Here is a 72,089-nt window from a genome sequence, read left to right on the forward strand (position 1 = left end):
TTGTTGTTGTTTTCCTTTAACTATAATTTGTAAACTTGAGAACCCAAACATACATGGAAAAATTCCTGTCATTGAAATCACTGTCATTCAAACTATGCTCTAAAATATTAATCTAACCCAGTGCCTCACATTGCTAGGCAAGTGCTCAGTGGAGGGCTTACTGATGAGACAGATGGTAACTGCATCCTGCAAGCTAAATCCAGCCGCCTTAAACTACAGAAATAAAAATGATGTTGCATAGCAAATCTGATGTGGCCCACAAAGTCTAAAATATTTACTATCAATTCTTTTTCAATGTGTACAAAGGTAAATAACAGAATGCACATGTAATAAATAGCCCCCATCAGACCTGACCCTCCCACATATAAAATTATAAATCCAGATGCTGCAAGCAGGCAGATTAGATCAAACAGTAACAATACCAGATAGAATGAATAATAATCACACACATACACATAGAACTAGACTCATTAGCAAGTAAAGGAAAATCCCAGCCCAACTGAAGGATTCTTAAAGAGGAAGAAATGGCAGGTGAGTTCACATCTTCAGGGTAGACTAAAGAGCACTGCAAGATAACTAAACTTGTTCAGAAAACCTGGTTGTAGCAGCCTGAATAACAGGATGCAGTTCAGGACAGCCTTGGCTGCTATAATGAGGGGAAGATCCCAGGTCAGAGACTCAGAGCAGGACCTCTGAACTCTGTATTCTGCAGCAATCTCTGGCTGCTCCCTGCAACAAGCCTGCTAAGTATAGGTTGAAAACAAGAACCAACTATATACCACCTGCAAGAAATGCACATTAAACAGAAAGAGGAAGAGCCAAGTGAAAAGAAAGTGAAAGCAGCTGGCACAGCCTCAAGATACAGAACACTGCCCGAGATGATGACAGGGACAGCATTCCTGACTAGTTTCAATAACTCCAAAATAAGGGAAGTGAAAACCAACAGTACTGGTAAGGGATAAATTCTTACACCAATGTAGTAATTACTAAAATAACCTGACAAAAATAATTGGTAAATTAATGGATGACCTGAACAAAACTGTCCAAAACCTTAACCTAATTGATATTTCTTAGATACTATGCTCTATAGCTGCATAACTTCACCCCCTTTTTTTTGCAAGTGTATATGGTATATTTACTATGAAAGTCATATCCTAGGTGATAGGCCAAGTCTCTCTACATTTAAAAGGTTTGAAATCATATAGAAAATGTTCTCTCAATTAGAACTTCATAAAATATTTCAGAACATGGCAAATCAAACATAATTCTAAAATAATTCATAAATCAAAGAAGACATCCAAAATCAATTAGAAAATGTTTTGAACTGAGTGATGATAAAAATAACAGCTCAAAATTTATATCACACTGTTAACATAGTACTTAAAAGGAAATTTATTGTTCATAGAAAAGACATAAAATTGACCTAAATTTTCACTTTAAGAAACTATACAACAAACTGAACCCAAAGAAAGTTGAATGAAACATAATGAAAATAGAAACAAAAATCAACAGAAGGGGCTGGGGTTGTAGCTCAGTGGTAGAGCGCTCGTCTAGCATGGGCGAGGCCCTGGGTTCGATCTGCAGCACCACATAAAAATAAATTAATTGGGGCTGGGGATGTGGCTCAAGCAGTAGTGCGCTCGCTTGGCATGCGCGGGGTGCTGGGTTCGATCCTGTGCACCACATAAAAATAAAAATAAGGATGTTGTGTCCACCGAAAACTAAAAAAATAATAATAATATTAAAAAAATGATTTTAAAAAAATTCTCTCTTTAAAAAAAAAAGTAACTGATATTTAAAGCAATCTTGGAGAAGAGGAGCAAAGTTGGAGGACTCATACTGTATTTCAAGGCTAACTAGAAAGTTACTAATGCAGACGGAACGGTATTGGCACAAGGAGTCAGCGGAACAGGAGAGCTCAGAAATGTTCAGTGATGACTTTGTCTCAGCACAGTCCCCAAATCAATCCCATGGAGAAAGTAAAGTCTTTTTAACAAATGGTGCTGGAATGATTAGTTACCCATATTTTATGTGTATATATATATTTGTAAATGGACACAACACCCTCATTTTACATGTGGTGCTAAGGATCTAACCCAACACTTCTAGGCAAGTGCTCTGCCACTGAGTCACAACCCCAGCCCAAGATATCTGTATTAAAAAAAAAAAAAAAAAAGAATTAGAACCTTGATCACTACCACTTATCAAAGTATAAAAGCTAACACCAAAAACTTCTAGTAGAAAAATATATAATAACACCATATTCATAATTTAGGGTAGGCACAGGTTTCTTAAGGCCCAGAAAGCAGTAATAAAGTTAAAATTATCTCATCAAAAATCCCTCATTTTATCTCTTTTGATGAGATAAAAATTATCTCATCAAAAATTTCCCACAAACTGGGAAAAATACTTTGTTACACAAGATGAACCTGGGAATGGACTAATTGTCCAGGGTAAAGAACACCTGAGGGCTGGGGCTGTGACTAGGTAGAGCCCTAGCATGCGTGAGGCACTGGGTTCGATCCTCAGCAGCACATAAAGTAAATAAAGACATTGTGTTATAGTTATACCTATAACTAAAAAATTAATATTTTTTAAAAACCCACCAAGAACTCAAGGACAATATATCCATAGGAAGGAAGGTTATTCAATGATTTAAAAAAAAGAAATGAGTATCAAATCATGCAACGGAATTAAGGAAACTTGGATGTATAGTATTAGGTGGAAGAAGCCAACGTAAAAAGGCTGTGTGCAGGAGGAGTCCAACAGCAACATTCTGGGAAAGGCAAACTTGGACTGGAGGGTAGGGAGAAGTCAACGGGTGGCTCATAAAAAACGAGGGCCTTTCAGGCAGTGAGACATTCCATATGGAATGGTAATTGTAGAAACATGTTGTAATACATTTGTCAAAAAATAAACACACAACATGAACAGTGGACTCTGATGCCAACTATATGACAAATGTGTCACTAAACAATCTTTTCACGGAAAAAAAAAATTATACAAATACTTCATAAAGGAAATATACATAAATGATATAAGCCTATGATAAATGCTTAGCATCATTGGTCATCAAGGAAATGCAAATTGAAACTTTACGATACAATCATCATTCACTTTCCAGATCTGCTAAAATCAATCAAGAGGACCAAGAGATACCATCTCACGGCAGTGAGGACGCGGAGCTGGAACACTTCATTGCTGGTAGTACAAAATCAAACATTCACTTTGCAAAAAGATCTAGCAGTTTCTTATGAAACCAAACACATTTGAGTCTACCATATTGCCCAATGTTCCACTCAGGTATTTATCCAAGAGAAAGGAAAGGCCTTGTACATGAGTGTTCACACCAACTTTATTCATAAAGACCAAAACTGGAAAGAGCCCCAGTATCTGTCAATAAAATGGAAAGATTTTATTATATCCCTACAAGGGAATACTGCTCTGCAATAAAAAGTACCAGATGAACTAACACCTGCAACACTGGATGGATCATGAAAACACTGCTAAGTTCCTGGAAGCTTCACACAAATAAAAATTGTATGATACCATTTACATGAATTCCAGGATAAGGAAAACTATCCAAGATGGAAACAAATAAGAGCATTACTTGTCTTCAGGTGGTGGGGGTAGGGACTGACTGGGAACGAGCATGAGGGAAATTTCTGGATTGAGCAACGTTCTATATCTTTAGAGGGGTTTGGGTTATAGAGTGTATAAGTTCATCAAAACTCAAGAGAATGCACACTTAGGATTTGTGCATTTTAGTGTGCAATTTTTTCATTAAAAACAGAAACGGCAGCTCAGAAGGTTGAGGCAGGAGGATCACAAGTTCAAGGCCAGTTTCAGCAACTTAGCAAGGCCCTAAGCAACTCAGCAAGACCCTGTCTCTAAATAAAAAATGGACGGGGGATGTGGCTCAGTGGCTAAGCGCCCCTGGGTTCAATCCCAATACAAAAACAAATCCCCAAAAAACCATATTAACTTCCAATTGATGTATGTGCTTATGTATTTAGAAGCAAGTATACTGATATCACTAGCTTATTTGGCAATGTACCAAAAATAGGACAGATGAAAGGATGAGCCAGGATAGATAAGTGGCTGGGGATGGAGAGGTGGACTGCCATAAGTCAAGTGGAGTCAGACGACAGGTGGGTACACGGTTTATGTTTTTATAATAAGATATTGGAGCCAATAGTTTTAATATTTTTTAGCTGTAGATGGACAGAATGCTATTTATTTATTGATTTGTTTTTATGTGGTGCTAAGGATGGATCCGAGTGTTTCTCACATGCTAGGCAAGCACTTTTCCAGAGCTACAACCCCAGCCCTGGAACTAATACCTGAGATAAAATTTAAATAATTTTGTGCTGACGGCCCTTCAATTTATTGACCAGGATTTGTAGTTTCATAAACATAAAGCCAAATATAGAAAGATATAACAATTTGCCTAATTAAAACAGATCAGAAAACAGATGAAATTAAATAGCAAATCAAACCTGGCCCTGGCAGGGCTTCCCATCCTACTTTCATGCTCTCCAGGCCTTCAAATCTAGACACACTATCTTACTCCCTTCATCAAGGAGATCAGAGGGCTAGCTCAGTGTTAGAGCATTTGCCTAGCATGCTTGCTTCTCAGCACCAGGAAAACAAAAACAATTTTTTTTTTTATAATAAGTGGGTCTGAGGCTTCCTTTACCTGGCGCCTGGCCCTGGCAGTACTCAGGCACTGTTCAACTTGCTGCCAGGTGTGACTTTGGTAGGACCCTCTTCAGTTCCTTAAAGAATTAATTCATCAGAAAACCACCTATTAGGGGCTGTATTCCCAGGAAGCTTCCTCACAATGCCAGGGTAGTGGTAACCTATCACCATTCAGGAGGCAGTAGCCATAGCCAGCCAGCCTGTGGCTCTGACAGGAGACACAGGGACAACAGACACTTTTGAGGAGGCATCCTGAGGGCTGTGCTGCGGACAAACCATGAACGAAGCCCTGGCACTCAAAACAGACGGGATGCAGAGGAGCCACCAAGAAGTTTGCAGGATTTTACCGAAAAGAGTTAGTTTTCACTGTGTGCCACATAGCGGGCTCTTTACTTCTTTATACCATATGATAAGCAGAATTTTTGCCATCTTATTGGTTAAGCCCTGAAATAGATGAATTGCTCTCCACTAATGTCACAGGCAACACAGGATTTGAGCACATGTACACTACTCCTGAGCCCATACCCCCAATCACAGCATTATCCTTCTTAATAGCATTTTTGTAAACATAAGCCTTCAACTTGAGTGATAGGCACATCACCAGTTGGCAGAAGCCCCTTGGGGTACCTGGGTAGACTGGAGCCAGAAGTGAGCACATTTTCTCCATGTGCAGTGAGACACACTGCCTGGGGCCTCATGGGCTTCCTCAAGTCCTCTGGGGCTGGGCAGGTGGTAACAAGGAGATCCTTGGGTGGCAGCCGCCCCAGGTCCATTCTCTAGACTGACCCCACACCTGCTGCAAATGAGTCTGATCAACCTCAGCCCTGCTTCAACAAGCTTTGATTTTGACCATTCTTAGATGGCGTCGCAACCCAAGCTCCCATCTCTTCCGTTCTCCTCCATGACTCAGGGTATGCTTCTGACCCACAGTCATATGGAAGTTCTAGGGTTGTAGACTCCAAAGGACTAGGCTGTGATACTGAAGCAGCAGCAACTAGAGGTGTAGGTAGAGGTGACTCCTGTCAGTCACATGATCCACAGAGCAAGCCCTCTCCCCTCTGCTGGGCCATGGACACTTAGCTTCCCCAGCACAGTATACCAAACGGACGCTCTTTAAAATTCCTGTAGGAAAATGAAGTCTGAATGTACACCACAGCCCCTGAAATAAGTGACACCTGAATGTGTGTCTAGTCAAAACGACTCGTCCCAGAAATGGATGCTGGAAAGGTTGCCTGGACCCATTCATACACGTTTGGCATCCCCTCAGCCAGGCTCCAAGCAGCTCCAAGACCTGTCACACAGCCCACAGCCTGACTTGGGACTGCTGCCGGCTGACCATGCACTGGTGACCACCTGGAATCAGGCCAGCACCTTGGTTCACTCTTCTGTCCCTGCTGAGGAAAATCACAAAAAGACTTCCAAGCTGCTTGAGTTAAAGTCTCCATTTATTTCTGTTTTTGTTTTTTGTTTTGTTTTTTTACAAAAAACATAAGACCATTGTGCTCATGGTTGGAAAAGGGGTGGATGGATGCACACGGCATGATACCAAAGAGCCCCCTTCAAAGCAGCATCTGGAACGAGGTGCTCCCTGGGCGCACCCAGGCAGCTCCTGGACAGATGGCTCCCAGCCATCCAGCTCCTCTTCCTGGACAGGACCCGTTGAGTCCTGTATGAGGCGCAGCCCCCACCAAACAGAAGCACTGCTGGGGACAAATGCGCAAGGCCTGTGAGCACCTAGGAGGCTATCACCAAGCTGGGCAGTCCTTGCCCTCAACGTGAAGAGCAAGCTGGCTAGCTGGAAGCAAAGCTGTCTCATCGAGAGCTGAGGCCAAGGAACAAGTCCTCCAGAACACAGCCAAGGAGGGCTGCTTCCCTGTGGCAGAGTCCCCACTATCCGGTGTCCCACAGTAAGCAGCATCAAAGGTAGGGCCCAGGGACTCTCCCAATCCCATCTTGCAGACAGCAGGCATTCCCAGGAGCACCTTCCTAAGAAACATGCATGTCCAACTGCTTTGCCCGTCACTGCTGAGGACAGTGCAGGCACAGGTCAGTGTCGACCAGGGGTCCTTCAAGTCAGTGTCCTGTCAGTCCCAACAGTGCTATCCCTGTTTGACCCTCCAACATCACAGCCTCCCTACAGCACATTTTGATGGTATCCATGAATGAACCACATGGAGGGACCCACGGATCTGCCCCCACTGAAGGGGGTGGGGTCCTGCCAAGACAGCTCTTCCCCATGTCTCCCACTGCATCCTCACATTAAAAGAAACGAAATAGCAGCCACATATATAGCTCAAAACACCACACTCTTTGGCTCCCCTGACAGAAGAAGGTTACTACTAAAATTAATTGTCCAGAAGTCAAGGAAAGGGCAGTTAAAAAGTAGGGTAAAGGGGTCTGGACCCCTTTGCTGGTTGCTGAGAAGCATAACCAAATTCCCCAGGTAGCTGCCTTGGCAGGAGCCACAAGATACCAGTGGGAAGGTGTGGCGATGCCAGCCTGGGAGACCTAGGGCCTGCTGGCCGATGAGGAGAGCTCCCTTGGGCCAAGCCAGCTCTGGAGCTGAGTGGAATCTACAGGAAAGAGACTGGCTTTAAAACAGTGGAGAACCCATTTGGTCCACACAGGCCAGAGGAGAATGTACCCCAAGAAATAGAAGCACAGGATGTCAAGGTCTAGGGAAGACGGAACTGGCTTAAGGCATGTGATGACCAGGACAGACCTGAGCTTTTGTTTGACTGCTGGGAACCTGTGCTCAACTCCACTTCCAGAAGTGGGGCTCAGAAAAAAACAGTGGTTATGGGCTAAATCCCCAACAAACGACACCAACACCCTCCTGAGTTCCCCCACTGCCACTGTGACCAAAATTAGCTTATTTCACTTTCAGCCCAGGGAACAGAAATTAAACTGGTAGTGGAAACGTAACAAAGTGTGAACGCCTGTTAAAGTCCAAAGCTGGATTTGAACTGCCCTAGCACATCACAGCCTCCCACTGTCCTAGCACACACCAAACCTCAGGGGGTCCTACAGACAACCTAGCATTAGGGGTCCAAAAACCACAGGTGACAGGTGGAGGTCCAGACAGAGGTGGGGGAAGGTGAATTTCACCAAGGTATTTATCCCAAGGCCAAGTGCCTTGCTGCAAGTCTTCTTCCCGGCCAGCCGGGTGGGATCCTCAAAGGTCTTGTTGTATGCCAGAGCTAACAGGCCCACAGACCACAACCACATCTTCAGGTGCAGCCTGCAGCTTTCCTGCATCTCATCCAAGAGAACATCTGAAGGAAGCCCCACTCCAGAGGCACATGCTGTTCCCAGGAGGGCCAGCCAACCAGAGCCATTTGGCAGTGCGGGCCTTACTCCTGCCTCATTCTCTACTGCTTTATTCCTCTCTCTCAAATAAGGGAGAGAATGAGAGAGCAGGGGTAAGTCCTGGGACAAGCTCTGGCCTAATGACAAATCCTCAACCACTAGACCCAGCAGGTCGCTCCCCACTTAGCTGTTCTCTCCATGGTGCAGATCATCCCCAAGCTCCCTGGAGGAGGAACAGGAGGAGAAGCTGATTACAGATCAACAGCTGGCAAAAGAAAGGGTCAGGAACAGACCACAGATCCAGTCTTGTCCAAGGCCTGGTAAGAAGGCCAAGTCCATCCCTTTCTTTTTTCTGCACTCAGATGTCCTTGGGGCATGGGAGAGGTAAAGGATAAGCCAGGTAACAAGGCCAGAATCCATTTCCTCCAAACTGCAGAACACAAGGAGTCTGGTAGGACCCTCCCACAGAGAGAGGGGCAAAAATTTCAGACTCCTCCCACCAAATATATATATATATATATATGTATATGTATGTGTGTGCATACATATGTACATACACATATACGTGTATATATGCACACATATATAAATAAGCCTTGAATGGCAGATCTGAAACTTTCTCTTTTTAAATAATAATAATAGTTGTTATTGAATTTAAAAACCACAAACCAGCTGTCCTGGGCTTTTGAACTAGTGAGTGACTCTCCAGAGTCCCCATGGTCCTCAGTGTGCGCTATCAGTCAGTGCCCTGTGTGGAAACCCCAGGTCTGATGACCAGGATTCCAGGCCCAGTGTGGCCGACTTCAAGAAAAAGGCAGCTATTTCCTTTCCACTCTTCCTGCTGCCTCTCCCAGCAGAGGGTCTGGGCCACCCACCCAGTGGATGTCCCCAAGGTCCTTAACACCTTGGGAACCTTGGGAGCCATCTCCCTCACTCTGCCCTTCCTCTCCCCAAAACCTGCAATGCCCCTAGATGAACTTGAAGCACTTGGTCTTGTCATGGGGCAGGCGGGTCTTGAACAGCACAGAGTCCACCCTGAACTGAGTATATAGGAGGGGCATGTAACCATACACCTTGACAAAGAAGTTGATACACTTGTGGCGCTCATGAAAGTGGGAATCATCATGTGACAGGGCCTGAGGGCATCCTGGGCATCGGAAAGTCCATCGTGATGTCACCTGGGAGCAGGGAAGAAAGAACACAGCGTAAGAATCATAATGCTCAGGTTGATAGGAACCTGGCAGCTTTGCCAACACAACGCCATTTCCAGTGACACGCAGAACCAATGGCCCCACTCACACAGAAAAAGTCGGAAGCCAGGACATGAGCTCAGGGCTCTTTCCCACCACGTGCATATTTAAAACATTAGTAAGGCATACTTTCCAAATGACCTGAGCTTAACAGATATCAAAGACATTACAACATTTAGTGTTATTTGCCTCGGTAATTCTACTTCCAGTATTTATCTTGGTTGCATAGCAAGATGTTAGTAAAATGTTGTTCATTTCATGTTTTTAATAGCAAAATACTGGGAAAGTACCCAACAAATGGGAAGTAGTTAAATGATTATAAAATACTATATGTCCATTTATGGAACTGGAAAACATCATGCTCATGAAATAAGACAGACTCAGAAAAATCAAAGATCAAATGTTTTCTCCTTACATGTGGACGCTAGAAAAAAAAAAAAGGAAAAGAAAGGTGGGAGATCAGATATCATAAATACACAGGGAGGATCAGAGGAACAGAAGATGGTGAAGGGAAAGTCACCTCAAGAATGTCACACACAGAGCTGAGGCTAGAATTTATGCTACTTGTGTGTCCTGCAAAGCCTCAATATGCTAATATAGTTTAGACAGGTTTCTAATAGGCAGTGACCCCAGGCACAGGAAGAAACAAATGTAAATTTTCATGGCACACAATCCCAATTCTACTGTCCTTCCTATTCCGCCCCCCCAACACACACACACTTCATTTCCATTTGTCTAATCCATTGGACTTCTACTCTTCCCCTCCCCACCCTCCCTTGTTGTGGGTTAGCATCCACACATCAGAGAATATCTGGCCAACATTCCACTCTGCTCTCACTGAACCTGAACTGTTCCTCCTCATCCCAGACACCAGAATCCAACCTTGGAGGAAGTCCTCTAACCTGAAAATCACTCCATTCAACAACAAGATTTTATAACTGCTGGGGGGCTGGGGTTGTGGCTCAGCAGTAGGGCTCTTGCCTAGCACATGCAAGGCCCTGGGTTCAAGGTATTGTGTCCAACTATAACTAAAAAATAAATATTAAAATCTTTTCTTTTAAGTTTTTAACTGCTGTTTTTACTGATGCAGTAGTTTCTACCTGTCTTAAATCATGTAACCCATCAGTAAAAACACTGACACTGTATCCCCAATATATTTTTGGATACATACACATATATGTCATATATGCACACACATATATGTATAGGAAATTAATATAAACCCAAGTTTGAACATTTATATTCAGTCCTGTGGAAATGTTCTTGCTGTACTCAGTAATGGTAAGGAAAATCCTTAGTAGATGCTGAAAACTAGGACCACCGAGAACAGAGAAGGGGCTGAAGCTCCCCTGGCCTCCCCTCTAGTCCTTCACACTGAAGCTTCCCCTTATTCTCAGTGGTTTCTAAGATTTTAATCCTTTATTCCTAAGGAAGCGTATCTCCATACTAGATCTTTCCCCTCCTTGCAAAAATAATAGATTATTCCAAGTAATATATTAATTCCTTTTTTTTTAAGTCAATATTGTTAAGACACTGAACATTATTGAAAGAACACTGCTAAATCAGTCAAACCTAACTCAAACAAGGAAGCAGCTGATCATCCTATTTCAAACAAGGAAAAGAACATTACGACAGTGAAAATATGAAAAGAGAAGGGGAAATCACTAAATTGCCAATCTCATCAATTTAGTGAGGTGCTAAGCAACTCAGTGAGATCCTGTCTCTAAATAAAATACAAAAGGGGGGGGGGGGCTCAGTGATTAAGTGCCCCTGAGTTCAATCCCCACCCCCCACCCAGAGAAAAGTAGTATCAATCTAGAATTGTTCTTATATTTCAGTATGATTGACAAAATTCACCAAGATTATTATTTTTTTTTTGAAGTTTTCACTTGGTAAGAGTTGCATCCAGCTAGGTGCAATGGCACACACCTGTAATCCCAGCTACTCAGGAGGCTGAGGCAAGATGATCACAAGCTCAAGGCCAGCCTGGGCAACTTAGTAAAACCCTGTCTCAACATAAAAGGTTGAAAATGTAGCTTTGTGTTTACCAATCATGTGTAAGGGCCTGGGGTCAAGCACCAGACACAAACACACACAGAGTGTTATGTATACCATGCCCAATTATTTCTCTCACTCTACACCAAAAAGATGGCTTAGCTAGGGCTGAGGATGTGGCTCAAGCAGTAGCACGCTCGCCTGGCATGCGTGCGGCCCGGGTGCGATCCTCAGCACCACATACAAACAAAGATGTTGTGTCCGCCGAAAACTAAAATAAATATTAAAAATTTTCTCTCTCTCCCTCCTCTATCTTAAAAAAAAAAAATGGCTTAGCTAAGGAAACACTGGCCTAATAACATAGTAGACAAACATGTCTGCCAGTGCTCAGGTGATTGCCGTTACAGTTTCATACCTAATCACTCAGATATTTCCGAAATTTCAAGGATAATGCCATCTGATGTCCTACAGAGGCAGGAATAGAAGCGTACATCTTGACTGAAGTCCAGCCACTGAAGAAAGGAACAAGTGAAGAATAGGAAATTTTCCCCAGTCGTTAATTTCTTTAAGACCTCTGCCTCTCTACCTTAAAGATTATAAAGAAGTATGCTTTTCACTGTTTAATACTGGATCTGCCACTATACTTAGAAAATGTGTTGCTTTTATTTGTATAGCTGTGATCATGATTCAGATTTTTTTTTTAAATCAACTATTTGATACATGAGTTTACTAAGTGTTCTTTTGTGAGGCTTTACCACAAGTCTCAGCAACAGAAAAAACTACAAGGTAATCAGAAGTTAAGGAATAACCATGGGAAATACATGGCAAAAGATATGCTTAGTGGGGCTGGGGCTGTAGCTCTGTGATAGAGGGCTTGCATTGCATATGTGAGGCACTAGGTTTGCTCCTCAGCACCACATAAAAATAAACAAGATTAGGAAAAAAAAAAAAGATTTGCTTAGTGAAACTGGATGCATGAGGCTCCCAAATGCATTTCTCTCCATCTTTGTTATACTTTGTTGTATTGAATGAATGTCCTCTAGTTACCACACTGTTTACCCCTAAATATACAATTTAAGTTATTAGAACATGCTGGCAGATACTTAATCTAGAAATTACCTTTGAAATGCAAGAATGAAATATGCACACGATATCATTTGCTCACAGCACAACACCCACGAAGGAAACCTGTGTCCTAACCCTTACTGGGGTGCTTTGTTGCCTGAGCCTGCAGTGATGGGAAAAGGGATGGAACCAAGTTTTCTGTGTGCTGAATGTGAAGTTGGCTTATCTAGTCCAAGCCTGATCAGCAATTCCAGAACAAAAATCAGAATGCAAATTTCCAGAATTCGGAGTTTACTGCTTTTGAGCAAATAACTTATATAGTACCTACTTATGTGCCATACACTTCTTAGGTTTCCGTGTGTTAACACATAACTCCTCGGTTTCTTGTTTAATGGACACCCACCCCACATCTCCCCACCCCCCTATTTGGCAACTTGGTAAAGCCTGTGGACTCCTGAATGATTTTAAATGCAAAAAATAAACTACAGGGGATTACAAAAGAAACAAATCATATTGAAATACAGTAATGTACATAGCTGTTTTGTTAACACCTTAAATAACCAAATGTAGGGAAAAGTTAATAACTACCACAAATTCAAAGCAGTGATGGTCTGAAAGCCTAATTTAAGAAATTGCAGCAAATCTGATATGAAAATATGTGATTTCTTCTGGTCACAGATCAGTTATAGCATACACACACACACTATCCTTAGGAATCGTTGCCTACTTTATAACTGAAGGAAATACTAAATTTCAATTATAGATGAGTGAAAATAAACCCGCAACATCCTTTCCACCAAGTTCCAAGCCCTCGGAGTATCCATCGACCTCAGGAGTAAAGAGCCCTGTAGTATCAACTCTAATCCTGCAGTCAAGTGGTCATCACCCACTTTACAAGAGGACTCAGGCTCGACACCCTTATGGACTGCAGTGTAGCCAAACAAATGAATTAAGTTTGTGTGCATGCACAGTCCCAAAGGTAGTGGGGCCTCACCTTGATGGGGGGCTTCCGAGTGATGTGGGAAACAAGGAAGTTCATGGCAATGTCCTCACAGTTGATGTATTCGTCCACCATATCTCGGATGGCCTGGGGCATCACATAAGAATACAGGTAGGCATAATACTGTCAGGAGAAAAAAGGGAATCACATACTCTGTTAGAGGACACAGTTCTTTGGCTTTCAGCAAAACTACGCATGGATCTAAGGGCTGGCTGAAAGTGTGTGGAGGTGTTTGGGATGTGGCAATAACTGGGAAGCACTACTGGCACCTGGGGAGTTGCGCCAGGGTTGCTAACTACCTTTCAACACAAATCTGCAGTAAAGGATCACCCCATTCAAACTACTGTCGTTCCCCCTTTTGAGAAACCGAACTCCATCATGTGATTTCATTGGTATTTCAGCAATGTTGGAATCAATAACAAAGCTTTGTAAAACCTATCCAGACACTGGTTCAGTTGAACAATATTCTACCTATGACAGTGGTGATAAGAAATAATGAGGGGAGAAAGACTGGTTATCTTCTCAGTTCTCTAGAAATCACAGAACCATGAGACATTCAGTCTCTCTGGCCTCAGATTCCTCCTCACCATGGCCACCAGCTGCTCTCTGCTCCCAGCTATCACCACCTCCTGCCTGGCATACCCAGGGTCTCCCTGCTGCAGTGTCTCTTCCCTGCATGCTATTTCCCACACAGCACACGGGGGGTGTTTACACAGAAGTCCAACTCCAAACCTATCCTGCCTTTACTCCACACCTTCCAACTGCTTCCCTTCCCACTCAGAGGATAGCCAGTCTTTAAATCACCTCAGGGAGCCAGGCACCGTGGCATGCTCCTGTAATCCAGATCCCTGGAAAACTGGGGCAGGAGTCAGCCTGAGCACTAGGTGAGAACCTGGCTCACCTTCAAAGGGCTGGGTACGAAGATCAGTGGTAAAGTGCCCCTGAGTTAAACCCCCAGTACCAAAAAACAAACAAATGTTAGCTACATGTTCAAAATCTTTATTAGGCATTTATGATCAAAAAACTTGACTGTGGTACATTTGGAATGACCAATTTACTTCCTTTCAAGGGCAAAGGCAAGCGGGCGACTTTTGGTTTTGGATTTTTGTTTCTGTACTACTGGAGTCCAAATCCAGGGACTCACTCATGCTAGGCCTGAACTACATCCAAAGTCCTTTGATGAGTTTTTCCTCCCTTTTCTTTAAATTTTATTTTGAGACAGGGTCTCATTAAGTTGTCCAGACTGGTCTCAAACTTGCAATTCACCCTGCCTCAGCCTCCCAAGAAGCTGGGATTAAAAGCAGTGCCACCACACTCAGCTACGTAAATGCATTTCTTTAAAATGTCACTTAAGAAGAGTGGAAATGGCAGGTCAGGTTCATGCATGTAAGACCCATCCACAGGGAGCTGTGGTCACAAAGCTCCAGCCAACTGCTGTGAAGCAGGAACACTGAGGGCCTGACCTCCATTTTTTTTTTTTTTTTTTAAATGCCCTCACAGATCAACTGTTTCATTCAGCACAATTTTCTTGTTAGATATAGAACGTGTAGGGGACATGACAAAATAGAAAATGATTATCAAAAATGTCAACTTTTGAGGGCTGAAAGAATGTTAACTTCAGGTAACAGGCAGCAAGTTTATTATCTCATAAGAAACACTCTAAGCAATGCCATTTCATTGGAAACTTAATGAGACCCTGTCTCAAAATAAAATTTAAAGGGAGGAAAAACTCATCATTGGAAACCTAAGAAACCTAAGGATTATTTTTTGACATTTACAATTTGATGTTTGAAGGTGAATATAACAAGTGCCTCTTTTTTTTTTTTTTTTATGAGACTTAATTTTTTTAGAGCAGTTTTAGGTTCACCACAAAATTGTGAACAAAGTACAGAGATTTTCCACATATTCCCTGCCCTCTCCATTTCCATCCCCGGCCAGAGTGACACATTTATTATGATCAGTAACCCTACGCCGACACATCATAATCACCCAAAGTCCACAGTTTACATTTAGGGCCCTTTTTCCCCCCATTCTTTTTATTTTTTTATTGATGCATTATGGTTGTGCGTAACAACGGACTCGTTATCTATGCGTTATATATGCATACACGTACACATTGTAGCAATACAGTTCGGACAATATCATTCCCCAGCACTTCCCTTCCACCCCCTAGTCCTTTCCCTCTATTGCTTCCCTTTGATTTCCATGACATCTGCCTTTATCTTCCTTCTTTCTCTTTAGCTTCCACATATGAGAGAAACACTTCCCTTGACCCGAGTTTGATTTACTTCGCTTAATATAATGGTCTCTAGTTTCAGACATTTTCTTGGAAAGTGCCACAATTTCATTCTTCTTTATGGCTGAATAAAACTCCATTGGGTATACATACCACATTTTCTTTGTCCATTCATCCACTGATGGACACCTAGACTGGCTCCATAGTTTGGCTGTTGTGAATTGTGCTGCTATAAACATGGGTATGGATTTATTACTGTAGTGTGATGACTTTAATTTTTCAGGATAATTACCAAGAAGCAGTATAGCTAGGTATATGGTTCCACGCCTGGTCTTTTGAGGAACCTCCATACCGATTTCCATAGTGGTCGTACTAATTTACAATCCCACCAAAAGTATAAAGTGTTCCTTCTTTCTCCACATTCTCTCCAGCATTTATTATTTGTGATCTTGTTGGCTGCCATTCTGACTGGTGTAAGACAAAAATCTCAGTGTAGGGAAATTTGCATCTGCCTAATTGCTAATGATGTTGAACATTTTTTCCTATATTTGTTATCCATTTGTATTTCTTCTTTTGAATTGTTTAATTTATTTGCCCATCTATTAATTGGGTTATTTGAGTTCTTTATTTGTTCTAGCTATTAATCCTCTGACTGAAGAGGAGCTAGTGATGACTTTCTCCCATTCTGTAGGTTCTCTTCACATTCCTAATCGTCTCCTTTGCTGTGCAGAAGCTTTTTAATTTGATGCCATCCATTTATTAACTCTTGGCATTATTTCCTGAGCCCTAGGGGTCCTATTGAGAAAGTCATTGCTACATGCTGAAGTGTTAACCCTACATTTTCTTCTAGGTGTTGCATAGTTTCTGGTCTAATCCAAGGCTTTGATGCATTTGGAGTTGATTTTTGTGCAGGCTGAGGGATAAGGGTCTAGTCCCCTCCTTCTACATGTGGATAACCAGTTGACCCAGCACATTTGTTAAAAAGGGTATCTTTTCTTCAGTGCGTGTTTCTGGCACCTTTGTCAAGGATCACATGACCATGTCTGTGTGGTTCGTCCCCATGTCTTGCAGTCTGTACCTTTGGTCTATGTCTGTTTTATGCCAGGACCACACAGTTTTTGTTGCTGTAACTCTGTAGTCGAATTTGAAGTCAGGTATTGTGTGCCATCAGCACTGCTTTTTTGGCTTAGAATTGCTTTGACTATTCTGGGTCTTTTATTCTTTCAAATTTAAGACTTTTTTCTAGGTCTATGAAAAAATGTCATTGGTATCTTGATGGGGATTGCATTAAATCTGCATATTGCTTTTGGTAATATGTTGGCCTCCATTTTTATCACAATCCAGATTTTTTTTTTTTTTACAAAATATTCTGATTTTTAAAAGGTGAAAGTGGGTAACACTGGGGGAGCAAAAGCATTTCTGTGAGCCAAGTGGAGTTCCATGGTTATGAGTTTGTAAATTTTGCTCTAGATTTTCAAATAGAAAAAACAGTAAGCTTCATTCAGAAAACTATTTATTTATTTAAAATAAAGGGATATGACCATTACTTTTAAAAAGCAATCAGTTTGAGAAGGCAGATTTATCAGCAGACAAATAAATTCTCAAGGTATGAATGAGCACACATTAAGCAGTGGCTCCTGAGATGAGCACTCGTTAGAGGTGGTTTCTTGACCACCTGCTATCCAACACTCTACCCCTCTCACCACACTTGCAATCTTGTCCAGATCCACCAGAGTTTGGAAACACCAGGGCAAACTTTAGGAATGAACTTCATACATTAAGTATTTACATTCAGACCTGGTGTGTACTTGACTCTGAGAGCACATCTCAACTCTGACCAGTCACTTCTCAAATGTTCAGTAGCCATATGTGGCCACAAGAGGCCAGTGACTACTTTATAGAAGAGGAACAGAAGGAAGATGAGTCGGGAGCAAAACCAGCACAATACAGCGCTAATAATACGGGGGAGGTACAGTGACTGAAGGGCTCCCACTTTGGGTGTTCAGTGAAAACTGGGATATGAGTGGAGAAAGTGACAAACTGAGGACTCGGGCAGAATTGGCAGGGCCCCCACAGAGATTCACAGTGGGCTGGGGACAGTAGTGGTTACTCTGAGTCAAAAGAGCACCAGGTTTAGCCTGCTGATGCTGGGCCTGGGTGGGACGGCGATGCTGACGCTGGAAGGTCTGACAGCCCCTCTGGCCCAGTGCCTTCCATTAATACAGAGGAGGGCCAAACCCTGCAGGGAAACTGGCCGTCACAGCCTCATGCAACCACACAGGCGGCCTTCATCTTAACTTTTTACTCCACAGTTTCACTAAGCATAACTGGAGTCTTTAACAGGAATGACCTATCTCTACCACAGAAGAGACACAGAAGAAGCAGGAGGAGAGCTGATGTAAAGACAGCATTTCACTACAAAAGACTCAACAGCTACTAAGAGCATGCCACTGTAACCAGCTTGTCTCACCTTGTGGAAGAAGGCAGCACCTGTCAGCACCATGGACAGCTCACAGGAGTAGTTGGAGTTGTAGAGCCAGGACTGGTGAGGGATGTCCCACGCATGGTACCGGCCAGGGAAGCCCACGATGCGGTCCCGTGCTTCTCTCCACACCCTCAAAAACACAAGTGCGCACACACCTGAGTACACAGCTCTCGGGCCATCAGGAGCACTTAAAAGGAGTGCCTTTGCCTTGAAGGCTCTCTGACCCCTCAGGCTGTGTGTGTGTGTGTGTGTGTGTGTGTGTGTGTGTGTTAATAAATCACAAGCCACACAGAATAAGAGGATATGAACCACATCGTGTGCTGCCTCCTTAATAAGCACTGCTTATTATGCCACTAGTTTCAGGCAGCCAGCATTTCTCCAGTGCTGAGTGGGAGTGGGTCTCCGGGATGTGGTATGTACAGCAATCTACTAAGCAGCAGAAAGAAGAGATCCATATTTATTTATTTTAATTTAATTTAATTTCTTTTAAAAGGCTTCCTTTTAATGAGCACCATGCCCGAGCTCAGCAGGGCACACGCTCTGTTGTCTATGTGTGCGTATTCTCTTCTTTCTCTCAGAGGGCACATCATGGGGAATGTCATGGGGAATGTGTGGAGGCCACTGGTGTGACCCAAGAGACTCCAATGCTCAGTCTGATTCCTAAACTGAACGGGGCTGAGCGAAACCTGAATAGTGAGAAGTGCTTTGCAGACCCATGTAAATGAAAGGTTCCATTACATCCGAGAAATAAATTGAGAATTCACTGTTTCAGTATGTTTGATAAGTTTCAGGAGAAATTTTTGTATCATTTCCAAATTTATAGGCAAAGTAGAATAAATAAAACCAGTCCCAAGATTCACAAGCTGAAATCAAGAGAGTGAAAGACATCAGCTCCACCAAACCCAACAGGACCTAGAAGGTCTTTAGGAGATTCAAGCTGCCTGAGAAACACCCCTGCCCCTGACAAGAATCTGATTCCTGAACCAAAAGATTCCACTTCCAAAGAGCTCCTCTCCCAATAAGGTTGAGGGCAACTAATCTAGTCCAACAGATGACAAATCACAACTTCTATCCCAATACCTTCATGTGTAGGTATTTTTAGACAACTGAAAAAATAAATTTAAAAAAAAAAAGAAATTTAGTTACAGGTGGACACAATGTTTTTATCTTACTTTATGTGGTGCTGAGGATTGAACTCAGTGATTCATGCATGCCAGGCAAGCCCTCTACAGCTCTGAGCCACAACCCAGCCCCTAGACAACTGATAATTTCTTGATTATGACAAAATATACACACAGAAAGTTTGTCTTTTTAAGGATGTGTAGTTCAGTGGCACTAAAGATATCTGCACTGTTGTGCAACCATCACCACCACCTACCTCCGGAACTTTCAGTTTCCCCAAATGAAACTTTGTCCCCTTAAACACTAACTCCCCAGTACCACTCCCTAACTATGACCTCCCCAGGCCCAGGCACCCACCACTCTACCAGTCTCTATGGATCTGACTGTTCCGGGTGCCTCACTGAAGTGGAATCACAGAGTACACCTTTGCGTACACACGTCAGAGAACTGCAGACGCTGCCCTGGTCACTCCGTGGACATCTGCTCCACCCCTACCCCATCTGCCTCCTCCCTGGCTGCAGAAATCTGAGTAAGTCAGGACCCATCTTTTGCCAGAGGGAAGGGTTCTTATATGGTCCCTTTCCTTTCATATCTAAGTCTGTTTCATTCTCACTCAGGTGAAAAAAGTAAACTGAGGAGGTGAATAAGGAAAAGCTTTTAGATCAAGGGATGCCCAAAGAGATGAGGAAAGATCAGGGCGGGAGGAGGTCAGGTGGAACATCAAACACAACTCACCAGTTCCACTACCTAAGGCTAAGCCTCAAATTTCAAATGACTCTTAAGAGATCATTAAAAGGCTTCCTGTTATTTTTCTCACCACTTGGAAATCTGCTGAGAAATGGCATGGAAAAAGGTCAAAAGTTCTCCTAAATCAGAAGTTGCAGAAGTCAGCCAACCAGTTTCTTAATAAAATTCAAACTCATCAAAGCTGAGCCTCCTTATCTAAATCATTCTTGGGAGGGAGGGGTGACAGTCCATTCTCCTGTCAACACCCATGGCTCTGTTCACAGCCCCAAGGCCCTCAGAAGGCTCTAAACTGCATCATGCCATGTAAAAAATACACTCCCTCTCCCCACCACCTAGGACAACATCTGGATAGCAATAGGCCATTTCTGGAATGGTTATGTGGCTTTTGTCTTTCAGACAGAAGGTGGACAAGCAGCTATTTATTTTTGTGTACAAAGGAACACACCCAGTTAGCAGAAATTTTTTTTAAGTCACAGCCAGCAACAGACTTGCTTCAATAATCTAGTAAGAGGCCAAAGGAAATGAGAGAGGTTGTTGAGGAGAGAAAAGAATGGATGTTCTAATGTGTGGAGTCGTTCTTCATAAACAGATGTAAAACACACAGCAATAAACTGCTGCTTCCATCTGCCAAGAAACCTGAGGGTAAGCGAGTGGGGGGTGGGGGTGCACCCGAGGGTGAGCGAGCAGGGGAGGGGGGCCTCCAGCACACAGAATGGAAGCACAGCTGCAAAGAAAGAGCTTTGTCCACAATCCAAACTTAATTTGCAGGAGACCCCCAAGCAAGCCCACTCCGGAGCTTCTCAAACTATCTGAAGCACCCAACTAATTTTTCCCATGTATTGTGAACTAATATTCTGGTAAAATATAATAACTTATAACAATAAATGAAATGCAGGGGCCCCCTGTTGCTTCTGGGCTGCCATGAGGTGAGCAGCTTTGCTCCACTGCACCCCTCCCTCCAGGATGTCCTGCCTCTCCACAGGCTCAGCCACGTCACCATAGACTGGCACCTTGAAAAATGTGAAAAATCTCTCCTCCTTTTAACAAATAAACTGAGTGTTTTCTAAAATACAACACCAAAGAACAAAGAAAACAAGGCTAAACTGGACTTCAGCAAAATGCAAAACTTTGTGCTTCAAGGGCTACCATCAAGCAAGCGAAAAGACAGACCATCAAGTGAGCAAAACTACTTGCAACTCATCTCAGGTAAGGTACTTGCTTCTAGAATATGTAGACTTACGACTTGATAATAAAAGGACAAATAGTGCCAACAAAAGTGGAACAGGTTCTAAACAGAAATTTCTCCAAAGAAGATACGCAAAAGGCCAGCTGGTCTTGAGCACAAGAAAAGAGGCTCATCATTAGTCACTAAATGAAATTAAAATGAGCTACCACTTCATACCAACTTATGATGGCTATAAACAAACAGAAAAGAACAAGCATGCACACGGACCTGGAAAAGCGGATCCTTGCACACTATGATGAGAGTGTAAAATGACACAACACTCTGGAAAGCAGCTTGGCAGGTTCTCAGAATGTTAAAACAGCTGCCCTGTGATCCAGTCCTTCCACTCCTAGGTATAGACTCTAAAGAAATGAAATGTTCATATGAACACTCGCACATGGATGCGTGTAGCAGCATTATGGGGAACAGCCAAGATGTAGGAAATACCCCATGTCCACCAATGGATGAACGGACAAAGTGTGGTCTATCCTATCAAAGGCGTGAAGCACTGGTACATGTACTAGACCGATAAACCTTGGAAACATGAGGTTAAGCGAAAGGAGCCAGTCACAAAAGGCCACTTACTGTATAGTTTCACTTACATGAATCCCCAGAATAGGCAAATAATAGAGACACAAAGCTTAGTGGCTGCCTACAACTTAGAAGGGTTGCTAATGGGCACAGGGTTTCTTTTGGTGGTGATGAAATTTTCCAAAACTGAGGTAATTACACTCTAAACCACTGAATTACAGATTAAGTGAGTAAAATATATAAAAATTATGTTCAATAAACAACACCAAAATAAACTGCAAGAAAAATTATAACACAGTTGGATGCCACAACAATGCCAAACTGCTTTAAAAGTTTCTAAAGGCCTACCCTCCGTTTTTGTACTCACCTCCCTGTGGATGTGTTAACACACTGACCCTAGGCCCACATACCAGTTACGACCCACACCGAACACCCTAACCCACCTCTCCTCTTACCTGTAACGTTCTCCCACCGGGATGCTTATGCTCTACAGCAAAGTGTGTACTGAGATTCCAGAAAGCAGCACAGGGCCGTGGCTGAGCGGCTTCTGGAGTTAGCCAACCCTGCACTGGAATCCCTGCTCTGTCTGCCACTAACATTCTGGCTTCGTGGCTCTGTTCTCTGGAATCTCAATTTACTCCTATGTAAGAAGATACGGCTATAACTTCCATCAAATTCTAGGCATTCTGAGACAAACCAAAGTGCTCAGCTAATCCCCGGCACCCAACATGGGCACCGCAGATGTCAAGTATCATCCCCACCACCTTCTTCTCCTCCCCCATCTTCCTACTGCATCTTTGTGTCCCACCCGCTCTTCCCAGGCCCAGGATTCTGTACTGCTTCAACGCACAGCAACACAAAAGAACAAAGATACACAACACCAAAGAACAATTCATGACAGGAATTCACTCATTCTAGCAGACTTAGCCTGAAGGCCCTTGGGGATCACATGGTCCACATGTTCCTTTAAACATGGAGAAACTGACATCCAGAGTGACGACACATAGCCAGCAGCTGCAGGAGCTGGCCTCTCACTCCTCTACCTGCCTGGCATTTGGTCCCCATTCCTTTGATGACACCAAGCTCTGAATATTTTTGAGAGAATACACTTTGCTTCTACTCTAAGCCTAGAGGGTTTGAGGTCAAGGATGATATACCTGCAGCTCCAGGAGCAGGTGCGAAACTCTGGTCCAGCCAATCAATGAATCCCACCTCCCTAGCCTCAGGGAAGAACCTATGTGAGAGCAGAGCAGGAGAGGACAAGAAATAGAATCCTCCAACACCAGGGTCCTGGACAGCCCTGGCCGACATAGCCTTTCTACCTCTGCGGGGCTTCTCTGTCACTGTCACCAAGAAACCCATTTTGCTCCCTAATCCAGGCCTGAGTTATTGTTTTCTATCACTTGCACACTCAAGTGTTCTTGACTGAAAAAGTCCTCACCGAAACCCAAACATGATTTCATCGTGGCGGAGGTGAGCATCATCATCAATGGACAGGATGGCCTCGGTTTCAATCTCATTCCAGGGCAAGAATCGATTGTTCAAACTGTTCTTCTCAGTACGAACCACCTGGAGCAAGGGAGAAAAATGCAAGAAATCAATGCCGCATTATAAAGCAGATTCAAAACTGTCCTTAGGTCCAAGAAGACTAGCTAAGTCTACTGAGTCATTTGGCCTGATTACCTACCGAATGTAATATCAAGCATATGCCTTTCAGGAATAAAAACTGCCTTTCGATTCAAAAACTATACAAGGATTTCACATTCAAACTTTATTCACTGTTAACCAATTTTCTTGTGAAACAAACTGATGCTGAGGATCTTCCTGTTAACACAACCTAGGAAACTGAAAATATCCTTCCCAGAGAACACAAGGTGGCCGCGTGGAACCGAGGGTACAGTTCCCAGCCCCAAGACCCCCAGCCTGTCCACAAATTCTTAAAACCAAATTCTGAAATCCCTCAAGTCTACATCATTTCTGACCCACAACTTTAAGGCTTTGGGGGGAAATACAAAGCAGGAAAAACAAAAACAAAAACGCACAGCCTATCCTGTTGAGATCAGCCACTTCCCACTGCAGCGCCCACCTCCAGTGCTGACCGCACAGCCCAAAGCCAGCTTCCCTCTCAAGCTGGACGGAGTGGAGCAAAGAGCCAGGTCCTCTGTCCATCAAGTCAATCACCCAGTACCCAAGCAAGGTGACCCACACATGCAAGGCAACATTTGCTTCATAAAACAAGGGTCAGTACCTCAAAGGGTAGAATGGTATTAAAACCAAAAAAAAGTTTAATTGAACCAGACCCCAGATAAGCCCAGTTCACCTTCAGTGCAGCTGGCAGCTTTGTTAGTCGCCTGGCCGCCTAAGTCTCAATCATTAATGGCTGCAGTCATACTTAGACAGCTCACTTTATTTTTACAGAATCTTCAGATAATTAGTCCCAGTGATGAGGAGCTTTCATTTCATTCTCAAGAAACAAAGAGCATCTCATGGAGAATGGTCTTTTTAGAAAGCCGGGAAGGTCATCTTACTGTCAACAGACACTTCCCTTGTACTGAGGATAGCTCCTACCTGGCTTGGCATGTCAACTGTACCTGAAGTGTTGGAGCTTACATGGAACTCCATGACCAAACCAGCAAGCTCGCCTCAGCTTAAAACACGACTCCTTCCCCTCTACAAACAGTCTCCCCCAGAGACCCATCTGCCTGCAGATGCCTCTGGTCACACCCCAACTTGTCAGAATGTCACGTCTATGCTCTTGAAGCAGAGAACTTGTACTGGAATTAATTCATTCTAGCAGACTTAGTCTGAAGGGCTTTGGTGATCACATGGTCCACGTTTCTTTAAACATGGAGAAACTGACACCCAGAGTGACGAGACACAGCCAGCAGCTGCAGGAGTGGCCTCTCACTCCTCACCCCAATCCAGTCCTTCCCTGCTAAGCCGAGGCTAACTTTAAGAACTTCTTCAATCCAAATGCATTCTTTTTTTTTTTTTTAATAATGAGTTCTTTTTTATTTTTTAGTTGAAGTTGGACACAATACCTTTATTTGTTTATTTTTATGTGGTGTTGAGGACCGAACCCAGGACCTCGCACATGCTAGACGAATGCTCTACCGCTGAGCCACAACCCCAGCCCAATCCAAATGCGTTCTTAATGTACATACCATCAATTATGTAAAATAACTCATCACATGGAATGTCACTCTACCTCAACCCACATGTGCTTCTGCCCAAATCACAGCAAAGATCTGCAACAGGTGGGCTGCTACAGACACCAGGCATCAGAGCCGAGCAAGAGACACCAAAATCCACCTCGCCCACAAGCACTTCACACGTATATAACGCCCCATCTGTGGCAGAGGGCCTGCACTGGGCTTCAGAAACAGAACCAAGCAGCTGCGGCCCGAGGCAGGAGGAGAGCAGCCAATGCGGAGTCTCCAAGTTCCCATCTCAGCAGCTGCTGACTCCCCAGGGAGCACCATTTGGCAAGTTTTGTAAGACACATCCCAATTTCAGAAATGTTAAAACAAAAATGAGGTCCACCTCAGACAGGATGGAATACAGCGGCGGCTCAGGCCCCGACGCACCCACCTCACCACTGACTCTTCATTCCCAACACACCTACCATCCGCTTCTCACCACACTGCAATCCTGCCAGTTGGCTGAACTGCTCCTCAGCTGGAACAGTGGACATTCACAGCCAGGTCTCCCAGGGAAGACCCACCTCATGGAGTAGCTGACAGACAGCTTGCACATTCACATGTAGCTGACCACTTTGTGGGTTAATCTCCAGAAGGCTCATCTACAGCAGAATCAGTGATGGCAAAAGAGCAGAGCCAGAGAACCCATGGGATCCACAGCCCAGCAGCAGTGACATCACTGGGGCTGTAGAAAGGCAGGCCCTGAGCAGCCCTGACAGGATCTGCATTTCTCAAGACGCCTTGTGACTGCTGTGCACACTAAATTTTGAGAAGTGTTAGAGCGAAGGGAAAAGCACGGCTTTGGAGTGAGGACCATACTAGCTACACCACCATGGCACCATGCTGTCCACAAAAACTGAAGTTATTTATAAGCCAAATAAGACAGACAACCAAAATGTGAAAAGGAGAAACAAAAAAACCTAAAATGATCATACTCTGATACCTAGAACACATCCAAAATAATCTAACTGGTTTACAAAATGAACCAAACCAAGAGAACCTACTTATTATAAGACCAGGGTGGAGTCAGAGATGGAGGAGCAATGTGGCCAAGACATGGCCTGGATTTTACCACCAGCTTTTCAGTAAGTCTATTAAAATCCATCACTTGGGTAATCAAGAGGCAAGAAAGGAATCACCATTGATGCTAGGAACACAGTGCCCCTCCCCTGGACCAGAACTGACAGCAAGATGTGCAGGTACGGGAACTGCATTTTAACCATCAGAACTGAGAAAAGGAAAGCTGTAAGCATCACAGACACATGTGTCAAGTACTGCAGCTTTTTTTTTGTGGCTGGCTGGCCAACAACTGTGGTCAGAGTAGGTTGTCTTAAGGATTGAGAGCAGGGCTGGTGATGTGGCTCAGGGGCAAAGGGCTTGCCTAGCAGGCAAGAGGCCCTAGGGTGCAAAAAGGAAAAAAAAAAAATTAGGCGAGCAGGGGTTCTCTAACAGGAGTGGTCGCCCACCCCTACCCACCAGGGGACATCTGGCAATGTCTGTAGACATTTTTGGTTGTCACAATGGAGAGTGAGCTGTTTGGGTCTAGTGGGTAGAGGCCTGAATGTAGCTAAATTTTGCAATGCAAAGGACAGCCTTCCCCTGACAAATGAAGAATGATTCAATCCAAAATGTCATTGGTGCCACTCCTGAGACACCCTGATTGAGTCGATCTCCAAAAAGATGAGTAAAGCGGACAGTATTTCAGGAATAACTGAAGTTCCTTATCCAAGGACAACCAACTCCTCCCATAACTCTAAGACTTCCACCCTAACAAACTGCAAATATAAACTAAAGTTCAGGTGAGGTGAGGGAGGAAGGGATGGTGGTGAAGGAACTGCTTCAAAGCTGTAGTGCTCGATGGCAAGATACAAGCTCGGCCAAATAACCATTATTGGTTTTGGTACCAAAATCAGAAGGACAAAAAGATTCAAGAATTTCTAAAGGCAGACACAGAGATCAACATTAGCCTCCAGAAGTCTGAAAAACGCTGAGAGAATGTAAAAAGAAATTGGTCAACAAGAGTATTAGTGCCTGACATTTAGGGGAAAAATTCTCATTTTTGATGATATTGTTCAGTTTCAAATTACAACAGCTCCCACCCCAACACGGTCTATTTCCTGGTGTTATCACAGCACAGTGCTACTAGAAACTTATGGGTACACTCTGGTAACTCGTGAACATGAAGAATGATTTGCAAATTAATGCTCTAATCACTGGTATGACATTAACCAGAATGAGCAGCGCACAGTGCCTGGCATATGATAGATTTCAACAGGCAGTTTACACAGTATGAGTGAAAGAGTTGGAATTAGCACATAACTAAGTCTTTCCATTCTGTTTTCAGAATGATATAAATACCTGAAAAGATCAAAATTATCAATGAATATTCAAATCTTTTTAATATTAAAGAATGATAATTAGAAAGGAAATAGGAAGTCTGACAATATTTTAACCTAAACAAAAAACCCATCAGCCTACATGGGTCAAATGGGGAGCAGCACTCGCTACCATTCACCCTCCTGGTTTCACATCCCCTGCTCCCCAAGGGTGCCTCCCTGCTTCTTTGTTTGCCATTGTGCATAAAAGCCTTCCCATCTGTCACCACACCTTCCTTCTCATTCATCACAGCGAAACAGGGAGGAACTCTGCCACCTACTAAACTCAGCAACTTTAACACACTTAAAATGCTGTCCTTCTCTTTACGATCGCACTCGGCCCGAGGGCCGCAGCCTCTAGCCTCATCACCACAGCACGCAAACACAGTTTGTAACAAATCCACTGAGAAGACGCTGTGCTTCCAGACACCACACGGCTGAGAACGCAAACAGCAGCCAACTTCAGCCTTCCAGCCTCCTCTTCCTCTAACTTAAGAAAGCAGCCAATCATGGGGCTCAGGAATCAGGAAAATGGGGCCCCAGCAGAGGCACAGACACCGGTCGTATGTACCTAACACCAGCACAGAGTGAAACAGAGCTGGGGGTGAGTAGGGAGGGGAGCAGAGAGGCCACCAAATGAATGGGCACCAGGACTCCTGGATTCTCCAAGGGACTCATTCATCAATAAACACCAAGTGGTGGGGCCACAGCTGGGAAGTGCAGAAAAGGAAGGGAAAGGAGTAAGAAGATAACATGGTGAACTGGTTTTCCAATTATAACCTGGAATACTGGCTAATACAGTACAAAACTACCATACATTTTAGATTGGGACAAGTCTGTTTTAACTTATAAAAGTTGGCAATGATCCCTGTAAAACTGAAGGTAAAACAGTATAAGTTAAAGTCAGGTGCAGTGGCACTCAGAAGGCTGAGGCGATAGGATCCAAGTTCAAGGCCAGCCTCAACTGGTTAGGGCCTTGTTTTGGGTTGGTTGGTCTTGGTGCAAGAGATCAAACTCAGGGCCTCCCTCATGCTAGGCAAACACTCCACCACGGAGCTACAAACTTCACTGTGTTCCTGCCTCAGTACTGGCCCCAATGCCCCCATTAGCTGGGAGCAGCTGGGATTACAAGTCACTGCACAAGCCTAATGTAGGTATTAATTAGTCAAATGACCTGAAACAATAAAATTCTTGCAGTCTCAGATTCCTTCCTTTGAATTTACAGAGTACAAATACCTACATAAGTAAATTATGAATATAATTAGTAAATTACTTTTACAACATGTCTTTTCAGCAATTCCTCTACATTTCTATAATTTTGGCTATTCCGATTTCTGGTAGCTTTGCTTTATAATCTTCTTTTTCAGTCATACAGTTCATCCCAAACAGAAAGAAAAAGCCAGAGTTACAATCATCGAGTTATTAAGTAAAATACTGTCAAAGGAAAAACCCAAGCACCCAGATCCACCAATACCTAGTGAGGCCGACCAGCCTCTGTAGAGCCCTCCCCTGGAGAGGCTGGAAAGGTTCCTCCTGTTCAACTTGCCTAGAAATCATAACATTGGACAATGACCATCTGAATCATACAAGGGATATTTTATAGAGCAGAATGGACAGGCAAAAATAGAACTTATCAGGTTTCTGAGGCCTAAGTCTTTATAATGACCTCTCCTCTCCATGAAGTCTGGCCCGCGGTAAAGCCTCTGGCCGCCTGAGCACCAAGACATCACGGGTGCTCCGAGGCTGTTCCTTCAGGCCCCAATCCTCTTCCCCAACACACTACTTGTAAAGCAATATTAAAAGACTCTTGCCAGGTGTAATGGAGCACATCCCAGCAATTCAGAAGGCTGAGGAAGGAGGATGGCAAATTCCAGGCCAGCCTGTGCAACTCAGAAAGAGCCTATCTCAATAATGAAACAATAACCCTCTTGGCATACCATTCAAGTTCCCAAAACAGAGACATCTCCTTTCTATCTGAATACCAATGACTACGAGAGAAGGAAAGGGCCCTGAAAAACAAACTCCTCTCTTGCCCTCTTCCAGCTGGAAACCACTCACTTTAAAACTTGAGTTGGTCATTTTTTCTCTTTCTTCTTTTCAGGGGATGGAACATAGGGCCTCATGCATGCTAGGCAGCCACTCTACCACGGGGCTACATCCCCAATCCTCCACAAACTCAAATCTCTATCACATTGCTGTAGTTTTATTTGGGGAAAAAATGACGCATTCCGGCCTTGAAGTCTCCAAGGACATGAATGAGTCAAGCTCACCTCTGAACTCACCATGATCCAGACTACCACCACCTCTCCCCTGGGCTACTGCTACTACAAGTCTTTTACCTGCTTCTGCTCTCTTTCTCTGAGAGGCATCCTCTCACACTCAGGACACATTCTACACTGCCCAGCTTGGCCTGCATGTTTCTGCACAAGCCAGCCCTGGCCACCTTCTCCCACCTCCCTTCAAACTCCCCACAAGAGCTCCACTGCAAATGCAGAGAGGGTTGCTTCTCACAGTTGCCACTGCCTGTGGATGCCTCTAGAATTTACAAGGCTCTCTCACTCCATACAAGCTTCTCCGATGTCCAAGAGCCCTTGCCAGGCACCCTGGGTAAATTAGTTTGTACCCTTTATGAAGGGAGAATGAAAAATTCAGATTCCAGGGCTGGCTTCCAAAGAAGCCAACAAACGTAGTGTGAAGATGAGCACTGCTTTGAGAAAGCCTGGCTATGCTCCTAAATAACTAAAAGATATCACTTTCCTAACAGCCCAAGTCTTCAAACACCAACAGCACAGATCTTAAGGTTCTCATTTCACAGAATGCTCTAACAAGGCCACCCCTACTTATCACTATTTTCTAGAATCTAAAGTGTGAGAAAGGAACACATGCAAACAGGACAGAATAAAGCAATAACTATGAATCAAACTTTTGTGGGACCATGTATCAAAAGGGATTATTTTCAGGCATCTGCTTCAGGAGGGCTGAGCCAGCTCCTACCAGACAATCCTCCTGCGGATGGCAATCAAGCTCTGTACAAATATACTGAGAGGACACCTTCCTGAAGGCAATGGTGAGGGAGCCACTCACGGCACATTATGGAGTGGAGCTGACATGTAGAGGGAAGGAAGTGCTGATACAGGAGAGAGCACAGAGCCAGGGCCGGGAAGGACAGCTGGAACCCTCAGACCAAATCCAGTCAGGCTGTCCTGAAGGATAAGAGGAAAGAGTCTGGGGCAACCACTGGCCCGGAAAGACAGGAGGAAATTCCAAAAAGGAGAAAACCAGAGAGGGGGAGCTCCCAGTGCTGGGTATAAACCGGTCTCTGGCTCACTTCAACCCTGCGCATGCTTGGTGCAGGTTGTAAGCAGACCAGCTAAATATAAAAGAACTCAACGAACTGTGGAGTAGCCATTAAAAGAACTTTTAGTCTGGGTCCAAATTATCTGCCTCGTAAGACAAAAATAGCAACACTTTTCAAAATAAAAAAAAAATCAAGGAAAGCAATGCCAAGGAACATCAAAATCAAACTGCTAAAAGCCAAAGATAAGGAAAAGATCCTGTAAGCAGACAGAGAAAGCCACACATAACACACAGGGGAAGCCCACTGACTATCACCAGGAACAGCAGAATGTCTTTAAGGGGCCCTGAAAACATGGTCCCAACCTAGTGGGGACTTTTTCAAGAGAATGGACATCAAATTTGTTGGCAGAGTAACACTCTCCATCTGACTTCCATTAGACATCTCTGTGGCTGTGCTCCAGGAGCCAAGGTGCTTGACTCAACTGTTAGCAAAGAATGCAAGGGACACAGGGTGAAGGACAGCTGGGACTCTCAGACAAAATCCAGTCATTCTGGCCCGAAGGATAAGAGGAAGGAGAGACACAGAGAGAGCAGACAGCACCACCACATCTCCCTGCAGCAGCCCTACAACATTCAGTGAGAGCACCACACTTCTCCCCTTTCTCCGCAGGTCCTGGCTCCTTGCCCATTCACTATTCCATTTGAGCTGGAATTCTCTTTGCATACAGCAAGTGGAAATAAAGTGTCCAAGGACACTTTTATTCTAAGCCAGACCCCTTTGTTATGTAATCAATTATTAGAAAAGAATGGGGAATTTTAGTATAGAAGATCTACCAGGTGCCACTAAAATAGCTGGGGCTCAACAGATTTCACAGTTCACACATGATCTAGAACTTATGCATATTGCTTAGTTGAGAAGCTGAGCAGAAGAGAAACACAAGTTGCTCAGCATTTTCTGAAATGACAGAGGTTCCTGGGTTGATTCACTTAACCAATGTGCTGACTTTGAGTCACTTTCCTAAGGACTGGAATCTGAGACTGCCTGGGAACCACCGTGCTGCTGATTTTATAAGCCCTGTTAATCCTAACACAATGAATAGGTGATGTCCGCATCTAGGTGGAAAGCCACTCTGAGGCACAACATAGTAGTGCCTCTCTGACAGGGGAGGCAGACAGCTGCCACTGTCTCTCTAGCCCTGATGCCTGCCTGCACCCATGTCAGAAATTCCAACTGCTGCCCAAAACACCTGCTTCTCTTAAATGGAAAGAAGTCAAAATTTTTAGAGAATGGTGTGAGACCTCCAGCATGAAACTGTTGCCACATTTTAAAAGAACTAGAAAAAAACTGCATCCCTAATATGAGCTTTCTAGAATGGCCCTTTATTTGGAAAGTTTCAGGCTCTTCCGAATAGGTTATGCATTAATTGCAGTGTGCTGCCCAGCAATAAAGAGGACTGCATATTTCCTACCAGTGTTAAAGAAAGAACAGTTCTAGTAAGTGCTCCAATGAACTCTAGTTCATGGTTTACCAGGCGGCACCAGCTTCTCCACATCTTGACCAAACTCAAAGAACACGCAGGAAAAACGGAAAGCGTAGGCAGCTCTGATATCCCACTGTGGGATGGCATCTGCCCTTTGCAGAGTAAGTGCTGCTGCCGCTTTTATTTTATTTTTTAATTCAGTGACAGTTATGAAGTTGTAACTAAGAAAGGAAATGAGTAAAATTCACTTAGGAAAAAGTTTGTAAAGGAGATTTCTTAATATACAAGATAAACTCTGGGATGGAAAGAATCCTAGTCTTTCTTTGATTGGTTTCACACAAATCATCCCTAAAAATCACCAATTTTCTTAAGCAAGACTCTAGTTGATGCATGGCCCATCAGACCTTTTGTTGTTCTTTGCTACCTTTTTCTAGAAAGTACCAATGTTGCAAGGTAAGTAGTTGACAGGTCTGCTTTAAGGCCTCACATCTCTCTTGCAGATCACCAGTTTAATTCAAGCAGGTAGATACAAAAGCCTCAGAATGCCACCCAGTCCTACATGTTTAGATCTTATCTTTCCTGTAAAATAACAGCATGTAAACATCAGACATGGAGTAAAGAATGAGAAAGACGGTCTGGGGCTGGGGCTCAGCAGTAGAGCATTTGCCTAGCATGTGTGAGGCACTGGGTTCGATCTTCAGCACCACATATAAATAGATAGATTGGGGGGGGGTGCACTGTGTCCATCTACAACTAAAATTTAAAAAATAAAGAATAAGAGAAAGACCCTGCAAGATACTCTAGAATAAAGAAGGCTCTCCAACTCCCAAATATCAAACCCCACTCCACCCTTCCAGAGGCTTCCAGAGGATCCTGTGAATGACATCATTCTTCTCCCAAATCCTCTGGGATGATTAAAAACTGAAGCTTCTGGAATCAGACATTGTAAAGCTCACCTCCTCCATTACTCATCATGGCCTTGAGCAAATTAATCAACTCTCCGAGCCTCAGTTCCCACAGATACAAAATGAAGAAACAGTGATAATCATACATCATATAACCCTAATTACAGTGCCTGGATCCTAAGTTCTTCCTGACCATGAGCTTTCTCATCACTATGATTAGCAGGGATAACTGCACAGGTCCAGTAGCAATGTTAGCGGTGGCAGTGCTCAGGCGACTTAGGAAGTAAGTAGCAGCAATGAGCTGGCAAGGCCTAAAGAAGTAACAAGCAGAAATTTCACGGGAAAAGTCATCTGTACCCGTGTTTAAAAAGATGTACATTCCTCGCCAGTAGGAGTTAAGATAGCTAAAGGGAAAGGCATTAGGAGTGAAGTACGTGCATCAAGAGAGACTGCCCATTTTTGCATTACCATGATGGGGACGCCAATGTCAGGCCACAGAAGGTCCTCTGATGGCAGCTTGGGAGAATTCCACACCACCACCACTTTGTTCAGGTACGGGAGGCCGTTCAGCCTCTCCAAGGAGTTCATGAGCACCTCCTCGCGCTCATAAGTCAACATCACCACTGTGAATTGCTCTCGGGGCACGTTACCACCAAGTGCGGCCTGAAACTCCTTGCCAGAACCCCCAGCCCCACCACCAATAGGCCGAAACCCAGTCCCTGAGCCCAAGAACTTGGCCTCTGAGGGCAACACAGGGTCAAAGGGAGTGTGGGGAAAAAGATGGAAAGGTCCTGGAGCAGAGTTCCAGCTGCGGTAGAAGTCAGTGACGGTCAGAGTGAAGTTGCGGAGGTATTTGGGTGAGGCGTAGGGTGGCTCCGTTTCTACTGGCCCCAGGTCCAGGTCCCCGTTGTCAGCCATATTGGGGTCAGTTCCAGCCGCCTTGCCTGAACGATGGGGAATCTCAGCTGCTACCTCTTCCCGGATGGGAGCAGCTGGGATCTGAAGGCGAGTCCTAATCATGGCCAGCACGGTATTAAAAATACTGTCAGCAGTGGAGAAGTATGTCTCCCAGAGAAAGCGGCCTTGCCGCCTCATGGCCAGCAGATCACTATCAGAGAGACTGCGTAACAGGAAGTGGACCTCGGTGACACGAGGCTTGGGCACCACGAGGGCCGCCTCGTTCCACTGCAGCATGTCCTGGTAAGGAAGCTGGACTTGTTCCCCTAGCACGACTGGGACAGCACCAACTTCCAGGGCTTCAAAGAGCCGTGTTGCACACCCAGATGAAATAACCAAGTGAGGGTCCCCGGGAGTGATGATGAGGGCAAAGGTGGACAGCTTCAGTAACTCCAGGCGGTCCTCCCGCTCCCCACACAGCGCCCACTCAGTCGGCAGACTGGGCTTGGGCTGGTTTTTGCAGGTAAACTCCACCAGGACCTGATCTAACTTGCTGTCCTGGACGGCCTTCAGGGTGGCAATGATCCGATCGTCATAGTCAGCAGGAGGGTCACCTTCCATCTCCTCTTCAAAGGAGCGGGCCTCCTGAAGGCTGGATCTCAAGGATTCGATCTTCTCACCCTGGAAGGTAAAGAGATATTTCCGCTTCACTGGCACCTGTGGTGGGATTTCCATGAAATTGGGTTCTGACATGGCATGGACCAGCGGCGAGACCACCAAGTCAAAGCCAGGTCTGTACTGCGCAGCATAGAAAGTGGACTGGGCCACCATGGCACGGCCTGTGCTGACATTGTATAGTAAATTCTGTGTGTCCGACTTGCGTGACAGGTTGATGATGACGTGGTTGTGTCCATCTGTCCGCCAATGTGGTAGGGAATACAGCTGTTTCTCAAGGTCAGATGGCCGCAGCACGACTGGGTCCTGCATTTCTCCCACTAATACCACATACAGGCAGGCAATGTCTGCATTTTCTGTAACATAAGCATTGGCTCGTGCTGTAGCCTGAAAAGCCTGCTTGACCAGGGGGTCCAGGTAGCTGCCCAAGGCAAACTGGTCACTGTCATAAACATAGACAGGAAAACCAGAGGTGAGAGGGCAGCGGGAATAATCAAAACAGTTGTGCAGGCGGCAACCCCTCGTGACCTTTGGGGGAGGAAGGCCAGTGTCATCCTTCTCTGGGAGCAGTCGGATAGGCAAAGAAAGTTTGGGCTGATTTTGGGCCATCAGCTCTTTGTAAGAATGCTCAGTCTGGCTAATGACATTCTTGAGCTGCAGCAGGTCCTGCTTGGCGTTTTCAATACTCTTCTTACAGGCTTCGATCTTTAGGTTCAGCTTGGCGATTTCACTGTTCAGCTCCTGCCGCTTGGCTTCCAGCTGTAGGAGCTCCTCACTCACCGATTCGCGGATGCGGCAGAGGTCCAGCACGTGCTTCACCTCACAGAGCTCATTACCCGCCCGTGGGCCAAAAATCCGTTTGCCAGCCTCGTCTGCCTCATCCAGCGTGGTGAGATAATAGTGAGCAATGAGGGGGAAGAAAACCAGGATGATGAACAGTGTAAAGCTGAGCCACGTGAGCCGGATGCGGTTGGACCAGCGCAGCATGCAGGTCTGACCTCCATTCCCCACTCCCCCATTCCGCAACATGGTATAACCCGTCATGAGTTCTCTTGCCCCTCTGATCACGTTGGGTCACTCGCCATAACCGTGAGTTTCTAGTCAGAAAAACACAACCTCTTTCTCACTCACACGTTCCTAGAAGAGTGAGTGCACTCCCTGTACAAGGCACCACATAAAATGGAAATTTCATCTTCCTCAGCTGCGAATGACATGGTCCCTGACCCTGTTCCAGCAGGTTTTAAGTTCTGGCTGTTGATCAAAGAGCACGTCCTTAATCTTCACTGAACAGTAAAAGGTACCACATTGCTGCTGAGTTGGAAGGGAGGTACAGCATGATAAAACCCAGGAAAAATACCCTGGAATCACAAAGGCCATTTCAAAGGCCATAACTCTTGTTCCTTGGCTTTGCTGACCAACAAATATGCATAGTTTCTACTGCACAGTTGTACAGTAGCTGGTCAGGTCCACTGGCATTAGAACCACTGGCTCTTATCCACGTCTTTGCCAACAGCCAAGCCTGCAAGAGAAAAAGAACCATGTCAGTGTGTTGAAAAGATCATGTTCAACACCACTCCCACCCCAGCACATTTCTAGAAAATGCTTCACCTTCTAGGATCAAACAACGTTGGAACAAGAGTGTGTTTCTCAGAATACTGCCAATCCAAGGCAGAGACGCTGCCCGGCAGGTGTACACTGCTCGTGGTTGGTAAGTGCCCTCAACAGCTTCAGTCTACACCCACCCCCACCCAGCCTCTTCCTGTTTAACTAGATCTAGAGCAGCACTAGCGCCCCATCAAATGATGACCAGCTAAAATCAACAGTGGGCAAAGATGTCTTCAGTAACGATCTGGCCTCATTAGATGAAGAGAAACACCTTCCCACCAATCTTATTAGCAATGTTCACTTCCAATATTCAAACATCCTTTTGAACCACTTAACCAAAAAAAAAACAACTCTAAAAGGCTCAATTTCTTAAATTTAGAACTGAAAAGAATTGAAGAGAACTCTTTTGTTCTTCAGCCAGTAGCAGATTCAGTAATCCAGAGACAAAAGGTATTTCCCAGTTTGCTTCTATTTATCTTCCATTAGCAGACACCATGTGCTCCTTCTTAAACCAGAAATAGTAACTTGGCCTTTTAGAAATGAGAGGCATCATTTCTTATCCTTGGGGGACAGATGTGCTATCAGACCACATGCCTATCAGGGCCCTAATCTTCTAAAATGGAGATGAGTGCGTGGAGGTAACAATATGTTGTGTGGCTCTGAAAATAAAGCAGAGCACATGAGGAACTTTTGGCTCTTCCATCTTGAAACAAATCCCCAGTCCTCTTCTCTCAAACTTTACTTTACCATCAGAGGCTACAGAATCTTTCCGCCTGCTCTCTCCACAAACTCAGCATATCTAGAAGTCAGTTATAATACACTGTGCCAAATTCCTGAATGAATATTTCATTTATTTCTTCCCCCAAAAAGCGTTCACATACTCTTGATGCATCTGACAAGCTATCATAACTGGGAGGCTCTAGAACGCACAGTGGTCCTTGACTTCAGGAAATTCTCTTAGCCTGGAGACAAGATGGACACAGTAAGGGCACTGCCATAAGTCAGGGCTCAGCCACTCTCCAGCCTCTACCTGTGCTCAAGATGTACAACTATGAGAGGTCTGGTAGAGTCTTCACTCACACGTAAGTAACAAAGAGCTGCTATCAGTGTTGCTAAAAGGTTTCAGTAGAACAAGTGAGAACAAAACAAAACAAAAAATCTATCCAGGAAAATACAGAATTTGGATCATCTCAACCTAGATAAGTAACAGCTAGTCAAATACTGCGGAGAACCCAGAGAGGCCAGTATTTCACAGACCTGACATCGCCCTTCTGTTCCAAAGGGCTGACTCTCTCTGAGGCACTGACGGACAGGAGGGCACAGGGTAGAGGGCAAGACGAGCAGCAGCACAACACTCACCTCCTTCTTTCCACACACCAGGAGCCTCCTTTCTCGGGCTTATGTCACTTTATCCTTCCGTAAATAACTTCTTAAAATAGTGAACACCAGGGTTTGCTCTCCTGATTTAAAAAGGAAATATAAAAGTAACACACTATTAGTAAAATACCCAATGCTGAAGGTACTATTGAAGAATTTACTCAGTGTTCCTCTGAAAAAACTCTCCTTGCATAAATAAAAAAACCACAGAATTCACTGTCCCAAAACACACTCTCTTAAGTGAAAACAATTCTACTGATAACTACACTAGGACAACAGGTACAAAATGGGACCCTCACAGCAAACCACACAGCTATGTGACCCGCTTACGTGCCTGAAGGAGAAATAAAACAGAGCACTGAAATGTGGGAAATCCTTGCCTTTACAAGTAGATGCTGAGCGATTTATAGATGATGGCACACTTGGGATCTGTTTCAAAATAAACAGGGGCAGTGAGGAGGGCCAGGTGAACCAAAAAGAGCCAGAGCTGACTGGTACTGGCACGGAATGATGGGTAAATGTGGGGAATTATCATATTACGTTCTTTGCTTTTGCTTACATTTGAATGTCTTCATACCAAAAATTCCCCAAAAAATTACATACAGAATGTAAGCAAATTTTTTTTAAAAGTCACTCAGAGACTGACAATTCCTAGTCTAATATATCCAGTGCTACTAACTCACAGAGATGTGAGTAGAAACAAACATTCTAATGGAAACCAAGCTAGGTGCAGTGGCACACATCCATAAAATCCCCACTACTCAGGAAGTTTGGGGCAGGAGGATCACAAGTTTGAGGCCAGCCTTAGCAACTTAGTGAGATCCTGTCTCAAAATAAAAAATAAAAACGGCTGGAGGAAGATGGAGTTGTGGCTCAGTGGTAGAGCGCTTGCCTGGCATGTGTAAGGCCCTGGATTCGATCCTCAGCACCACATATAAATAAATAAATTAAAGATCCATTGACAACTAAAAAAAAGAAAAAAAAAAATTTTAAGTGCTGGGGAAGGAGCTCAGAGGTTAAGTACCCCTAGGTTCAGTCCCCAGAACTTATAACTATAATAATAATAGTGGAAACCAATAATTCAACAATAATTCAAAAGAACGCATCCCCATTAACTTCTATCTCTTTAACTGAAATAAGACCGAAGTCAATGTCTAACAGCAGGAACTTCCCTTCCTAAATAGCTAATTAAATTATTTAAAGCACAAAAGAAAACGACACTCAGGATCTCTTCTGTCATTCTCTGGAAAATGACAATAAAGTATCAGGATCTAGAAACAAATATCCCTGCAACACTGATAAGGGAACAACCTCTAGAGACTTAAGTCAAACACAGTACATGGCTTACTAACTCTCAGTCACCCCCAGAGCATGTAGACCTAACCTGCCAGCCTGCTTCTGTTCCTGACCCCATGACATATCCTACAGAGCAGCCAGGATGCTCTTCTTCAAACACAAATTAGATGTCTCTCTCCCTTTCTGAGGAATCACAGGAGATTCCCATTGCACTATCACCCCTACCCGAGTGCAACGGCCCCCCGCTGTTCCCTGTGCTCAGCCAACTTTGGCCACACTGGCCTCCTTTCAACTCCTCGGCCTTGCCAAGCTCTGTACTGCCTTGGAACCTTCAGACTGGCTGCTCTTTTTCCTGGTGACTCTCATCCCTCAGGTCAATTTTCTGAACATCCTCATTTTAAAGTTGCCTTTATTACCCCAGGAGCTTTCTGGCATTAACCTACTGATTTCCTCCGTATCTTTTCGTTCATTCATTCAGTACCACCTTCCCTGCCAAAACCTACCTACTGGGGGCAGGAGCTTTGTCTGCTGGGATCCCTGCCATGTCGCCAGCTCGCAGCACAGTTCATTAAACTCACCAAGTCTGTTAAATGAGTTGTGCCACTGATCCCTTCCTCCTCTGCACACTCCCAGCCCTCCTGGATTTCCATGAAACGGTACTTTTTGGTGTTCCCACTCAACTCCCTGACTGCTGTTACCATTCTGCTTCAGTAGGTATAGTCTTCCTCCTACCTAAAATGTTCCCCCAAGGCTTTTGACACCATCTGTTAATAAATGGCTTCAACCATCACCTATAATCAGACTATCCCCAAAACCACGACTTCAACCCTAGCCTTTCTGTCTTATACTAGTAGTTCAGTATTCCCAGCTCCCTAAAGATCTCTCTCCCAGCCTGTCGCATGCCTACAATCCCAGCAATCTGGGAGCCGGAGGAGGGGGACCAAAGTTTGAGGCCAGCTCAGAAACTTAGCAAGATCCTGTCTCAAAATAAAATACAAAAATGGCTGAAGATGTGGTTCAATAGTAGAGCACCCCTGGGTTCAATCTCCAATAACCCTCTGCCAAAAAAAAAAAAAATTCTTTTAAGGATTTTTTTTTTTAGTTGTTGATAGGCCTTTATTTTATTTATTTATATGAGGTGCTGAGAATCAAACCCAGTACCTCACACATGCTAGGCAAGTGCTCTACCACTGAACTACAACCCCAGCCCAAAAATAACTTCTTTAAATTAAAATAAATAAGCTAAGCATGGTGGTGCACGCCTGTAATTCCAGTGACCTGGGAGGTGAAGGCAGGAGGGTCAGAAGTTTGAGGCCAGTCTCAGTGCCTTAGCAAGATCTTCAATAACTTAATGAGAACTTTCCTCAAAAATGGGCCAGGGATGTAGCTTAGTGGGATGTGGCACTCCTGGGTTCAATTCCCAGTCCAGGGGGTGGAAAAAAGCCCTCTCCTAAGATATGTTACAATCAGCTCAGGCCTTCAAACACTTCCTCTTTCCACTACTTTCCATTATGCCCATGACGCGACATTCCTCCAGCCACAGGAAAACTACCGACCACGGAGCAGCCAGGCCAGGACCCGACCCCTCAGGAAGCTGTCAGAGGCTCAGCTGACCATTCTGAGACACTTTTCTTCATGAATAAGAAGATATCACCAATGTTCAGAGTTGATATAAAGGTTAGAGATAGTGGGGGCTGGGGCTCAGCACTAGAGCGCTTGTCTCACATTTGTGAGGCCCTGGGTTTGATCCTCAGCACCACATAAATAAAATTAAAAGGTACTGTGTCCACCTACAACTAAAAACAATATTAAAAACAAAAACAGATTAGATAGTGAATAAAACACACTGCACAGTATCTAGCACAAATGAAGACACATATTAGCTATAAGCCTTGAGTTATTTTTAACTCCTCCAACTGCTTACATCCATATTGATTTGCCAATTCTTTATTGAAATATATTATGATAATGATGAAGTCTGCATTTATCCCTTTCCTGTATATTTCTTTTATTACTCTACTGTCTTCACCAGTCCTGGCCCACAACAAATTATAATGCCTAATCTCACATTTTCCACCCGTTCACTCTGTATTACCCTAAATCAGTATTTTTTTTTTTTAATCTTATTTAGTACGCCAGCTTGAATAATTTCAAGTTCTCCAATCCATTCTTCGGATATATCCAGCCCACTGTAAATGCCATCCAAAACATTCTTAATTTCAAGTACTATATTTTTCAGGTCTAGAATGTCCATTAGACTCTTATTTAGATACAGGATTTCAAGTGCAGAATGGTATATCTATCCATTTTTTTCTCTTTCCCTCTATTTTCTTTATCACATTTATAAGATTTTTTTTTTCATTCATTACTAAAGATTGAACCCAAAGGCACTTCATCACTGAGCTACAGCCCTAGTCCATTTTCTCAATTTTTAAATTTTGAGACAAGGTCTCACCAGCTGGCCAGGAACTTGCAATCCTCCTGCCTCATCCTCCCTCATACCTGGGGTTATAAGCATGTACCTCCTCACCCAACAAAAAATTAAATTTTTTATCTGCTAACTCCAACACCAGGACACTTATGGACTTGAACCCCACCATGATGCCACCTGTCATGAGGTGACACATTACAAAACCAAAAGGGCCTTTGCCAGAGCCATCAGAATGCTGTTCTGACTTTCAGCCTCCAAAGCTATAAATAAATCTCTTTAATTTATACACTACTCAGCCTCAAGTATTTCATTATTGTGACAGAAAACAGACTAATACAGTATTATAATTAATCTAGAAATAATTTAAAGTGCCCAGGAGGATATGTGCAGGTGCACACAAATACTATGCCATTTTACATAAGGGACCTGAGGTATCTATAGCTTTGGGTACCTGCAGGAGGTCCTGGAACCAATCCCACCCTACCCACATACTAAGCACCTCTGTATTCAATTTATCTTTTTTGTTATCATTAAAGTGGTTACACGTATTCTTGACTCAATCAAGTCAAAAGTTTAATGATATTTCTAACATTTTCTTCCACCTCAAAAGACCCTTAGAACATTACCTGTGCTAACCTACATTGAATTAAATGTCATTATTAAGGTTTTAGCTCCACTTTTTTTATCCTCTCATCATGCTCTCAGTGGCATAACTGATGCCTGTTTATATATTCGCACATGTATTTGCCAATTTTCTTGCTCACAATTTTATTCCTTTTGGCATTTCATTCCTTCCGATAGTTTCTTTTATTCGAAAGCAGTGTCTTCAGTGAGAGTCTGCAAACACACTATTTCCTCCTGATTCTTGAATGTTGACTTAGTGGGGCATACGAGATCAGGTTTTCCTTTTCCACCAACACTGTGAAGAACCCTCTGGATGTCATCATCCTCAGTGAAAAGACATCTCAGTCCAACCTGTACCTTGTGGGAAATCTGACTTCTCATTCGGGCTGCTTTAAAGACATTTTTGTCTTTGAACTTCTGCAGTTTCAATACAAAATGTCTACTTGTGGAAGTTTTTGGTTTTGGCTCAAAAAAAAAAAAAACACTGAACTTTCTGTATCATAGGTTTCATGTCTTCATTAATCTAGAAAATTATGAGCCATTATCTTTGTGAATCTTATCTGTCCCTCAATCTCTCCTTGAACTCCTATTAGAGGACAGGATACATCTCAGACATCCTCCTCCATCCCTTGAATCTCTTTTTTCTCTGCCCCTTGTGCTAGTTTCTGGACATTTCCTCATATTTGTATAGTTTAGGGGTTGGGGAACTTTTTCAAAGAGCCAGTTAATAATTTAGGTTTTGTGTATCCCATATAATCTGTGCAGCATACTTTTGTCTTAAAAAAAAAAAAATGTTTAGAGTGGGGCATGGTAGCACATGCCTGCAATCCAAGAACTTGGGAGGCTGAGACAGGAAGACTGTAAGTTTGAGGTCTTAGCAGTTCACCAAGACCCTCAGCAACTTAACGAGACCCTGTCTCAAAATATTAAGAAGTAAATGAAAGGACTGAAGATACAGCTCAGTGGGAAAGCACACTGGGGTTAAATCCTCAGTGCCAAAATATGTAAGTAATGTTTAAGAATAAAAAAAATCATTGTTACTTTACAAGCTATAAAAAGCTACAACTAGCCATAGTGGTGCACATCTGTAATCCCAGCAGGTCGGGAGGCTGAGTCAGGGGGATTGTGAGTTCAAGGTCAGCCTCAGCAATTTAGCAAGGCCCTATGCAACAAGGCAAGACCCTGTCTCTAAATAAAATATTAAAAAGGGGCTGGAGATGTGGCTCAGAGATTAAGTGTCCCTGGGTTCAATTCCCCAGTGCCAAAATTTGGGGCTGCAAATTAGTACAGCCACTGGTAAAGCAGTATTAGTCTTAAAAAGACTAGGAATGGAACCACCATATGACCTGGCTATCCCATTTCTTGGTTTTTATTCCTATAAAACTAACAAACAAAAAACCAAGCCACAACTTAGATTTGGCCCTGAGGCCATAGTCATCTGCTTCACTAGCACTCTCTTCTTCGGGGCCTACGCTACTGTGTGCCCTACCCTCTAGACTTTCACCAAACGACTACTCGCTGCCAGAGTCCTACTAATTGTTTTTAAACTTGCCTTCATTTTTATATCAGCACCTTGTTCCTTCTCATATTTTCTATTCCTCCTCTTCATGGGTTTACTTTGTTCTATCTGCTAATTCTTGTCACAGCGGAGGGTGGATCTTGTTACCGCTTAGGCTTGGTAGCTCTGTACTGAGTTCCATCATTGGTAGTCCTATATTTCTGGGAAGTTTGTGTGGTGGGGTTGAGAATGAGTCCCTCTAGAACAGAATGCTTGGCAGATACCTCTGTCATATATTATCAGCCTCAGAATACATCAATTTCTAAATCTGGAGATTCCCACATCCCACCCAGGTATTGAAGTGTGAACACAAAATCCACGGCAGGAAAACCGTGGTCACAAGTTCTCCTTTGGAATCATATCCCCACCCCCACCACCAATCCAGATCCAGACCAAGGGACACCTATGTGCTCAGGGGCTGACTTTTTTATAGTCCACCTACTGTCTTACTGACAATTCAGCCCTTTGAAGAGCCACATTCTTATCTGGTGTCTCAATTTTTATGTCACAGTCTCAAGGTTTTTTGCTCATCTCTCATAAAATTAAGGCAGTTACTAAAACTGGTGAACACTCTAGAGCACTGTAGCACTGACCACTCACCAGACGCTTAGATTTCCAACACTCACCCCTCTCCCTCTCCATTTTATTTTAATGAGAATTTACCTTTCTTCCTGAGAACATAATATGCATTTTACAGCAAAGGGGTTTATATTTATACAGGTCTACAATTCTGCCAAAAGCAGAGGCCCCCTTTCCTTTTATCTCTGCATATGTGTTCCCAAAAATGGGACACCATATGTTCTTTCTTGTAACCTGATTTCTTCACTAACATTCAGGAACAGTCTACTGTCCCACACTATTAGAAATCCTACTATATGACCATCACTAGCTGAATATCATCCACAATACGGAAAGACCATAACTTCTCTAACCAATCCCTTTTTGCTTGGCACTTAAGTTTCCAATTTTTCATCATTATAATTAGTGCTATGATGCAGCTGCCTTCATATATACATCCACAGAATTTTTTAATGTGAAACTTCTGAGTTAAAGAAAAACATGCTTTCATTCTTGAAATTACTCTCTACTACAAAGATGGTCACATACCCTCCCCACAGCAATACAGAAAACATCCATCTACCAACAGCTCACCAATAATGGCAGAAATGGTGATACTCAGTTATCTGCTGCAGCCCTGCCTTTCCCCTACTATTTTCCACTTTGGTCAGAGCCCTTAGACCAGTGTTTGGCAAAGGAAGAGTTCCCAGAAGCAACTTGTCACTCACAGTAACAAGCACAGATTCTCTCCCTCCCCCGACCTGAGAACCCAAAAGCAACCAACTCCAAAACTAAGCAGGTGCAAGTTAGAAGCAGCCCAGGCAGCTGTCAGCACTGGAGGACACTATGTTCTCAAGAAGAAAGGTAAATTCTCATTAAAATAAAATGGAGAGGGAGAGGGGCGAGTGTTGGAAATCTAAGCTGGAGAGGGCCCATAAATCACGTCAGACTGTGTGGGAACCAGGCTTGAACTATGGTTATAACTAAGCCTCTGCTGCAGTTAGGCATTAATTAAACTCATCCAATCAAATGTCACTGTCTTTTCAATCTGACACTTTAATAGGTACAATGTCACTGTAGTGTTTTCATTTACCTTCTTTATTATCTGAATTTGTCTGTTTATCCAGTGTCTGTACTTTTCTGTTCATGCACTACCAGTCCACGTGCTCTGACGACTCTTCTATTTTTAAAACGGCTTTTTCACCATGTTCCCTGCTCACACTATCAGTTCCCTGCTCACACTACCAGTTCCCTGCTCACACTGTCAGTTCCCTGCCTCACTACAGAGATCCTTTTCAACCAGGGTTTGCTCTACTGGTCAGCCTGGGCCTACTACTGCTCAGGATGACCTTCCCAGCATGGAGAGGGAGCTCAGGTTGGCTCTCCTGGTCATGCAGCTCCCCTCCCCAGGAGCCAGGCTGACAGACACCAGGAGTGGCATCCTTGGTCTTCCACTCATCTAAACCTTGGTGCCTGGAGGGCACTTCTGAGTCTAACTCCTTCATAAAGTTTTCTCCAACTACAAAGGATTTGTCAGCTCTCTGAACTCCCACTGTACTCAGTATCAAAAGACTAAAAACCAACTATTCATTAGTTTCATTTAAGTAACTTATTTCCAGCTGGATAAAAACTCCTTATAGAAAGGAATTATTTTTCTTACCACTTTAAAATCCCCCTAGGGTACCACATAGTACCAGGTCCCTGCTCAATAAATGATACCAGTTATAAGTCTTGGTTCACATTTTCATTACCAATCAAGTTGGAAATTTGGAGCTCACATGCCTTGAGTTTAAGGCAAAAATATATATATATTATAAAATGAGGAGGGCCAAGAAGAGGCTTGAAGGCCATCAGAACTTGCAGTGGACACCCTGGCTCATTCTCCAGAACTTAGCAATGTTATAGAATCTCTGAGCTTAGTTCCTCCTTTGTAAACTGATGCTAAAAAACCTTTACCTAGTGCTTGGATTATTGTAGAGGTTAAACAAGATGTTACAGATGGGGAAAAAAAATTGTGGGACACATCTAAAGCAGTGCAAAGAGGAAAATTCATGCATGAAAACTTACATCAGCTGGGTGCGGTGGCACATGCCTGTAATCTCAGTGGCTTGGGAGGATGAGACAGGAGGATCAAGAGTTCAAAGCCAGCCTCAGCAACTTCCAAGGCCCTAAGCAACTCAGTGAGACTCTTTCTAAATAAAATACAAAAAAGGACTGGGGATGTGGCTCAGTGGTTAAGTGCCTCTGAGTTCGATCCCTACTACAAAAACAAAAAAGACTTACATCAGAAAAGAGGAAAAGTCTCAAATTAATAACCTAAACTCCCTCAAGAACCTAGAAAAATAATCAAATAACACATACGGAAGGAAATAAAGAGCAGAAATCAATGAAAGTACTAGGTTCGTCAAGAGTCTGACAAGCCTGCAAGACTAACAAAACAGAAAAAAAACAACTAGTATCAGGAATAGAATGAGGTAGTCCTGCAGTCCTTACAGGCATCAAAAAGACAGCAAGAGAAGACGACGAACACCTCTACACCCTTAAATGGACTGATTCCTTGAAAAACACAAACTACCACAACTCACCCAATGTAAAACAGGCTGTCTAAATTCATCTTATTTAACAAATTGACTTTGCAATTTAACCTCCCCCCAAAAAATCTCCAGCATCAGGTAGTTTCACTGGGAATTCTACTAACTTTTGAAAGAAAAATAAACACTTATTCTACACAGCCCCTTCAAAAGGGAAAAACACTTCCTGACTCACTTTATAAACCTAGCATTACCCTGAAGCCAAAACCAGACCAAGTACCAAAAAAAGAAAGCTATCAAGTATCTCGTGAATACAGACATAAAAACTACTTGACAAAATATGAGAATCTAGAATTCAGAAACATAAAAAAAGAATCCTGCTGTATCACATCTAAGTAGGTAAAGTTTTGTTCGGTTTTGGTTTTCTTCAGACAGCGGCTCCCAGTGCTGCCCAATTTAGCCTTGAACTCAGGATCCTCCTGCCTCATCCTCTTGAAGTAGCTGGGATTACAGGTGTGTGCCACCGCAACCAGCTGGAATGTATTAAGTTGAAAAGTGCTACTTTGATATACTTAACTTTATCCAGAAGCATAAAAATTCTCTTGATTTATTCACACCTTCCTTTACTTCTCCTACCAAGATGCTGCCGTTCTCCCCCACCGTCCGTCTCTCATTAGTTAACTGTGAGTATTTCTGTTTTCAGTCTTCCAACCCGGGCTCTCCACCCCAGCTGCTCTTCTCTGGCTCCTTTCGGCCACTGCCTAAACACAGGGTTCCCTGTGGGTCTGTCCTTGGTCCTCTTCTGTCTTTCTGCCTACAGTTGGCCAGTCAGCTTCAGCTAGCCTGCCTCCACCAACTGGAGGCCTCGCAGATGCACCTTTCCCAGTGGTCAGCAACGAAGCACCGGCACCTCAGTGTTCCAGCAGCAGCAGGGCCACCTTCCACTCCAAGGAGAGGTCGCAACATAGGTGCCTTCCCCCCCGTCCCAAAAAGAAGCCAGAATACTTGTACAGTTAGCAATTAACCCTTCCCACCATGGCTGATGTCCTGCTTTTGCACTCTCTCCTCATTCCTCAATCAAAACTTTTTGCTGAAAAATGGAAGTACAACTCTGGATCTGCAGGCAACTGCTTGAGAGCGGAAGCCACCTCCTGGAAAGCTGAAAAGGCACGGAAGGCAAAGTTCTGCTCAGAGTTCTGTCTGTGGCTGTGCTCCCGTTTCCCTCCTCTCGCCCTACACCTCAGAATGCCAGCGCCTCCTCTGTTGATAAGGAATGTGAGAGGCAGCCTCCTCTCTGAGGCTGCCTCTCACATTCCTTATCAACAGCAAATCCTTGAACTGCCAGCAGGACCAGTACCTTATTCTGTCAGGACTTTCCTTTCAAGAGTCAGTTGATAAAACAACTATTTTTTTTTTTTAATATTTTTATTTTTTTTTTAAGTTTTCAGCGGACACAACATCCTTGTTTGTATGTGGTGCTGAGGATCGAACCCGGGCCGCACGCATGCCAGGCGAGCGGGCTACCGCTTGAGCCACATCCCCAGCCCGTAAAACAACTATTCTAACTAGACCTTTCTTCCTTTAAAACTAAAACTCTGATACTGAAACTTTCTATCATGGGTTTGGGACTGTTCTTTAGAGTCAATAAAGTTGTATAATTTTCTGCATACCAAAAAAAAAAAAAATGAAACCACAGAAGGGAGTCTCTGGTTTCATGTGGGCTGCTATCACGTCTTACATCTGAAAGGTCTGGAGGGAGAAGGGGCAAAGACAGAAGCTCGACACCTCCCACGTGGGTTCCAATGCACCCTCAACGATCACGGTGCAGGCAGCCAACACGCACCGTGAGCAGGTTCAACCTACCACACCCCTCAGCCTCCTTAGTCCTCACAAAATCCTGGGAGGGAGATACCACTCTTCTTCCTATTTGGTGAGTGAAGACACCACAATACAGAGGTTAGGTAATTTCCCAAGGTCATTCATATCAAATGGTAAATCTTGAATTCTAACCAAGCAACTGACTCTAGGGTCCACACTTTTAATGACCTAACCATTATGGTAAAATGCCTGTGATATTAATTCAAAGAACACCGCTGCACACACACATTTTTACATTCTCCATCACTGGACTGATCCGCTGTAACCATGAATAATGATTAATTACAATTGAAACACGTGGTAACACTACTGCAAAACTTAAAGCCAGCACTATATTCAGAGTATTTATCTGCTAAACAAAACAAGAAAATACTGAGTCAGAACAAATACTGTGCCAGTGCACCCAGGGGCTACCTACACACACGTGCACGTAATACTTTTTCTCATTTATGCCAAAATTGGCCCATCAAGAAGGCAGAATTCCATCACAACCCAGGTACAGGTTCTACAAAATTATTTGTACATTGTTGTTGTTATTGTCATTGCCACAAGCCCTTCGAATAATGTGAAGACCGTTCTATATAGGAAATAATTTCAGAAAGATTGTAGAAAGGGTTGGGGCTGTGGCTCAGTGGTAGAGCGCTCACCTTACATGTGCAAGGTCCTGGGGTTCGATCCTCAGCACCACATAAAAATAAACAAAGGTATTGTGTCCAACTACAAATAAAAAAATAAATATTAAAAAAAAAAGATTGTAGAAAGCAATAGTTCAGAGGTTAGTTTATTAAATACTAACAACCCAAATGTACATCATTTCCTGACAAAATTATCTGTCCTGGCCAGGTAGTACCTAGTTCATGAAATCAGGAAGTACACTAATAAGCACTAAAGCAAATACCCCAAGACTATCACTGTCAAGGTTCTGACTTCTCTCCTATTGTTTAAACAAAAGGCACTTCCCCAGGAAGCTAATTGTAGATAAAGAGTAACTTCTAAGAACTGAATGTAGGCCATTCAAAAGTTATAGGACATCGAGGCACAGGTTTCCACGGTACAACCACCACAGCAATTTTTTTTTTTTTTTAACAGATAAACTTAACCTGGATATAAAATAAGGAAAACAATATCAGTGATTAAAAACCAAACCAGGCTTGAGAAGCTGGCTGTGTCTTTAACATACCGAGAGTCAAGATTATGATACCACCAGACAACCACAGAGTCAAGCCACTCTTACTAGAGGGACATTAGTAAGTGGAAAACAAGTATTCTTAGGACTCCAAAACAGATTTTTAAGATGGAAGTGTTCCATATCTGCCACTAGCAGGCAAATCACAAACTACACAGAAGGAGCTCTTCCATAAGCAACAAGCCTTCCTTCCACTGCTCAAGTGGGCACAGGCAGTAACTACTAAGCCGATACTGACGAACCCATCACCAACAAACCTGAACCCAGAAATCTCAACTCCCAAAATAAGGTCCTCAATTTGAAAATTATGTCACTGCCTCTGTTTCCCCTACCAGTTAGATAAATTTGCACAAATTAAAATCCAATTGTCTTCCAGCCACTTTTTAACTAGAAATACAAATCAGATCCACAACTCATTTTTTTTCCCCCCAATAAACCCCAGATCCAGCCTAGGATTACTGAATCAGACTTCCCAAGTGTGAGGCCAAGGATCCTGGAGTTTGACCATGTTTCCAGCTGATCTTAAAGCAAAGTACACATTTCTACCTCCAAAATCATTGGTCTAGTGAAGAACTGATGGTAGTACTCAGAGTGATGATGTCTGAGTCAAGGTAACAACCAAGAAGGACAAACAGCTGCACCTGAATTCCCGCAGGAAGTCTGCAGACTGCATTACACACCCCTGGAGATGGGGCTGGGCAAACATGTGCCTACTGTTCACTTATCTTTCCTATGTTCCAGGTGCTGTACCCCAGATACCCGCACACACAGTATCTCACCTCATCAGCCACAGGGGGTAGGTGCTATTTCTACACTGCAGAGGAAGTGAACCGTGGAGGTAAGAAAACTTGTTAAAGACAATACAGCAAGCAAGCTGAACCAGACATAAATCCAGATCTGCACGACCCAGCGCCTGTTCACTGCTTCTGTCTACCATGTTACTTACAGTAAAACACACTCTGTCTTCATTTGTTTTACTTAATAAGCACATATTACTCTTGTAATTAAGAAAAACATTTTGCTGCAGTTATTTTAAAGTTCACTAACAAGATATAAGTATATTTTTCAGTAGCAGGGATTGAACCTGGGGCACTGCACCATTGAGTTATACTCCCAACACCTTTTATTTTTTGAGACAGGGTCTTGCTTGGTTAGGACCTTGATAAGTTTCTGAGGCTGTTCTCAAACTTGAGATCCTCCTGTCTCAGCCTCCCGAGCTACTGGAATTAGAGGCATATGCTGCATCACCCAGCAACACCACCTACATATTTCAATAAGTAATAATTACCTACTTGGGGAAAAAAAAATAGATTCCCACAGGACAAACCAAACTAAAAAATAAAACCCAAATGGATTTAAGAATTGTAATAAATTAAACCTAAAAAAAAGGAAAATATAATTTCATCTGATGTACACCCCCACTTTTCTAGGAATCAGAGCAAGAGAATCCATAAAAATTCAACAAACTTGACTACGTAAAAATCCACAGATCCTGTGTATTTATAAGGAAAAAACGCTTAGACTTAGCATTTGTAACGTGATCAGGTTAGAAGAAACAAAAGCAGTTCAATGGTGGCCAAAGAAACAAGAGGAAGTTACACAAATAGGGTTCAAATTATAAAACACATTTAAATGTCTAACCTTCCTAACAATCAAAGAAATGTACATTTCAAACAAGATACTGTGACCTTTCCCATCATAATATCTGGTGCTAATCAGAATCCAGGGTAAACATTCCCACACTCTGCTGCAGGGCGTGAAAATTGGCACACCTTCCCAGAGCACAGTTTGGCAGTGAATCAAAAGTGGTGAGACTAAGCCTCTCCTCTGGCCCTGAAATTCCACTTACAGAAATTAATCTTAAGGCTCATTAATAAATAAAAAAAAATTAACTTCAAGAATGTTCACACTAGGGGCTGGGATTGTGGCTCAGGGGTAGCACACTTGGCCTAACACATGTGAAGCATTAGGCTCGATCCTCAGCATCCCATAAAAAACAATAATAAACAAATAAAATAAAGGTATTTTGTCCATTTATATAAAAAATATTTTTAAAAGAATGTGCACACTAAAACAGTAAAATAAAGGTAAGGAAGGACAGCACAGTTCGGAACTTAGCAGCATTGCAATGTGACAGGAGCTCTTTGAACCAAGCTAGTGTAAAGGTTAAAAAGTCACTTCCATTCCTAACAAAATTCTAAAATTTTCTTATCTTTGACTCAGCAATTTTGCTTTTTGTTTTGTTCTGGTGGTAGTGAGGATTAACTGAGGGGTAGTTTACTACTGAGCTACATCCCGTTCTTTGAGACATGGTCTTCCTGAGTTGCCACGGCTGGCCTCAAATTTGTGATCCTCCTGCCTCAGCTTCCCAAGTCCCTGAGATTACAGGCATGCAAAAATTTTGCTTTCTAGGAATGTCTTCTAGGTAACAAAGACCTATATAAAGATGCAATCACCTCAGCATTCTTTATAAAACATGTAACATATAAGTTAAATGTCCAATAATAGGAGCAAAACTAAATATAACTTCAGAAATGTCAGTACTGGGAGGTTGATGCAGGAGGATCACAAGTTCGAGGCCAGCCTGGGCGATTTGGCAAGAACCCGTCTCAAAGTTTTTAAAAGGGTGGGATGCAGCTCAGTGGTAAAACACTCCTGGGTTCAATCCCCAATACTACCAAAATAAAATAAAATAAAATCATTAATAAGGACATCATGCTATCAGTAAGCTTTTCAATAATTTTAAATGAAGTAGAAAAATGAGCTGGGGGTAGTAGCACACACATGTAATCCCAAAGGCTCAGGAGGCTGAGGCAAGAGAATGGCAAGTTCAAAGCCAGCCTCAGCAATTTAATGAGGCCCTAAGCAATGCAGCAAGACCCTGTCTCTAAATAAAATACAAAAAAGGGCTGAGGATGTGGCTCAGTAGTTAAGCGCCCCTGGGTCCAATCTCCAGTCCAAAAATTAAAATAAAGTGGACAAATGTTCACAATGTAATGTTAAGTGGGAAAATATAGATTCAAAATCATATATCCAGTATGATACAAAATATTTAGAATGCAAATGTTGAGGCTGGGGTTGTGGCTCAGTGATAGAGCGCTCACCTAGTGTGTGTGAGGCCCTGGGTTCAATCCTCAGCACCACATAAAAATAAATAAAAACAAAGATATTGTGTACAACTAAAAGAAATAAATATTAAAAAAGACTTAAAAAGTGAAATAAAATGCAAATGTTTATATTTCTGAATAGAAAAACAAATATAAGTAAAAAAAACAACAGTGGCACTTCTAGATTATGGAATTTTTACATTCTTCACAGTTGTCTCTCCTAAAAATGAGAACACATTTTTATAAATGAGGGAAGAGGTGTAGGAACAATTTTTAATAAGGTCTTCAGATGGATTTGGCTAACATTTTCCCTGAATTCTCAACTTGATGTTCAAGTGCCTAGGGTATAAGCGAATTTAAGGTTTTGATTTCTCCAGAAAACATCATTTTTGTTTTATACTATGGAGATACACAATATCATTTATTGCCCTGTGCCTCCCTAAACGAGGTATGAGGTATAGAAACTGAGGCCAAAGCTTGACAAACCATTCACAAACCAGCTAGGGGACTCAGCATCCCACTACACCCTCAGGTGAATCCACCCTGAGACTCAAGTTTTTCCATGGCTTTATTATCCCATCTTTCTGATTCACCAGGGCTCCTAATTTCAAATTCCTTGTTTTCTTGACTCAAGGTCTTTTTTGAACTTGTAAATTAAAGAGTTAGATTGGATGACCTCAAATGCTTTCAGATTCGAGGACCTGACTTATTACTGCCTGGAAACCAGAAAACACACGTATGTTTGTTTTATGGGGTGAGGGGAGAGCCACCAACACATCAACTCAAGGCAGCAAGGCTATTATGCCCAAGATCTCCTCCTTATTTCCTTTCCAAAATCTCAAGCACAATGCTTTTCTTAGAGCTCTGCTCCCAACCTTCCTATGAATCCATTAATAATGGTTTAGGACCTTATCAACTATCTTCTCCATTCAAAGACAAAGTGCTCATACACTTCACAGCTCCAGAAATAAAGGAAGTCATGCTGGGAGGAGTAAGTGGAGATTAGGAGAAAACCCAGAACACAAAAGAACTTTTTATCAGTCCGGAATTCTACACAGTGGAATTTAATAGAGATAAAGACAAGGTTCAGCACTTAGGCCAGTAGCACATGTCCACAAACACAACTGTGATTTAGTTGGCTAGGACTTCAGTGAGTCAAGTGTATAGGACTGTTTAGAAAAAAAACCTACCACCTTGATTTTTATTTTGCCTTTTATTTTATTTTAAACAGTGTTGAAGAGAAGGAATGAAGGTTACTGTCAGCCAGCACTGAATACTGAACACTGTATCCTGCACTGAGAGACACACTTTAAGAGGGCCATTAATACAGTAAATGGAGAGCAGAAACAGCTGACAGAAAGGGGAATACTTAGCGTGGGGAATAGAGAACCTATGAACAGACAGCAACCTCAACAACTATGGAGGTCCTGGGAGCCAAGTAAAGTTGGCCAGTAGGCACTTAGCAAAATGAAGAGTCTGTTCAACATCAGAAATGTGAGCTGTGTACAACGAAATTCTTTTTCTCAAAGAAAATAAAAATAGTAATTTTTTTATATGCAATCTCCCCATTTCTAAAAGTTGACTTACAATTGAAGCTTTTGTGTAAACGGGGCTGGCCTTATTTGATTCAGGCATGCTAGTTTGCAACTTGTGTCATGGTGAAACACGGTGGCTATCTTGAACAGCCACAGGGAATAGAAACACTTTTGTTCTGTGTGACACTCATAGGGAAGCAAACCACAGGAAAAGTCTCTAAGAACCTGGTCTATAAATTGGAATGGGCTGCCCAAGAAAGGTGACATCACTGAAAGAATTTAGCTAGGCACAGGCAGGTAAATATTATTGGCCAGTTCATGAAGTCTGCCATTTACTACATCTGACCTTGGCCAAATACCCTAATCCTCCCAAGACTCAATTTTCTTTCCCACCTACCTTTTCCCCTTGAAAAAAGAAATATGTTTAAGTTTAGCCTATCTTTCAGGGATTTTACAGATCAAAATCTGTGCAAGAAAAAATATGTTCAAGGACTATAGGATGTCAAAGAACTTAAACAGTAATTGAGGATATTATCATAATCTACCATCATAATGTATTTATATCATACATGTCTTATCTCTTATTACTCATGTTAAGGGTATATTCCCAACCTATTTTTTTTCCTTTAGAATATCAAGTATTTGTTGAAAATTGTTTAAAAGTAAATTAGATCCATATATTCTACTACTCACTTTATATTATATATGTTTTTTTAAGAGAGAATTTATTTTATTTTATTTTTTTTTTTTTTTTTAGTTTTTTGTGGACACAACATCTTTATTTTACATTTATGTGGTGCTGAGGATCGAACCCAGGGCCCCGAGCATGCCAGGCGAGCGCGCTGCCACTTGAGCCACATCCCCAGCCCACGTTATTTATGTTTTAAATTTACATAATAAACCATATGTTATAAACATAAAAATAAAATAAATAAAAGTAAATTGGAGCCAGGTGCAGTGGTGCACACCTGTAATCCCATCACTCAGGAGGCTGAGGCAGGAGCATCACAAGTTCAAAGCCAGCCTCAGCAATTTAGTGAGGCCCTAAGCAACTTTAGGAGATCCTGTCTCAAAATAAAAAATTAAAAATAAAAGGGCTGTGGTTGTAGCTCAGTGGTAGGGTGCTTGCCTAGCACTGTGTTTAATCCTCAGCACCACATAAAAATAAATAAAAGAAAGATGTGTGTCCATCTACAACTTTAAAAAATTTTTTAAACAATAAGGGCTGGGGATGTGGCTCAGTGTTCAAGTGCCTCTGGGTTTTATCCCTGGTACCAAGGGGAAAAAAAGGAAACTGGAGGGCTCAAATGATGACAGGGTGAGAGGAAAGCATCAGAGGGAAAAGGACAAACAAAGCAAACATCCAGGATGTTAATCGTTAACACCACTGACCCATCTAAAACACCAGACCAGTCAAACTGAGGAATACACCAAGTCTGGTATGTGTGTGAGGGGTGCTATTCTAGGGCAGGCACCGGCAAGCTACAGCCACTGCCTGTTTTTTCTTAGTGGTTTCAGAGGAAGATAGCCTTGCTCATTCAGCTATGGATTTCAGGTAGGTTATTACTGTATATATCAGGCTCTGCTATATATTATGCATATGCTACTTTCACTCTTAATAGACTACAGTTCATCTCTCTATCTCCATCCGGGGGTTTTTAATAGGTCATTTGGATGCCTCTGAGCAATAGCTATTGTATATTATGGCCAAGGTATAGGAGAGGTATGTTTCTAAATGAGTCTCCTCTTATTCCTCTTCTACTTGCAAGATTACAGATTTTATAGATCCCATTTCTCTTCCAACTAATTTACCACCCAAGACCCTGAAAGACTGGGAATGTACGAGTGTGTGAGGGGTTCAGGCAGGAAAAGATCACAATGACTTACAGCCAAGCCCACCTATTCTCCTGAGCATCTCAATTCCATCTGCCTGAGCTTTGCTATTTTCATGGGACCTACAACACATGAAAAATCCTTTCTTCTTGGTTTAGCTGCCCCATCATCAAAGGTTTTCAAAAGAAACAATTACCAAAAATTAAGAGGAAACAAAATTCAAATGGAAGGAAATATGTTAACAGAACTTTTCTGACCTACACTTGATTTCCAGCAGAAATCTGTGGGCAGTTTTAGGACTTCGTTAAAGTTCCCTGGCTTATATTCCTTCCTTCACTCTGAACCAACTGTATGCAAAGACACAAATTCTCTCCAAATACCTGTCTCCCCCTCAAGCAAAGCCTTCAACCCTCCTCCAGAAAACCAGTCACAGTTCCAGGGGGACAAGGACCACCACCTCACTGCTGCACCACCTACCTCAGTGCCTTCCACGGGACCACTGACTGGTGCCTAAGGACACCACTTTCTCTAGCACAAACTTTCTTCTGAGGGCTTCCAGTCATCCTTGGGAGGGTCTCCTCTCAGAAAGGCCATTTCTTCCTCTCACCTGTTCACTGAAGTCTTTTTGCTTATGAGACCAAATATTTAATAACAGCCCCCACTATCTGTAGGAAAGTGAGAGGTGGGGAATGAAGGGAAAGGCTTGTCAAGCACACTGTAAGGTATGCCCCTCACATCTTCCTTTATTAAATATACACTCTTTGGGGAACTTTGAAGATCCACAATTCTAGCTTTCTTCCAGAAAACATCTTCTCACACTCAAGATATTAACAAGTCCTCAGGCTCTCCACAGCCAAGGATCAGGGAATTCCTACAGGATAAGGTATTTTTAACACAACAAATAAGAGTTTAAGAAAATAGCTTTTTCTTTCATCTGTAAATATTTAAAACTCCCCCTGCTAAATAAGTTGAGAACAACGCCTGGCTTCACTCAAGACGAACACCCCATGCGCCACTGTCCCAGGCTCTAGGACCTTGTGGCATTGGAGTGCAAGGCTAACTGTTGAGCAACACAGAAAACTGCGCACCATCCACATGACTGCAACACACTGAAGAGTTTTCAAAATCAGAACATGGGGCGTCCCTCCTCCAAAAGCTATCTAAATTGGAGGAAGAATGGGACAAAGTAACGAGAAGTGCTTAAGATGCCTCCTAAATAAATCACATATGGGTAAGAAAAAAACCGGACTAGTGGTGTTTTTCGTTTCCTCCTCCACTAAAGGAGTCTAACTAAGAGGACCTCCAGACTGCGAGGAGGAGCCCAGAGGAGCCCACCAAATTTCAGCCTGCTGAGAGCCATAGGCATCCAAAGGAGCTGAGCCAGCAGCTGGCTCAAATGTGGCAGGGAGAAAGCAGCGCTCCGCTGCAGCGGGCAGCCCTGCGTGGTCTCCAAGGGCTTGGGCCGGGGCTTTCGCCTGCAGCGCGGGCCAGGGCGCAGGCATGTACTCAGCAGCCCTGTCCTGCTGTGCAGCCGAAGCCGCCAGAGCCTCTGCAGATGCAAAGAACGCTGCACCTGGAGCCTCGGACAGGAAGTGGGTATCAGGAAAGGCAGCCGCAGGCAGCTCGGTTGTGTGTGGGGCAGGGCCGGGGAGAGGTGGGAGTGTGCACGGGAAGAATGGGTGAAGGGCGGCCCGGTTGCGCCCCGTGCACAGAAGATGCTCCCTGCGAGCAGCCGGACCGACACCGCGGGCGGTGGGCTTCAGCTAGCACGTGATGCTGGACAGCTGTTGGCGAGCGTCCAGAAGGACTGGAGGTGGGACCCGAGCAACGGAACCCGAGGTGGGGGCGTGCGGGGGTGGGGAGGCCAGGCTTCCAACTCAGGCCACCCGCGGGTCCTCCTCTGGCCGCTGCCCAGGCCCCCAGGCGCGGAGCAGGCCTGCTCCGCAGCTGCACGCCTTGAGCCGCCCGGGCAGCTGGCTCCAGGCTTGGCCGGCCCAGGTCCTGCCCACGCACCCTCTTCCCCCGCGCTCGTGGCCNGGGAGGGGCCCGCCCAGGATCTGCGTCCTGCGCTCGTCGTCCGGCTGGTCCCGAGCCGCTCCGCCGAGGGCGCGGGTAGCCTGTGGAGCTGCAGCAGGGTCGGGAGAAATTCACGTCACCCACCCCCGACTAAAAATAAACCCACCCGGGCAGAAGGCCTTCCTGAACCAGGCGGCCGTGCCCAGCGTGGCCCACGCTTTAGAAACGCTTCGAGTATGGAACAAGGAAGGCCGAACTGCGCGGATATTTAGCCAAAATCCCAGGGCTTTGCAAAAACAGCAGGTTCATCACTGTGCGGTTAAAAGGATAAAAAAGATACGGTTTAAGAACTCAAGAGCCAACCCCTGTAAGCCGAAAAGTGCACCGTGGCTACCCCCAGGAACACTGCTGTTACGTACACATTTGGAGATGGGGATAAAGCACCCCGTGGACAACTGAAGGAATGGTGGAGGGTGTTCCACCAGTCCTAAAAGGGAGACCTGTCACCATTGTTAATTCAGGATGAATTAAAACCATCTTTTAAAATCTATAATTGACGTATAATCTAAGATCAAATTTGCTTCAACATTTTTTAAAAAGATAGTTTTAATCCCCAAAGGACAGGGCTTCTATTTCCAGGGAAGCCCAGGCACACCCGGCCAGGTTGGCTCTTCTCCCTGCCCTTGGGTGGTCTGTTTCTTTCAGGAGAACTGCACCCTTTAGACTTCTCAGCAGCTGCTGCAGACCCCATCCACTCCCTCTTAGTGGAGCCCAGTCCCAATACTTAGCTGGAAGGCTGAGAAAACAGGAAAGACAGATTTGATTCCCACAGGGAACGGCTGAGTTAGGATTCCATTTGCAAAAGGAAACTTGAAAAACCCCTGGCAACCCCTTTCCCAGAGCGCCCTCCTCACCCCTCCCTCCCCAAATCAGCCCCTCCTCTTCCTGCTCCTTTCTGCTGCTCTCCTGATGTCTTTTTACTCTCCCCTTTCCTATTTTCTTTTTCTCCTAGCACCTGCCTCTTCCTCTCCTTTCCCCTTTATTACTACATGCAGACATACTCTTTTAAAGTCCCACCACTATCATACGTGTACAAACAGAGCATTGACCAATTTTGTTGAGGAAAGTCAGAAGAGGAAACAAAGTGCAAAACCAGAAGCATTCCAGAAAAAGAAAATGGGAAAACTACTGGCCATGTAATACCAACTGTCTCTTTTTGTTCTCTCTCTTTTTTGGTTTGGTTTGGTTTACAGGTGATCTACTTGGCTTTCCTCCAGAGGTGGGTGGCAGCAGCAGGAAGGAGCCTGGCAGTGTGGGAGGAGACAGGACAGGAGTCAGGGGAAGAATTTCCAGGTGTTGTTGGTGTTGGTTCATCTCCACTGGCGAGAGTGGACGTGCAGATACCTGCCACCTGAAGAACTCAGTCATCGTGTACATTTGAGTAACTTAACACATTGCTGACTTATTTGTACCACTGACTTATTTGATTTTACCGTGGCCAAGCTTAAGGAAGATAAAGGACATTCACCTGAAACTTGGGGAGCCCACAGATTCACTGGTGCCCTGGATGCTATCCAGCACCCCTCCTCCTCAGGCTCCTGTGGGGCTCACTCCCCTACTCTTCCCCCTTCCTCTCAAGCAGCTCCTCAGTCTCCTTCTCCAGCGCCTGTTCCTTCTTCTAAAAGCTGTGTCCACAACAACATGACTTGGGCTGCCATTTGTTCCTCTCCACACCCTATTCTTGCCCCTCCAGCCAGATGCTATGCATGGTTTCCACCTGTCGCAGGTCTCTTGCTTCAGCACTCCAGTCCCTGTTTTCCAGTGGCCCTCTAGATACCATCACAGCACTATCATCCTATTAGTGCAAACTTTATGAATACTTAATTGCCAGGCAATAAGCTACACCCTTTATATGCACTGTCTTGTTTTAATCTTACTGGGAGGTGCCAGCCTATGGAGAAGGAACTGAAACTTTAAGAGGCTAAATAAATTAGGTGCCCAAGACTGCAGAGTGCATGCAAAGCACAGTGGACTCTTAGTCCTGCCAACTCTTAACCCCACGTCCTTCACCAGAACAGTAAACTTAACATATCCCACACTGAACTCAGATTCATCCCTATCCCCTGGCTCTCCTGGAATGTCCTTGTTTATAATGTTAGCCCTACTATTCCTAAAACAGAAACTCCAAACCTGGCATTATCTTTGACTCCTAAAATAGATATGATGGGTCCAGTCTGGGTAATGTGTCCACCCCTAGATCAATCAATCCCCTTTGACTAAGCAGCAGGCTAGCTGAGACCTAACATGACAACTGGGGCCTTGCCTGAAATAGGGATTGTTCCCAGACAGTTGAGCACCTATGGAAATGTACCCAAGGTTCTTTCACACACAAAAAAATGTTTGCAACGTGCCCTGCCCTTACAACATGAAAGTCACCATATAAAAAGAGAAGCCACAAAATAAGAAGCAAAACAGTATTGTTCTGCAAGAGACCAGCAATTCTATCACATGAGATGGAAGGCAATTCCCACACCTTGTATGAGTCTCTGGTGGTAAACAGTCAACAGTGATGTGTTCATGTTCAACAAAGTCCACTAGGAGGACAAGAACAGAAAACTACCCAAATGACCATCGGCAATAGACCAGATAAAATATGGTTCTTTCACACAACCGACTACTTCAGAGCAACAAAAATTAATGCTCTACAAACCCACACAGCAATGCTGCTAAAACTCACAAGGCAAAGCAAAAAGAAGCCAGACCCAAAACAAGAGTTCAGCATATGACTGCCTCCATGTGAAGTAAGAAAGAGGCAAAACTAAGGAATTCCACCTCAAAGAATCCACTGGAGGAGAGCAGAGCAGCTAAGTGGGCTGGTAATGCCGTCTCCTGTGCTAGACACTGGGTACTCATGCGTGTTCAGATTGTCAAAATTCATCCAGCTGTTCACATACCCTATCTGCCCTTTTCTATACGTATATCATCCTTCAATAATATTGAAATGATGGGGGAGTGCTCAAATAAAGGCACCTTTAATCAGCCTTGAACTTCAACACCAAGATTATCCTAGAGTGACCAGTTACTGTCACCCCTGCCCCCTCCATTACCCCACCTTCTGAGAGAACCAGCAACCTTGGGAAAGAGCCACATTACTTACCACATGGCCTCATCTCCTCTGGCCCAGCCTGGCTAGATATCCCTCTCCTAGACACTTGGGAGTGGGACACTGTGAAGCCGAGTCACAAGATTCGGACTGCTTGATCTGATAACTTATACGACTGGTGGAAGGAGTTTCTAGACACGTGCACAGTGATAATAACAAGAAAGATGATCTGCAGGACTCAGAAGAGGAGGGCCCACGGGCAGAGGAAAGCATATGATCCAAGAGAAATGGAGGGAGGTGCCACAGAGGTGCTGACTTTCAGCCCTGGTTCCCACACCCCAGCTTCATCAGGTACCCATGAGATTATTTGTGTGGCCTTATTATTAATAATAATAAGCTATCACAGCTTTTTGTTTCCAGCAATCAAATATGCCCTAACTGAAGTTATAGTATTCTTCCCTGGAAAAAACTGCACAGTTATTATGTGCTAGACACTGCTCTGAGCACATGTCACATATTATCTCATTTAGTCCTTTAAGGACTACACAGTAAAGTACCATGATTATTCCCATTTCACAGATGAGGAAAAATGGAACTCAGAGAGGTTAAGTAACTTGCTCAAATCACACACCTAGAAAGTTGTAGTGCAGGTGCTGGACCCAGGCAATCTGACTGCAGAGGCGGAAATCTCAACAACTACACTACAAGGTGGTTTAGGGAAACACTAACAACAGCACTGTAAATTGTATGCTGCATTAATGGACCTGACTAAGGCATTTGATCCACTAAATTGAGTTCAAATGCAGAAACAATACAAAGGATTGAGTGTCTAGAAAAATTGGTTAACATTTCTTTCCTTCACAAGGGAATTTCAGTTTGAGTCGTAGATGTTAAACATGCAGAGTATGATGAAGTCATACTAAACAAGACGATGTTCTCTTACCAGGACATTCTTTATTTTACAGATTTCAGCAGAATGCTTAGCGAGTCCCCACTGATTAGTTTTCCCCAAATGGTTAATATCCAAAAGAATGGGGTTTTAGTTCTATAGACGCAGAAATTGATAAGAAGTTCTTAAGTCTTAGGGAGTGAGGTGCTGGTGGTCACTTTCCATCTGTCAGACCCTGGGCCACTCAGCAGAGATCAGTCACAAAGAAGCCACTGGTGACCCCCAGCAACCTTCAAGATTCAGTAACTGTCAGTGAAATTAAGTCAGATAAGAACCTGTTCTATGTGTAATGCTTTGATTTTAAAAGAAAGTGCTGACAGCTGCTATTTGAGATCTTTCCTATATGTAAGTGATTGGGCAATTTTGTGGCTTATAATTAGAACAATGCATGACAATGTCTAGATTGGGCTCCAAGGTCACTCTTCTCTTCAGTCTGTCAGTGCCAAAAGAAACAAAAGGTCATCTTCTGAGGCTCCAGGACAGCACTCATTACCTGCCAAGTGATGTTACCTTTTAAAACTGCCTAGTTTTTGTCTGGCAAGAGGAAGGGTATAGTTTAGTTAGTTCACAGATAATTTGTGGCAAGAACACTGAGTTAACATAAGCTCTAAGACAAAGCACATTTTATTGTCAAAAAATATTTTGGGGCTGAGGGTGTACTACAGGAAGAGGTCAAATTAGCTATCAGTGGATATTAGCTATCCAGCAGTGGATATCAAACCACCACCAACAAAAGCTTGATCCTGGAAATTTCGTATAATGATACAAATACCACTAAGGTCAACATATAGGCACCTAATGTCTATCCTAAATCACACCAGTTAGTAGCAAAACTGCTGGGTTAGACACATGGTGCCACAACATGGTCCATCTGCTCCAGGGACTTGAGTCATGAGAGCTCCAAGCAAAGAGGTGGCCGAGCTCCAGTGTCACATTTGTATGTACAACCAAAGAAGTTATCCATAGACTCAAAAGAGCAACTGCTCACTAGCTTCTCTTTTTATATTTTTTTTTCAAAAATATCTTTATTTTTGTTTATTTTTTTATGTGGTGCTGAGGATTCAACCCAGGGCCTCAAGCATGAGGGGCAAACACTCTACCATTGAGCTACAACTCTAGCCCCTCCCTAGCTTCTCTTAAAAACACCGTGTATGGAGCTGGGGTTGTGACTCTAGTGGTAGAGCGCTTGCCTAGTATGTGTGAGGGACTGGGTTGGATCCTCAGCACCGCATAAAAATAAACAGAATAAAAGGTATTGTGTCCATCTACAACAACAACAAAAAAAGACACCTTGTGTGGATCAGGCACTCTAGTTGGCAAAATGATACAGAGGTTCTTGAAAAATATCAATTAACTTCTCAGTTAACCAATTTGGTGAAAGTAAAAATTAAAAGCACCATTTCCAGAAGTAATCACACAGTTTATGCTTTCAAAACATATATAACTTGGGCTGGGGATATAGCTCAGTTGGTAGAGTGCTTGTACAAGGCCCTGGGTTTGATCCCCAGTACCACCACACACACACACAAAAAAAAATAAATATTTTATTTAATATACATATCTTGTTTATAACATGATTTTATGGATGGCAAAAAACACCATAGTTTCTACCAATAAGATTTGCAAAAGAAAAACATGTAGGTATTTTTTAAGATTTTTTTTAAATATGGACACAATATCTTTTCTTTATTTATTTTATTTATTTTTATGTGGTGCTGTGGATGGAACCCAGTGCCTCACATGTGCGAGGCAAGTGCTCTGCGGCTGAGCTACAACCCCAGCCCCCAAAACATGTAGGTTTTAAATCAACTCATGAAGACTTGCAACAAGATTTTATTGAAAAGAAAATTTTTCTCTATTTTCCTTAATGTTATTCAAAATTAATTCTCAACCTAATTGGTAAGAGCATAATTCTAGTAGGAGCCAAATAAATCTCAGAACAAAATAATCATTGATCCCTTCCCTAACTCAAGCCTGCAGCCTTGCAAAACTATGACACAGGCCAAAGATAAAACCAAACGAAAATATGACCTTATTTCTACAAATCCGTTGATGGACGGGGCACCAATAATTAAAAACTCATCTATACTGGATAGAGTGACAAAATATTTCACCCTCATAGAAAAAGTGGCACGTGTAGTTTACTAACAAAAGCTTTTTTTTTTTTTTTTTTTTGGTAATGGTGACTAAACCCAGGGCCTCACACAGTCTAGGCAAATGTTCTACCCTGAGCTACAGCCCCATCCCTTTCCACTTTTTATTTTGAGACAGGGTCTAAATTGCCCATAGCAACCTCAAACTTGCAATCATCCTGCCTCAGACTCCTGAGTACCTGGGATTCCAGGTATGCGCCACTGCTCCTGCCTAGAAAAGCATATTTTTAAAACAAAAATACATTAACTATATGTAAAATTAAGTAAACATGAAAACTCTGCAGACTTTCAGATCACTATGCATTTCTATTATTTTATGCACATTTAACTATGCTGAAATGCTGTCTCTTTTCATTTCATATTTGATTAGATTAAGTAATAAGCTTTATCAAATTGCTATCTGTATGTATCAGCCACTTTGAGTTCTTTGTTCACTTGCTTTTAAAGCACTATTATGTGTTTCTACATAATCATCTCTAAAGATACTAGCTTACTGGGTGTGGTCTAGCACACAAGTAATCCCAGCGATTTAAGCAACTGAGGCAGAAGCATCACAAGATCAAGACCAGCCTCAGCAATTTAGCAATGCCCTAAGCAACTTGGTGAGACCCTGTCTCAAAATAAAAAATAAAAAGGACTGGGATAGAACTCAGTGGTAAAGCACCTCTGGGTTCCATCCCCAGTCACAATCAGTCAGTCAACTATTTCATCCCATGGTGTAGCTCAGTGGTTTTGAATGACAATTCATTTGATCCATACACAATTTCATCAGAAAAGTAAGCTTGTGAGCTTTGAATACAGCTAAACCTATTCAATTGAAAGGATGTCCTTCATTCCAAGATTATGTTCTCCTGTTTTTAAATGTCAAAAGATGCTTTTGTGAAATTATAGTGGTAGTAGATGAAAAATCTTGACAAAATAGTGAAACTTTTTGGTATCCCCTCCCCAGCGTTTTTTTGTTTTTTTTTTTTAATTTTTCTGGTCCCTCACATCTAAGTGTGTAACTGCTAGTCTGTCCAACTACACCCTCCTGGCATTTTAAGGTATTCAGCACCCCTACCACCACCACTGACACACACACACACACACACACACACACACACACAGAGGAAGCACTCCTGTGGTAGCCAGCCTCAGACACAGCCCCAATGGTCCTGCACCCTGGTGTTCACAGCCCTGTGTGGTCCCCCACACACTGTAACCAAGGACCATCTGTGTGACCAACAGAACACAGCAACAGGGATGGTAGGTCACTCCCAAGATTAAGTGGCACAAGACAGCTTGGCTTCCATCACGGTGGCTGCAAGATTTTTCAAGATTTTCGCTCTAGCAAAGGCTCCCCGGCATGTCATGACAACACTGTGGACTCGTCACCGGGAACTGAGGCTTCCTGCAGATGACACATCTGTGAGACTGGGGGCAGGTCCCCAGCTCCAATCAAGCCTCATGAAAGACCCTGAGCCAGAACCACCAGGCTAGACCACTCCTGTACTCCTCAGCTGCAGAAATGTGAACTGATATCTGCATCTACAAGGACAGGTCTGAGATAATCTGTTCAGGAGAAACAGATCATTAATATGACTCCTTTATCATTTCAACTGCAAATTTATACCCACCCCCATCCCCAAAAGTACACTGCAAGAGCTGCCCAGCCACACTCAGGCCTGTGCTGGAAGAGAATCAGCAGAGACTGGTCCCCATTTCCCAGCTCTAGTTTACTTCCTCTGACTTTTCACTCCTCAGGCGCTTTTTCCACTTTTCTCATATTGACCAGAGTACTCAGTAAACTAAACAATCCATCTCTAGCAAGGGGACCAATTTCATAAGTCTGTAGGCTTTGTGAAAAGAATCATTCTATGTAAATATGATATTTTATGAAATTTTAGAAATCTGGTAAATTTCTATTGACAGAATCCCTAACCCCAGCTGTCCAAACCTTTACTAGACCCATGCCTAGCTCAACAGAGGAGCAAATCTCACATTTCACTGTGAAAACAGAAGGCAACAGACTTGAGTGAGCTCTTTTAAATACCTTCCTTCCAACTTTAAACCTATCTATAAGTATTGGTGTGAAAAAATATTACTGCAGCAGATGCCAGAGTCCCTCTTAGAGATGCAAAAAGAGCCTTATTTGGAAGACTACCTTGCTGTGATGCTCAATGTGTTGAAGAAGAAAATGTGGCTCAGAAACAAAGAGATGAATAAACAGATCTACACTAAAAGGAGGGGAAAGTCCAAGAACATGGATACTGGAGGTAGGAAGCGATGGGCTCTCATAATGGGAGAGGTCGGAGCCTGTGCAGAGAGCTCCCAGTGATGATGGAGCTGGAGAAAACAGAGATGTCAATTATTAAATTTTAATTTATTTATGCGGAGCTGGGGTTATAGCTCAGTGGTAGAGCGCTTGCCCCCTCACATGTGAGGCACTGGGTTCGATCCTCTGCACCACTTAAAAATAAATATATTTAAGAAAAAAAATTTTAACTTATTTATGTTACTTAAAGTTTAGGGACATAAAATCCCCTAAACCTTAAGTAATATCTATCACATACCTTATATGAGTGAGTTGGGGGGAAATGCAGAAAGAAGATGGGTAGGGCTGAGCAAGGCATGGTGACACACACCTGTAATCCCAGGAACTCAAGGGGCCAAGACAGGAGGGTCGTGAGGCCAGACTCAGCAATTTAGCAAGACCCTGTCCCAAAAAATAAAAAGGGCTGGGGATGTAGCATGGTGCTAGAATGCCTCTGAACTCCATTCCTAGTGCCAAAAAAAAAAAAAAGGAAAAGGAAAGAAAAATAACCATAGGAGCTGAATTACAAGTGAGATGAAGAATTTAATGGAAGCTGTCACTCCAAAAGCAAAGAATCCACAAGAAGTTGAGCTCTCAGGAATTCACAGAAATCTCAGATTGACCTTCCCAGTGGACGCAGAGAGGGCCAGGGCCAATGTGACTTAAACCTCATCAAAGCACGTTACCTTGGCTGACATCTGGTACATATCCACCCCTTCTTCTTTCATCTGCTCTGGCCTTTAACAAACAGATGTCCCCACTTCCTTTCCAAAACTAAGAGCTCCATATTTTAATGTGATCTAATATCCTTCCTGTAGACTTGGCTCCACTGTTTATTTTCTCTTTGCTGCCTGCTCATGGCAGGGCTTCTCCTGCTCATAAACAGGCCCAGCCCAAGCTGCCACTGTCTTTCTGGCTTTGAACCCAGAAGGACTCAAGATCTCAATCCTTGGTCACTGGTTATTAGAGGTAGAACCTTGGACATATTATTTAACCTGTCTACATCTTCTCAGCTATAATTTCATCCATCAGAAGATGGGAACAGTTGTAGCACCCACTTCATAATCGTAAGGATTTCCCTGGCTACATGTAAATTGTTAGGCCAGCGCCCAGCACGCAGGAAGCCCCAGCTAGTGCTAGCTGCTATGGTCTTCAATGATACCAAAAGTCTTTGTGAGCAATTTCTACTGTGTCCCCGTCCTTCACTGCATTCACCCTTTAATCCCTGGAAGCAATTTCTACTGCAACTGCTCTCATTAAGGTACCAGTGACTTCCTGATTCCAAACTCCAGTGAATCTTTACTAGCCTCATTTGGAACTCTTCTGCAGAACTGTAGAAGACCTAGTGGGTGCCCTCTTGAAAAGAATCTGCCCCCTCAAATCCCACCCCACATTGCCCTCTCACCGTTCTCTCTCTTTGCTTTCACTGAGAATCTTAATTCCCACCATCCTTTAAAGGCAAGTGCTGAGTATTCCAGCAAGCCAGTATCTCACACAGCACCTCTGGGTGAACACAGCATGACTTGAACAGCCAAATCTCTGTCCTTTTTGTTTTGTTTTGTTTTGTTTTTAAAAAAAAATATTTATTTTTTTTAAGTTGGACGTGATTCCTTTATTTTATTTATTTATTTTTTATGTGATGCTGAGGCACAAACCCAGTGCCTCACACATGCTAGGCAAGTGCTCTACCACTGAGCCACAACCCAGACCCCAAATCTCTATCTTTAGCCTCGACTTTCCTCTGAGCCCTTGAGCCAAACTGCCCACTGGATCTCCTGTCCTCAGCTTGCACAAACCCAGTTGTCCAAACCAAATTTATAGAGATTGTTAACAAAACAACCATTTTCTCTACCTTCCCCACTTCTTTTCCTTCTCTAGAAATTGTTTTCTTTGTTCATGAAGTCATAATCTTGGCAGTAGTCCAAGCCGGAGACAATGGCTGTCATCTTCCTGTCTCCCTCACCCACCATGTCCAGCTGGCCATCAGAGCCTGACAGTGGAACCTGATGGAATCTACAGCTTCCCTCCATTCTGCTCTGTCTTGCATGGTCCCACTGTATCTCAGGGTGGGCTTTAGCATCATGTGGGCCTGGATTCTAATCTTATGATGCCATCAGCTTGCTAGGACTGCTCTTAGCCAAGTTATTTAACATCTGTGGCCTCAGGTTTTTGTGGAACTTAAATGAGATGTTATGTGAAAAATGACCGCACACATTACAAACATCCCCTGCATGGCTTCCTCTGGGTCTTACCCCAGTTGGTGCAATGCAGTCTCCACCTGATTGGCCTGTTCTTGTCCTTTCTTCTCCAACTTGCCCTAGAGTTAATCTTTCTAGAAAATAAGTCTAAAACATTCATCCCTGCAACGGTTACTCTGGGTTGTCTGGGTATGTTGATGAGGGTGTGTCTAGGAATGACAGGGACAGCAAACTGAGGTGCGGACCCCACCATAAATGTGGGCAGTACAGTCCAATAGATTGGGGGCCTGGAGTGGAACAAAAAGGTGGAGGAACAAGGAAGCAGGAGCAGATGGGAGCCAGAGTCTTCCTGAGAGGGCTCTTGATTGCTGCTGCCATCATCGGGGATCATCAGACTCCGGCTCCTTCACTTTTCCAAAGTGGACTCTAGCAACTCTCCAGGGAGCTGTCAGGCCTTCAATCCTGGAGAGGGCTGCATCCTCGGTCCTCCTCCCTCTGAGGCCTGAGCAGCTACTGGTCCTGCAGCTCTCCAGCCTGCAGATGGGCCATTGCAGAACTATCCAGCTTCTGGTCGTTGTCAGCCAGTCTAAGAAATCCTTTTTTGTAATCATACATAGGTATATTCTGTCGATTCTGTTCCTCTAGAGAACTTTGAAAATCTTCAACATTTTCTTTTTTCCAGTGGAACAAAGTCCCAATGCCTTGACATAATAAGTGATCAATTCCAGCTGCCTTTCTGGTCCCTTCTTCCCCAGCCTAGTTACTCCAAAACCTAAGGCTGTCCCAGCCCATTCACATCCACACTGCCTTAATCTCACATGCTGATCCCTCTGGCTGTCATTTCCTTCCCCATATCCAAGCTCTGTCCAGCTGGCAAGCTTCTTTATCCCTCAAGACTAGTTCAAAAGCTGCCGCTTAAAGGGCGACACTATTCTTGACTGGTTCAGGTTTTCACAAAAACCCCCTCTCCATATACTCATATGTAAAGGAAGAGAGGGAGGATCAATGACCAAACCATTGTCCATGTGCAAAAATGTTAGAAATTGGTGTCTCTGGTTAAGGATGATTTCAAACTTACAAAAAAGTTGCAAAATGCTAGGAATTCTGGCAACTGTTCTGTAAATTTGAAATAATTTCAAAAGAAAAAGCATGATGCAATCTAATCATGAGGAAACAAACCAACCTAAGTCGAGGAACATTTTCCAAACAACTGGCCTGCATTCTAGAAATTCAGTGTCCTGAAAAAAGAAAGGAAAGGAGGAAGGGAGAGGGCGGCAAGAGGCAGGAAGGCAACTGGACTAAAGAGCGCGCGACCCTGGACTGGATGTCAACTTGGACAAAATGCCCTAAAATGTGCTTGGGGAACAAATGGTGAAATTTGAAAACGATCTCTTTATTGTTATAGCAATATTAAATGTTCTGAATTAAAAATTACATTGTGAGGCTAGGATTGTGGCTCAGTGTAGAGTGCTCACCTAGAATGCGTGAGGCACTGGGTTCAATCCTCAGCACTACATAAAAATAAAACAAAGCTATCGTGCCCACCTAAAACTAGAAAATAAATATAAAAAAATACAGTGTGGTTAGGAAAAAGAATGTCCTGCGTAAGAAGTCCATGCTAAAATATTTAAGGGCAAAGGACCAGGATGTTTGTAATTTTAAAAGGTTTTGGATAAATAAATATTCTCCCCTCCCCTGTGTGTGTCCAGAGAAAGAAAAATAGAGCAAAAACTATCTCTTGTGAACCTTTTTTTCCACTCTCGGAATTAATGCTCCCTTCTGAAAACTATAAGCCTTTGTGAAAGAAACTGAACTGACACCAATGAGTGGAAAGATCATTTGTGTCCACAGAATGGAAGGATCAGTGTTGCTAAAGTGTCAAACCACCTCTAGCAAAATGCCAACGATATTTTTCACAGAAATAGAAAAAAAATCCTAAAATTCATACGAAACCAACAAAAGATCCCAAACAGCCAAATAATCTTGAGAAAAAAGAACAAAGCTAGAGACATTATACAACCCGATTTCAAATATGGTACAAAGCAACAGTCATCAAAATAGCGTGGTGCTGGCCTAAAGATGGACATAGGGAGCAACGGAAAGGAACAGAGGGCCCGGAAATAAGCCCACGCGTTTACAGTGATCAGCCTTCACTGGACGTGCTGAGAAAACACATAGGAAAAGAAGGGCCTCTTTGATAAATGACATTAAGAAAATTGAATATCCACTTGGAAAAGAATAAAAGCCAACTCTTATCTCATACCATATATAAAAGCAAACTCAAAATGGATTAAAGACTTAAACGCAAGACCTGAAATTTTAAAACTATTCAAAGGAAAGATAGGGGAAAGTTTCTTGACATGGGTTGGCAATGTTTTTTGGTTTTGTTTGTTTCTGTGGTGCTGAGGATCGAACCCAGGGACTCGTGCATGCCAGGCAAGCATCCTACCAACTGAGTTATATCCCCAGCCCTGGCAATGATTTTTGGATGACCGGAATATACACAATACAAAAGCAGCAATAGGCAAATGGGATTGTTTCAAATTAAAAAGCTTCTGCACAGCCAAAGAAACAATCAACAAAGAGACAACAATGAATGGAAGGCAATATGCAAACCATATGTCTGATGAGGGGCTAATATGCAAGACATAGCATAGGAACTCAAACAGCTCAGTAGCATGAAAACAAACCTGTTAAAACTAGGCAAAGGATCTGAACGGACGTTTCTCAACAGAAGCCATACAAATAGCCATTGGGTATATGAAAAAATGCTCCACATCACCAATCCTCAGGGAAATGCAAATTAAAATCACAATGAGATATTACCACACATCTGTCAGAAGGGCTATTATCAAAACACAAGACACAAGTGTTGGTAAGGACATGAAGAAAAGGGAACGCTTACTTGTACACTGCTCATGAGAATGTAAATAGATGCAGCCAATTGGAAAATGGTATAGAGTTTCCTCAAGAAACTAAAACCAGAAAACTACCATATGATCCAATAATCCCACTTCTGAGTATTTTTGCAAGAGAAATGAAATCTGCAGCACTGTCCACATTAGCCAAGCAATCCATCCACATACGGATGCTACTGATGGATGAATGGATAAAGCTAATGGAGACAGAGAGACGCATGCGTATATACTGCAACAGTGTTCATATATATTTTATGTTGGACTGCCATTCAACATTAAAAAAGAAGGAAATCCTGACATTTGTGACAATACGAATGAACTTAAAAGATACTATGCTAAGAGAAATAAGCCAGGCACAGAAAGACAAACACTGCATGATCTCACGTACATATGGAATATAAAGAAATCGAACTCATAGAAGCAGAAAGTAGAATAATGACACCA

At 43.3% G+C, this 72,089-nt stretch overlaps 1 protein-coding gene across 3 annotated transcripts; it reads right to left on the reverse strand.

Moving 5' to 3' along the window:
- Positions 1-6,128: 6,128 nt before the first annotated feature.
- Extl3 (exostosin like glycosyltransferase 3) lies at positions 6,129-57,165 on the reverse strand. 3 transcript variants are annotated; one of them, XM_015499426.2, is made up of 7 exons: positions 56,493-57,158; positions 37,461-37,561; positions 33,393-36,015; positions 23,108-23,235; positions 18,027-18,171; positions 13,315-13,443; positions 6,129-9,188 (listed from the first exon to the last, which is right to left on the reverse strand). In XM_015499426.2, exons 3-7 carry the CDS (start codon positions 35,538-35,540, stop codon positions 8,979-8,981), a joined length of 2,760 nt encoding a protein of 919 aa, XP_015354912.1. In that variant the 5' UTR covers positions 35,541-36,015; positions 37,461-37,561; positions 56,493-57,158; the 3' UTR covers positions 6,129-8,978. The 3 variants fall into 3 exon arrangements, 2 of the variants coding, with proteins under 2 accessions (XP_015354912.1, XP_048657460.1); XM_048801503.1 differs by lacking the exon at positions 56,493-57,158 and adding an exon at positions 49,002-49,071; XR_007347006.1 differs by lacking the exon at positions 18,027-18,171 and having other exon boundaries at positions 9,081-9,188; positions 56,493-57,165.
- Positions 57,166-72,089: the final 14,924 nt, after the last annotated feature.

This window comes from Marmota marmota, unplaced genomic scaffold, assembly GCF_001458135.2.
Source record: "Marmota marmota marmota unplaced genomic scaffold, marMar, whole genome shotgun sequence".
NCBI lineage: Eukaryota > Metazoa > Chordata > Mammalia > Rodentia > Sciuridae > Marmota > Marmota marmota.

Excerpts from the sequence above, each read along its gene's own strand:
- Extl3 (XM_015499426.2), bottom strand. The coding sequence starts at position 35,540 with ATGACGGGTTATACCATGTTGCGGAATGGGGGAGTGGGGAATGGAGGT. Across the intron at positions 23,236-33,392 it reads ACATTGGCGTCCCCATCATG|GTGGTTCGTACTGAGAAGAA; the intron begins GTAATGCAAAAA and ends CCCTTGCTCCAG. Across the intron at positions 9,189-13,314 it reads CTCGGAAGCCCCCCATCAAG|GTGACATCACGATGGACTTT; the intron begins GTGAGGCCCCAC and ends CCCTGCTCCCAG.